At 37.9% G+C, this 72,089-nt stretch overlaps 1 protein-coding gene across 12 annotated transcripts; it reads right to left on the bottom strand.

Moving 5' to 3' along the window:
• Positions 1 to 25,863: 25,863 nt before the first annotated feature.
• On the bottom strand, positions 25,864 to 59,616 carry IL15 (interleukin 15). 12 transcript variants are annotated; one of them, XM_033513685.1, is made up of 9 exons: positions 59,355 to 59,442; positions 55,413 to 55,482; positions 47,894 to 48,029; positions 46,406 to 46,487; positions 28,853 to 28,991; positions 28,389 to 28,470; positions 28,194 to 28,235; positions 27,140 to 27,283; positions 25,864 to 26,589 (listed from the first exon to the last, which is right to left on the bottom strand). In XM_033513685.1, exons 3-9 carry the CDS (start codon positions 47,954 to 47,956, stop codon positions 26,476 to 26,478), a joined length of 666 nt encoding a protein of 221 aa, XP_033369576.1. In that variant the 5' UTR covers positions 47,957 to 48,029; positions 55,413 to 55,482; positions 59,355 to 59,442; the 3' UTR covers positions 25,864 to 26,475. The 12 variants fall into 12 exon arrangements, with proteins under 12 accessions (XP_033369576.1, XP_033369577.1, XP_033369575.1 ...); XM_033513686.1 differs by lacking the exon at positions 55,413 to 55,482 and adding an exon at positions 50,863 to 50,974 and having other exon boundaries at positions 59,355 to 59,425; XM_033513684.1 differs by lacking the exon at positions 55,413 to 55,482 and having other exon boundaries at positions 59,355 to 59,464.
• Between the last annotated feature and the right edge of the window lie 12,473 nt (positions 59,617 to 72,089).

The raw sequence follows: 72,089 nt of genomic DNA, 5'->3' as shown, positions 1-72,089 counted from the left end.
AGAGATGGGGCTCCAAATTCTCAGAGGCACAAAAGATCAGTGTAAGCAGGATAGAATGTCTGGGGCTGGATAATTTTCAATCCTACTTTCTTTATTTTGGAAAGTTGCAAAGGCTAAAAATGGCCTACAAATAATTCAGATGCTCTTGATCTAAGGTGTCTGGTTTCCATAAGGGTTTTTGTTATTAATTCAGAACAGTGAAATTACATAATTTCTGGAATATTGTCCCTCTTCTACTTGAAAGGCAGCCCAAAATCAGGACAGCCTTCATTAAAAGTAGGCAATAAGTTCGCAGAGTCAAATTATGATCTATGACAGTCTGCTCTTCAACTTCAGACTTCTCGGTAATGTGATATTCTTCCCAACTTATAGGCAAGGAATAGTCAAAGGACTCAGGGAGTTTGAGAACTACCTGAGCACATTGTGATCCTAAAGACAGAGCATAAAGAACTGCAGTTCCTGGGAGACAAATGGTGAGTTCTCTGGGCCTTTTGTCCTGCTTTCTCAATACCCAGGGAGAACAGGCAATGAGTATTGGAGCAGAAAGAGATTTGGATGATATTAGCCATTTACCTGGAGACAGTTTTCCTGCTCTGGGGATAAGAAAGTGAAAGACTGGTGTGCTGTACATATTCTTGATCCTCTCTGATACTGAGTTTCTAAAGCTAGCACCAGGCTGCAAAGGATTGCCTTTCCTTTGAGTGATTTCATGTAGTCCATGCAAACTTCTTCCTCTTTATTTATATAATTTATATAATTTATATAATTTAGCTGCCCCTCAGGTGGGAGTTACTCTTTCTCCTCTCAGATCTGATACCTAAAAAAAAACTAGGCTTGCCATTCCCACTCTGACATTGGGGGAAATCTTGTATTTTAGCAGGGATCCAGTGAAAGAATTTGATCAGGATCTCAGTCAAAGAGGCCTGTGGATGCAAATCTGTGAACACTTCTGTCCAGGGGTGACAGGGTGACAGGGGTGACTTTATGTTGCTTGTATCCACAATCACCTGTTCTGTTTATGTTACATATTAAGTTCTGCACCTTTATGATTGGCTCTGAGAGTGAAGGCAGGGAAGAAGAAGCTGCAGTTTGTGTTGAGAAAGAGCCCTCACTGCCCCACATCCTGCTCCTGAACTGTGATGTCTGCAGCAAGGACAGACAGCAGGACAGAGCTCTCCTTTGCTTTTAGTTAGTTTACAGCTAGCTGAGGCAGAGAAGTTCCCCAGATTGTTTTGTTTTGTTTTCCTTTTTCCTTGGATTTGTTCAAACCTGCTCCGGACTGAAAAAACCCAGACCCACCAGGGCCTGGGCCTCGGCACTTTCCAGCCCTGGAGGGACTGATAAGAACCTGAGTGAGCCGAGCTACACCACATGAAAAAGACTTTTCTGGATTTGCCATCTCATCGAACAGCAAGAGGTTTTATTGTTTAATATTATTCAATTTATGTTAAAAAACCAGCTTTTTCTACTTTTCTCCAAGGAAATCTTTTCCTGAACCAGTTGGGCGAGGGGCTACTTGGATTTCCTTTCTGGAGGGACCCCATTCAGAGGTTTTCTCACAAATTTTTCTGAAACCAGGGCAACTTCAGAAATCACATAGCCAGTGTTTCCAGCAGCATTCGGCAATAACTCAGAAAAGCAATTACTGTCTCATAAAAGAATGCAAGATGAATAACCTTTTCTACTAATGTATATTTGTTCCTTGACATGTTCTTAGGGATGAAAGGCTGTGTCTCACTGTGTGTTTCATTTCAATAAAAATAAGAGGAAATGCACAATTTATGTAGTTTACAACTCACTTTCTTCGACTACTGGTGTCTTGAAATGCAGCTGTAGGCAGGTAAATACCATTATCACAAGGGAGACTACCAGTTCTGGGATAATGGGAGTTAATTCAGGGAGCTTCTGCTCAAATGTTGATGTGGGGATTTTTGTGTTGGGAAGGGGTTTTTTTAAATGTCATCAGTGAAAATAATTTCTTAGAGACAGAGAGGAATTTGAAGAATACTAGGTAATAAATGTTCTTATTCTTGTTATTTAAAAAATTGTAAGCAGTCTCCATGGAATATAAATTCAGTGCAAAAAAGTTATGTTCTTATCTTATAAATACCAATTAGAAGGAGTCAATTAATGTGCAATTGTGCCAAGAGTTGTACTTATAAAGTGCAGAATGTATGAAGTACAAAGTGAGGATTTCTATTCAGAAATCTAAACAGAACAGAACAACTAAACAGAACAACTAAAATTAGACAATGCTTTGAGTTGTCTATGGAAGAAAATTAAACTTGCAAATGAAAAAAATGAACCCTTCCAGGGTTTTTTATGTCTGAGCACTTAAAACATCTCATAATTCCACAGTATATGAGATCTGTGCTCATTAAAATAGGTCGGAACAGATCCAATGCATCACATTTATGGTTTGAGCAACCAAAACATGTTTTGAATTAAATAAAGTGACCAAATACTAAATACCAATCTTGATTTCATCTTAATAATTTCCGGTGATGAAAGGTTCTCATATATGTATGCTTTCAGTTTTTCACATAAAGCACATTAAGTTCATTTGTATAATGCTGTTTCGTGCATTGAAATATTGTCAATAAGTTTTAAAAAACAACCCAGAAGACCATTTTTGTTCCCAAAATATTTTTGGTGAAAGAACAGCAGCATTAAATGTAACATGCATTCATTCACACACACATCTTTGTCTGCAGTCATTATTTTATGTGATAAAGGGTGAACAATGTCCATGACCTCTCTGCTCTTTTTGTTACAAGGATTGGCAGTAACTTCTGGTCAGAATCATATTCCAGGCAGTGGGAAAAAAAAGGAAACAGCAGCTGTCCTGGAAATAGAGGCTTTGTCTGTGTTCTTCCATCACCTTGAGATCCCAAGGGCTTGGAGGACAAGCCAAACCAACTTTTGAACATATGTCTCCTGCTGTAGCTGGTTCTTTAGCTTCTCTCCTTAGAAAAATGTACGCTGATTTACATTATTTCCTCTTCACTTTATTTCTGCTTTTGCATGCTTACTTGATTGACCAATGACCTAATTTTTTATCATAATCTCCTTTTGCTGTGATAAAATTTAATTACAAAATTCGCAAGAAGGTACTTTAGTGGTCCTTCAACTTTATTCAAAGGATTGCTTGTCTCTTTAAAATACTTTGCCTCTTTCCACAAAAGAAAGGACAAGGAATAAAAGAGATTTGACATGTACCACTGAGTAAAAAAATTTCCATTTACCTCCAATACGAACTTTCTTTCATAATTAGGAGCATCCCATGTGAATATTTTTTGCCTCTTTTGCACCACCACTCTAGGAGTAGGACTCCAAGAAAACAAAAGGTAAATTTATGTCCAGAAGAAGCTTCTGGGCTAAATTCTGAGCTGACCTGACATGGTCTGTCTGGTTAGGCATGGATGTTGTCCCTGACAGGGTTTTCATATGGTTAAGGATGCTGTTAGGATTAGGATTAGTATTGACACAAGTAGCTTCTGGTAAACACTGGTTGGAGACAGGAGAGCCTGGAAGAATCATGAGGTTCTACCTAAACCTGGTGGTGTTAATGAAACAATTTTCCAAGTCTGGGTGGGTAGAGCTGGGATTAAACTTAGGCTCTGCAACAGTCAGAGAACTAAATTTATGGTAATTAGAAATTATTTTTTTTTTTGTTAGATTGAGTTAAGGTTAATAAGAGTAGCTCTTTCATACTGTCCAGTGACTAAAACATTCTGAAAATAATAGTGGACTGCTCACAATACTTTGAGCACGTATTTAATTTTTATAATTCCCTTTTTGACATATCCTGGGTATGTCCTGAGGGTGTTGTGTGTCCTGAGGACTTCATGTTTGGGAACATTTTAAGAAATAGGAGTCATAATGCAATAAGTATTCTAGTTTTTTTATGTAGCTATGCATGTCTGCATGTTTTAGAATTTTATCTGTAACTTTGTTTCTGGAAAAAACCGGCTTAATTCCCAATACTTCAAAATATGGCAGTGGTTTATATGTTTTGCTATCCACACTATCCCATTATATATACAGAAACACTACTGTATATTATAGTGTGGGTGGGTTTATGCACATTATAACATGCATTTAGTTACACACAGATGTACACAATTAATATGTTTTATAGAATACTAAAACTATACTCTTTACAAACAGAACCCCAGACCATGGCATGACAAAGAAATTAATTTCTTTTAGAACCTTTTTGTTTTTTTCTGGATTACAGAAAATTATTTATTAAGAAAGCACAGTCTTTCAAACATGCAAGATAATATACTTTCATTAATTGATTTTTTTTAGGGACAGAGAAAATGTAACACTTGTGGTAAAAGAACCAACAAACCCCAAAGATTGTTATCTGGTTCAACACCTTTCCATAGGACTTCCAGAGAAAACAATTCATTTTTTTTACAAAATGGTTCTTTTAGAATTTGTTCTAAAAACTTTAATTAAAACATTTGAAATGGGGTAGAGATATGTTGTGGGTTTTCTGTTATATTCCAGTTTAAAATACTTTTTTTTTTTTTTAAATGTGACTGTTGAAAATCATGGTAGCTTTGCTTCAGGTGACAACATTCCATGAAGAATGAGTATGAAATATTTTGGTAGTTTGAATTTTGCTTTGACTATAGAACTTTCTGACAGCTTGTCTTGCTGAGAAATCTTAGGTTATAACTTAAGTTAAACAGTCCTCAAATTTTCTCACACATCGCTTTTTCAAAAGAGATAAAGATTTTATGTTGAATTTGACTCAGCTGTATTTGATTACATAAATGAGGGCAGAGGCTAAGCTTGACTGTGAAAGTTAGACCGAAAGAATTCAGGTGTGGGCACAGGAAAAGCAAAGCAGTGCAGCATATTCACAGCCTCATCACTCTTTTGAATTTGATACTTTGATATGATGATTTGATATCAATAAAATGGTGAAATATATTTTAAAATAAAGAGAACAATTGAGTTGAGAGATAGAATAGTACAATTTGAAAGTTTTCATACTTCACAAACTGCACAGTGCCACAGAATGAGACTGGAACTTTTTTAATTACTCTTAAATGTGATTAAGCTGTGTGTAGGTACCAGAAGCAGGTACGTCAAAGGAGAAACCTAACTCCTCAGTAAGGATTTCTATCATCTGACAGAAATCAACATATGTAGAAAATTAAATCTGATTTGATAATGATGAAATTAATAGAAAAATTTATTTTTAAAAATCTGAAGATTACTACTTTGTCCAGTTTAAGAAGTGAGAAGAGAAACAACAGAGTGGGAGAATATCATCACAGGGAGAAACCCCCTCAGCTTTTAATTAAATCATTACAGATGCTGACCAAGGTGAAGCAGTAAAATCATGAACAAAAGACTCCCTACCTACTTAAAGTTAGAAAGTAGTATGCTTTATTACAGCCAGGTGACATGCCAGAATCGTCTCCCAAAGACGTGCACACCCCATCACTGCCCCCTTATTCTCTATTTATTCCCCCAAGTATTACATATGCATAGGATTACACAATACATCTTTACATATTCATTGTTTGACTCCACCTGCTCTCGTCCCATATGGTAATGAGCTCCATGCCTCTCTGGGCATGCTCAGTTCTTCTTTTAAATGGGTCTGAGGTCTTTTTAATGAAACCTTTCTTTTCCTCAGGCTTGAACTTTTCAACTGTGTCCTGTTGGCAGCTCTTCTGGCTCTCTTGGACACAGTTCAGATCTCTTGCTTCCAGGTGTAGACACAGTTCTTTTCTCTTCCACAATAGTCCATCCTTCTAGTTTCCTCCAACAAATAAAACTTAAGACAAGCGGAATGATACGTATTTCCTTGGATCATTCATTTCATCTTGGCAATTGTTGGCTACTTTGTATTCCCTTTGCAAGCAGGACCTGTATAGGCTTGCCTTTAACTAAGCGCACTTAGTCCCACATTACTTCTACCTAAAATCCTTTTTCATTTCTTTTACTTTGAATTTTCTCATAAGCTGTTCTTATTCTAGTTAAAATCTTAATTTCCTAATTTTCTTAACTCAAAGGCACTGAGAGAAATCAATGTTTCTAGTTTGTACAGCATTTTAGAAGATACAAGCAGATCCAGAGGTGAAGAGTGAAAAGCACAGAAATTCATGTGTGCATTGACTTTATTCCTCCTGGCATCACAAAGGTCATTAGTAAAGTTCTTGCTGATCATAAAGGCACACACTCAGGTACAACTGCTCACATTGTTGTTTGGTTTTTGTTCATAAAGAAAACAGAGATTTATGAAACTGGAAAAACAAAAATTTCCTTGGGCTAATGGTGAGCTTCAAGAAGTTTAACAGCATTGGAATCTGGCTGCAGCTGCAGAATTAGCCATTTTCATTTACACAGGAGATGGATTAAATTCTCTGTACAAAAAAAACCTGACTTTTCTTTATTTGTATTTCAAAAAAACATAGCAGTGTTGTTTATAATACTATGGGTAACAGAAAAGAGATAGAAAACTTCTTTTTACAGATATATGTGCATTGCTAAGACTGAACTTCCTGTTGGCCTGATTTTGTCTTTTAAGGACAGGGATGCATGGAATGAGCTAATAACTTTTTCATGTTGGGCCCCTTCTAGTCTGCTAAACATGGAAGGCATGTAAGGTAGGTGATGATGCTAAACAAGTTGTTTTAAGCACAGCTCCCAGGTATTCATCATTAAATGTAAGCCTGAAGATACAGTAATTGTTCTGTATAATAAATAGCATTTTTACTAATAGATGTTGTCAGAAGCTTGACGCTTAAGGTTTGTTGGATTATCAAAATTCCTTCCTTTGTGTTAGTGATTTGAAATATCTCTTCATCAAATAAAATCATTTAGGTGGGATTTGCAGTAATTTTCAGTAAACCCAGAAAGAGAATCATAGTACTGGATGTCATTTACTCCTTATTCTTTGTAAATCTTACTGAGACTGTAATCTCCTCAGGGCAGACACTGCCTGTTATGTTGTGTTTGTGCAATGCCTAGCAGAACATGCCTCTACTTTTTCTTGCCTTCTGAGTGCTGTCTCAATACAAAATAAGTAACATCATTATGATTCCATTGTACTTCCTTCTTGTAATCTGGCTTGTCACAATTCAAAAAATAACACCACGAAGACTCTTAGCTATAATATAAGAACTGACAGCAGCAAGAAGCACTATTTTTTATTCTTAAAAGGAAGTGTCCTGATACAAGTAGAATTTAAGATTTTTGGGAGACCAAGTACAATTCATAATTTATGTGGCTCTATGACAGGTAGTGCACTCTTCGAATAGTGTATAGATGTCTAACATCTATATTGCTTATGTGAGTTAAATGAGCTATGAGCATTTGTAGGTAATGAACTGTAAGTTCTACTAATACTGAAGTTTAGAAGGTTATTGTGGAAACCTGGACAAAGCTATGTTTGAATTTAGCCTATTAGCTCAAAATAGATCATCACCACAAATTATGGATTTTATATTCATGAATATGCCCCCAAAATTATAGAAGTAAAAGCAGCAATAATTATAGTACATAGTATGTAATCACTATTAAATAGGAGAATATTTCTTTGTTCAAGCAGTCCTGTTGGTACCAGGCTGAGTCAATTCGCAGGAGTGGAGATCAAGGCTCAGACATTTGTAGGCATTTAGAATTTGAATCCTAAGTTTCAAGATTAGTTTGCGCACCACATTCCCATTACTTATTCTTGTGATTTTTGTGATCAGCTTCATAAACGCATAAAGTATATAGCATTTTAAATAGTCAAAGTACCTTAGAGTCATTACTGCTAATTTTGTCCCTTTTATTACCCCACATAAAGAATAATTTCTTATTTCTCACTGTCTTTTTTCCCCTTTAGAGAAGTATTATGTTCAATGATAAATACTGAGAATTCCCAGGGCCTCTCAAGTCAATGCCTGATTAACTCCTGCTTCAGTTTGATGAGATTTTTCTGTCCTGAATCTGTGCTTGGAAAGACTGTGGAATGGCAGATTATGAAACAGAGCTGTAAGTGCCAGAGACAGGAGGGCAAGACTAAAAATCTGAACAGGTGGGAAACAAGGTCTGAGAGAATTAGGAGCCAACATGTTTTACCTACACAATCCGCCTTTGTTTGGGGTGAATCAGCTGATTCCCCAGGCGGGAAGACAGACAAACAGCAGAAACTGAGGGACAGGTTGGATTCACCTGGAGCTCTCTGCAACCCTGATGAGTATAACATCTGTCCATATCTGTCCTAAGTGAACTCTCTAAGAGAACATGTTCTAAAAATAACAGCACTTGTATCCATGCTTGCCTTCAAGGCCTGGTACAGATGTTCTCAAGTTTCCATGCACTACTGCTTCCATAATCAGCCTCTTCCAAGTTAAAATGAGGACAGTTAACAGGATTGCAGGATGCAAACAGCATCTTGTATATACACACAGCTTGCCCAAGCCAGGGCATGTCATACTTTTCTTCAGAGTGGGTCTGTAGGTGCTGCAAACTGCATGTTTAGCTTGTGCCTGAGGTGGTGAAGATTGACTGCCATGATCTGAAATATCCATCCTTACCCCATCTGCTGCTGCTTATGTGAGGATGAGGAAGGGAATGGCAGCCCATATAAATAGCCCAAATCCAAAGCAGCTATTGTCCCACCAACATATCTGCCTCAGCTCTGCCAAGAAAAGATCAGAAAGCTTCATTCTCTGAGATCCACTAATCTTTGGGTTCTGCTCCTGGTGCTGTATTGTATTCAACTCACATTTTCAGGAATTTCTCTTTTCCCTTCCTTATTCGGGAAGCTTCTGGGAAGAAAAGCAGGTTAATTAGAGGCAGGGAATAGGAGATGGAAGTTAAGATGCCTTTGATGGTGGGGAGGAGGGTGGAGAACTCTTTCTAGGATGGGTTGTGAAGTATGGGATGAGGTAGAGAGAAAACATGTCAGAAGAGGGACAGGATGGAGGAGGTGGGGAACATGAAAAATCCCTGTTCCTCACAGTACCTTTCTAAGTGTCTTTCAGACATAAGACCTAAGCTTCTATTTTTTTTCATGGACAGCTTGCTCCCAGGCCTTCTCATTTAAACCTGCTTAATACTCTTTTGACTTCTACCAGCCTTTTCCTTCCCATGGCAGCTTTCCATGCCATGTATTCCAACCCTGAAAAATATGAACCTTTTTCTGCCTCGAGACAGCAACAATCAGTTTTGTTTTCAAAGCTATGTAGCTTCTAGTCTTCTGTGCTATAAGATAGTCCATTAGCGTGGAATCATCTTGTTGTTAATGTGCATCATAGGAAACTATTATAATCTTATTGAAAGTAACTAATTGACTTACCTTTAATGCTGAACAAGTTCTAAATAGGCATCTTGAAAAACTAATGCTGCACAGAGATGTCCATTCCATCAAAATTCTTTAAATCAGACTTCAGGTAAATGGAATACTGGTGAAGGGCAAGGGCTTTTCTTGTTTTCTCAACATATCTTTGCTGAACAATAAATAAATTTCTATTAGAGTGTGACTGGGAAGTAATCCTGTAATAAAATACACTCAAGTCTTATTCAAAGGGAAGTACTTGATAAAAGGGGGCACTGTCAAGTGTGATCTGAAAAGAAACTCCTTAGAGTACCTACCTAGAGGAGCATATGCCAAGGTAAAATATTCCATTATCAGATATAAAGTATCAGCTGTTGGTTTGTTGCATTATAGTAATGATCCATCTTGAATCTACAGATCAGTCTGTCTGATTTCTATGCTATGTTTCAATGCACAGTGGCCTGTTTTGTATGTGCTTTTCCATTTTGTTTAATTGTATGTAGTGTTGTTAAGTACCCAATAGAGCCAATGGGGTTTGGCTGAATGTGGGAAAAGTACACTAAGCAATTAAATACAAAACTTCTAATCTATCCTTACATTTAAAATGCTGCTGTGTTCTATGAAAATATTAATCCAGGAGTGATAATGAAAATCTCAAATTCTTTATAACAGCTTTTCTTGGCCATTAAACAGATGTGTAATGTAGTTAAGATGCATAGAATACAATATGAAAAAAGGTTAATTCTCTTTAAAACCATTTCTTAAGGCTGAGAACACAGATTTTATTTATACACACCCCCACTCTCATGTCCCCTGTCACAAGTACAACTGTGCGAAAAACAACATTCACTGTTCTGGTAAATTTTGAAAAGTTTAATAAAAAAAGACAACAGGAGACAAAGACAATAAAAGAAAGGGTTAAAATGGCTGGGTGCTTGGCACACGGCCAAGAGCACACCTCTTTTTTTGTTTTGTTTTTGTTTTGTTTTGTTTTGGGCATTCTGGAAACACCCTTTATATACCATTTCTATCACAGCAACTTGATGCATATTCATAGACTTTATGCATATTAAAACTTTTCTATTTTTTTTACATTTTCCAGGAACTGTTTTGTATGGCCACTCCTTGGATCCACCTTTTTAGATTATGCACATTTCTTAGCTTGTGGTTTTAATTCCTTTCTTATCATCTTTTAATTAGTGCTGCTTTGGTTCCTTCTTTCCACAGGCAGTGAGTGTTAATAACGGCCAGGTCCCCATCATCTGTTCACTGGAGGTTACCCTAACCATGCAGGCAGTTCAAGCATACTATATCAACTATTCCCTAAATTTTGCTAATAGCAGGAGAAAAAAACTACATACACAGCAAAGCCATTTTAACATTATACATATAACATTCATTTTAATAGTTGCGAAAAGCCAATATTATAATATGTATTTATAACAATCGGCATGTTGCTCTTAGTGGGCTAAGTTAAAAGACCACAATGAGTCAGACTGCTGTTTCCAGGATGCTATAGGGATCAGGACAAATTTTACACAAAGTATAACCAACTAATTGTTTTTAGGCCCTTCATGAGGAGATTAATTTCCTGGTGTCACAAAACCATGACACCATCCATGAGCAGCTCTAATTATTATCCATTATGCTACAGTTAAAGAAAACTGGTATACAAAAGCCAACTGGACATGGTTGTGGCCAGCCTCCTCTAGATGACTCTGCTTGGCCAGAGTTGGTTAGACAGATGATCTTTAGAATTCCCTTCAGTATCTGCCATCTGGTGATTTCTAAACCAGAGCTTATGATGCCTTTACCTAAATGGAATTCCAAGACAAGTGTTGGATATGCTTGGACATTAACAGACAAATATTTTATGGCATTTCTAAATTCTTTAGTGATGTTGTAAATCTTCCCTGTGCAATCCCATGACAGTTAACCATTTCCTTTTTATACTTTTAATAGACAGACAGTATCTTTACCTGCTTCTCTACAGACAGAAAAAAAAAATAATTCAGGACTGTACCATACTTACACTGCAGAACTATAAGGCTTGCATGTGTCTTGGTTTAGAAGACACCTCCCTCTGCTAGGGAGGGCAGGAGCATCCTGGGAATGAAAAATGTAAACTCCCTCCCCCTGAATTATTATAATTTTGGAATTAAGGGGTTGTCAGACAAAGATATGGGGATAGGAATTACAGTTCTTTACTACTGTGTATAACAAGGCAAACAAGCAGCAACAACAACAGCAAAACAGAACCAGGGACCCCATGACAGCCTTCTCGACCGAGATGGGAAGGGATGGACAAGAGGCTTTGCTTCACAAACCCCCTCGGGCGGGTAGTCTGGGTGCTCCTGCAGGACTCTAAGAAACAGCCAGGTGGAATGGCTGGAATGTGCAGAAATCCTGGGCTGGTGGACAAGGTGTATCAGAAGCTTGGTTGTGGTGGCTGGCACTGGCAGGACAAGGGGTGTGGAGCCCACAGAAGATGAAGAAGACAACTAAGAAGACGAAGAAGACAACGAAGAAGACAAAGAAGACGAAGAAGAAGAAGGAGAAGAAGAAGACAAAGACAAAGACAAAGACAAAGACAAAGACAAAGAAGACAAAGAAGAAAAAGAAGACGAAGATGAAGACAAAGACAAAGAAGAAGAAGCTCCGTCTGGGTTTTGGCAAATTCCTTTCCCCAAGCAACAACAGTTCTGAGTGGGTCCTGCTCTGAAGCCGAAGAAGAGAGCCCCTCCAGCAGCTGCCTCTGCCCTCCCTTTTTACCTGCCCCACTTTCCCCTGGGCCCAGCCAAACTCTTTGCCTTCTCAAGCACCTAATAAGTATCAGCAGCCAGGTTTCCCTGCAACTAATAGAGGAAATTCTATAGGTGAGAAGGAATAAAAGGAAGGACATCTAACCCCCAAAGCATGTTGCTAAACAATTTTGAATAAAAACTATCTAACATCTATTTTTATTCAATATAATTAAAATTTTCTAGAGAAATATAGGTATAAAATTAAATGAGTTTTCATAAGACCTTTGATCCTGTAAAAATCCAGTCTAGAAATGGAATTTTTTAAGTTACTCCTCCTACTAAGTACAGCACTGCATACACTTTTGGGTGTTCATGACCCACCATGAGATATATGAGGCATATGCTAAAAAGGAAATCATAGGAAAGGACGAAGTATGTGAGCACTGAAAATACAAGGGTTATTCTCAGTCTTTAATTTACAGCTGTCAGTTCAAGGGTAATTTTGATCCCTTTGTGGAAATTATCCATTTACCCCTCAACAATGTATGTCACTCCAAATCAATCTGGCATCCATGAGCTGTCTACTTCACAAGCTTACTAGAAAAAATATTCTCAAAAGAGAGATTTTTATTACTCATTCCTTCATCCTATTGCTCAGTGTGAAAAAAGGAGGTTCATTTCTGTGATAGACTGGCATTTAAGAAAAAAGTGAAAAACACCTACGGAAGTTAAGGCTGCTGAAGGCTAATGGGAGTTTTTCTCCTGACCAATAACTGTCCATTTCTGAGAATTGACAGTAGTTTTGACCATTGGAAAGTGAGATCAACCTGTGAACACCACCCTTTAAAACTGAAGCCTGGGAATTTCTCTTTCTCTTTGGTTTACAGTTTTGAAAGGTAGCAGAACTCCAGTTGGCTCCCATCCCCTCTCCAGGCCATGTGGCCTGGGCAGGGGCTGGGCTGGGCCTGCCGTGGCTCCCGGGCAGGAGATGGGGCCTGCGGGGCTTCTCCCGGGCCCAGGCCAGGCCGGGCTCTGCTGCAACCTCCTGGGAAGCCTCCGGAGTGGCTGAAGCTTTTCCCAGGGGGGTCCCCAGCTCTGAGCTCCGCTGAGCTGAAACCTGATACCCTGAATACCTGCAGCTTGAGCAAGATTTTAACCCTTTTACTACCCAGATGAGACTTGCAGATTTAATCCTTTTTCCAGAGAGAGAGGAAGATAGAGAATGATCAACATGTAAAGAGACAACATAAACTATCAAAGCCAGTGAGGAAAGGAATTAAGCCTCAGGTGGGAAGAGAATAAGAAGATGCACTAATAAGCTGAAATAGTCCTTTGTAAAAACTGTGGAGATGGACAATAAAGGAGACAATAAAGGGGTTTTTTTCTGAAAAAACTCCTTTAAGTCATGAGAGTATTTTGGGGGGATGAAGTATTTCAAAGTATGGATCTAAGCAAAGGTAGTTCATTGACAGAGCTGAGAGAATGATGAAGTAGTTGTGATCTTATGAGATGCTGGAACAGAAAAGGAGAAGTGAGAGTTGATGAAGATTTGTGGCCCTTAAGAGACAAAGAGGAAACTTCTGTTTCCAGAGATGATCACAGAGACAGATGAAGAGAACTTTTGCCTTTGAATAGGTCATCCTTAAAATGACACGCCTTGAATCATGGCCCATAAACACACCTTAGAGTGGTTTGAAATGGGAGGAAAGGACTGATGGCAGAGTTTTCCGGGCAGCTGGCATCAGAAAATAATAGAAAACCATGAGAAAATGGTTTTCTTGTGAAAAACTCTCCATAAACTGACAAAAGAGAACTACTTTTTCTCTACAAAGATTGATGAAAAGCTACTATATAATTGGGACTATTTTAACCACCAGGTTGTCTCTATGTTGTCAGTTGGACAAAGGAATGATTGGGTGGTAGGGGAAAAAGGGTTTCTGGAGGTTTTATTCTGGTTTCTTATTCTTGTAGTTTCGTTAATAAACTTTCTTTATGCTTTTTAAGTTTTAAGCTTGTTTTGCCCTTCTCCTAATCCATATCTCACAGCACAAAATAAGTAAATTTTTCTAGTGATTTTTTAGCTAGTACTTTAAAACCACAGCAACTTATTTGGTATAATTTAAAAAGTTCAATAAAAAGACAATTAGGAGACAGAAATAAAGCAAAATGAATAAATACAGCCAGGTGCCTCAGCATTCAGCCAAGAGCACACCGTACTAACAAAAGATTGTTCCTTAAGAACACCAACCTGTTGAATATTCATAGATCGCTATGAATGATTCAAACATTCGTCTTAAGTTTAGATGTTCCTTTGCTTAGTTTCAATTCCCACCCCTCCCCGCAGCAGATCAATCTTTCTCGTGGCTCCTTGCAGTCTCAGAATCCCCAATAACAGATGTTCAATAAATTTCTCCCTTGGAGCTCCGGTCACTGCTGTCTTCATCTGGATAAAATAATTTGGGAATGCAGGGAGGGTTTTCTGACTATCCTTTTATTCTCTGAGTTATATGAACAAAAGCAGTCTTTATTTTAACACTATACTACAACCTAAGAAATAGATACATGTATTACATCACTATTTCTGTTTCATCAATAGCAGAAATAAAAGAAACTATATTAATACATCAAAGTTTTCCAACATTATACATATAGCATTCATATTTGTGAAAAGCCAATAATATGTATCTATAACACCAGATCAGCAGCCCAGTCATGCCTTTTTTTTTGTTTCTGGTTTTGTTAGTGCTACTTTTTTTTTTTTTCTTTAGTATACAGATACTCTAATAAATGTATCATGGATTTAAAGAGAGACACTGTTATGATTTAGCCTCATGGCTATAATTTATCATCTGCTGTCTGTTCCGTAAAAGAAGTTGCACAATTGCATGTTTCAAGAAAGTTTTTCAATAGACTTGGTGTCACTTGAACACTTACCAGAAGAGGTTATATAGTTTACTGAACTAGACTGAGGTTCTATTTACTGCAATTATTACTGTGACCTATTCTTGTGAGGTGCCTCAGGGAGGCAAAGAGTTAGTTTTAGATAAGCATTGTTAAAGGAGAGGAATGGCTGTAAGCCATGTGTGTGAATTTTGACCCCCTGTGTTGGGGGATGGGTACGTGAGCTCTGGATGAAGTTGTCCCACCCCAAACCCCTTGTGAAGGGCGGCCCAGGAGTTCTGATTGGATTTGAGTCCCTGGGGGGTTTCTCCATTTTTATGTTTCTAGTGGTCCCTGACCCTGAACTCCACCCTCAAAGGTGGAGACCCTCAAGAGTTCTGTCCCTCAAAAACCCCTGCTGTGCCTCTGTTCGGGGCTCTCTGTTCTGGATCTGAGTTTGTTCCTCTGCTGAATAAATGGTTTCATGAACCGGGAGCCCATCTCGTTGATGTTCCATGCTGGTTCCCAGAACCTGTGGCTTCCCTGGACATGATCCTGCAGTTGCAGACTACAACAACCTATCCCCTTTAATTTCCTGTAAGTTGTTTCGGAAATTCTCAAACATGTGAAGGGCCAGAATGCAGGAAAGATTTTCCATCTGGTGTTTTTTTTAACTAGTTCTAGTGAAATACTAAGCACTAATGTACAGCTTAAGCCTCCAATGCTCTTGAGAGCTCAGACTAATCTTTCAGAGTAGGTTTCTTTCTGATAGTCAGCGTACATTCACAGTCAAAACTCATTTGTGTTTTCTGCTGTGGTAGTGTGATAGCTCTGCAGGGAGGAAAGAACTGCACACATTTGTTCATTAACCCTGGCTTTGATAAGAAACCCTCTCTGGAACTACACAGACACAGAAATGGGAGCACAGGAGAATCCATATCAGTTTGTTAACCTAGTTGTAAAGCTTACAAATTACTCCTGGCCATGTAGTTTGGAAAGCTGTTATTGAACCTGTGCTTTGTCTGCATGGAACTGCAGCATTGCTTAATTGGCATTTTCCCTTTGGATACTTGGTTGAAAAGTGCAGTTTGTCACAGTTAATCTTTAATTCACATTAACTCCAGAATGTGCTTGGTGCACTGAATATGCTGAGTAGTACACACTGAGGATGGAATAATAAATTGAGAGGTCATTTGTGCGCAGTGAAGTGTGATTAGGGATCTCCGTATTCTTCAGGCGTCTGAGCTCAGACACCAAAGAACAACAGCTCTGTACATACAGTGCACAAAATAGGTGTTGTGGGTTGGCCTCTGAGCCAAACTCATCCCCATTTTTTCACTTACACCCCTCCTCATCAGGAGGACTTCCAAAAGTGTATGCCTGCAATACAGGTGGGTGGTTGAAGAACTGGTTAGATATTTTCAGTAGCAGGAGATAAGAGATGCTCAGGGGTTCTTTGTTGTTTGATTACAGTTCACAGCTGGCAAGAACATGTAGTATGTGCATTGTCTGCTTTCTGCCATTTAACATTGGATCTTATGTGTGTTTACATGAATCCCTAAGAAAGAATGTTACACCTCTAGCAATTCTATGTTTAAAGAAGGACTAGTAAGGTAAGTAGAGAAATTACATATTTATGTCAGCAAGCATAGGAAGAAGATGACTAATTTTGACCTCTATAAATATCTTTGAGGTTAAATAGCAAGGGGAAAGGAACTAATTTAAATAGAAAAAGTATTAGCTATCCCTTCTTTTGAGCCTGGGATCAAGAGTGTGGCCCTAAGTGAGTTAACCACTTTGGGAAGTTTACCGTATTGGGAACATTCTTTTAGCTGAAAGTTGTATCTCCGTTTGAAATGTGACCATTACAGCATAAGAGTTGCTACCAGTGACTCATCTCAGTTATTCTTCTCATTTTCTTTTCTTTTTACTTTCATAAAACTCTTTCAAATTCCTGAAAATAAGGCATCTAAACAATATAGCATTCACAGCTGTCCACAGCAGAAGAAGGCTGGTGATGCACAGACTTCTATAAATTTTGCTTCTCATGCCAAGGAGTTGTCACTGTTTCACAGCTTCCTTGTTCCAAGGATACTGCCATTCTCACAAACCAGATGAAAGGCTGTGTTCTGGAGGAATGATCAAACCCTGAAGGTGTAACCATATGCTTTAAGGGATTTCTTTGAAAGCCTAATGCCTAAAAGAAATGCTGGAAGGGAGACTATAAAGAAGGTGATAAGACAAAAAAAAAATAGTAATATGCAAAACGAAAATAAAATTATAGTCATCTGACTCATGTTCAAATAAATTATTTTCCTTATCAGTTTTTAAAAATGTTCTTGTTATTCTTTATTTAAGTCTCTATCTTCAACAAGAATGTTTCTTCCTGGAAATATATTGAATTTCTAAATGTTGAAATGATTACAGAGAAGTTATAAAAATTCAGACATATGTTTTACAGTAATATTCCCCTGTTAGAATATATTCTGAGACAGTTTTGAGTATTTTTATGTGGAGTAAAAGAAGAATTAAATCTCCTTTGATTCTAAAAGCACTTGTATTATTTTGGACAACTCAGATTTATGATTTTAATCAGTAAAAAGTACTTTCAGATCTTTCGTCAAGGAAAAATACAAGAAATTTCAAGTACAAGGTGGGTTTTACCATTATATTTGCAAAACAAGAATGAGTTTGTACAATTATTTTTAGAAGTATTGCCAAAGGTACATATCAGATAGTATTTGAGCAATCTCGAAAAAAAAAATACAATAAACACTTGTATTGAAAGGAGATTGAGTTTTACATTTACACAGGGAATGGAAAATTCTTAATGGCTTTAAATATAGCCAAGTTTTTACTGTTGAGCCAATTTCTCTGGACTTACTCTAAGTTGCTTTTTTTGTTTGTTTGAAGATAGTGTGAGTTGTAAATTCCAATAATGGTTTTTGGAGTACAGAATAAAAAACACTGTAAATTTCTCTCAAGTCCCTAGAAAGTTTGAGAATGTCATCTATATGTTCTTTACATGTGGTAGTATGCCACAAGGTATTTTCCTAGGAACTGTAAAAAATGAAAACTACTTCACTACATGATTTTTGACAAATAGTTTTTATTCTCTTTTTACAATAACATCAGTAGACTTATAATAAACTTGCAGCTTAAGAAATTGCTTCAGACATTGTTTCTGAAGATTCAATATGTTTCTGGTAAAAAATATTTTCAACTAAAAAAATAATTTGCAGCTCTGCTTACAAACCAGAAAACAGCCAATGATGATCTTAAGCATGATTAGATTTCTGAGCTCACTTGAAATACTTTTGTTGTAGCAACAACTGTGAGTGAATATTGTTTGAAGTAAACAACTTTTCCTTGCAGAAATGTTGTCCAGCTGCACTGTTTGAGTTACAAGTTAAAGCACATGTCCCCATGTCCAACTATTGTGCAGTGTAACTCCCTTAAAGAGAGGAGGGCTGTAGAAGGAAACACATACAATGCTTTTTACCATGAAACAAGTAGGAAGGGTAAAGGCAGATCTTGTTTTCTATAGTTAATGAACAAAAATATTCCCAACGTGGGTTGGCATTGTAAACAGTGAATACGTTACTTAATTCTTACTCTCTTCTTCTCAGAACCTCGAGATTTGCTAGTCTCAGAATTCATGGGCATGATATGCAGCTAAGAAAACAGCTGTGAGTCATTCTTCCTCAGTTTCCCAGAGTAAGTGTTAGAGATTGCCATTGCTGAGGTGGTTTGCAGTTGAAATGCTACTTGCAGCTGCTCAGGGAAAAAGGATGTTCTGGTTTCAACATGCAGTACTCCTTGAGTTTGTCAAGGTGTGCAGGTTTGGAAGATGCAGGTAACAGCTTAGTGAGAGGAGTCTCAGATATCTGAGTGTTACATTCTAAACATTTTCAATTTTTACATTTAATGGTTGGAATAACTTTAAGAACTAGAGGGAAAAAGAATACTTTCTATGCCTTCATCCTTTCCTTGCGACTTTTTATTGCATATTTGTCAGAAATGCTATTTTTGTCCTGTCCTTTATGTCAATGCAGCTTAAAATTACTCCTTGCTTTCTGAGACTAAATGCAGACTCCTAAATTCATGTGGACAAACCCAAACAGGCTGTGCTGTGCCTGTGGGCCTCCCCACCCTTTCTTTTTATTTATATAGGCATAGAGGCCTTTGATAAAGTCCAGAGAACACAACTTTGAAATTTTTATTTTAAGGCAGCTTTCCTAGAAAAAAACTATCTGTATAACCACCATGCTCCATGATAGTCTCCCAGATATCACCACCCTACATGGATGGTAATGGGGTATTCAGGAGCTCTACTGCACAGAGACAGAAATGATGGCTTCTCAAGAACTGTTTCCAAAGAGCCACTGGCTGATGGTGACGGTGCCTTTTCCTTTGTATTTGAGGAGGACAAGGCTTCATTTCCATAGCTTGACTTGCTGTCAGTCACCAGATAACTGAGACCCTACACAAGCATATCTGGGGAAGCTTATGTCCCATCTCTGACACGATTGATGCCTACTTCATGGAAGCTTGTCTGCTTAAGATTCCGTCACCAATGCTGAAATAAGTCACAGACTATTTAGAATTACCAGTGCTTCCAGAAGATCCCAGAAGGTCTTGATGGGAAAAAAGGGGACGTAAAACTGACCAAAAAAAACCAAACAAACCTTTAGGTCTTTAAGACAATGCTTAACATCTGCATCTTATCTGTTATAGCTGGAGATCTTAAAACTTACAAATAACTTCAGAAATTTAATTAATTCTGTCTAAGTTGACCCAGATAGATCTTCATAATTTATTAGTGGTATAAAATACTGGAGGATGAGGTCCTAAAAAGGATTCATGTGATGTGATAAAACTACAGTACAGCCAAGGGATTTTGGCTAAGTTAACTTATCCAAATGACTTATACCTATTGCTAGGAAGTTTGTCTGGGGTAAAATAAAGCCTGGTCACTGGCCTGCAGTAGGAAGTGTGAGAGAGAAATGTTGTCTCAAGACTTCAGTTAAAACTTTAAAATGTCAAATGGTGCATGAAATCAGGAAGCTTGTTACAGAAAAAAGCTGCAGGAATTATTCATAATGATCTCATTTTCTTTGAATTAGTTATAGCAAGCTTGCCAAAGGAACAACCAAAGGAAATATAATCTCTCATTTGTTATCTTCAACTAATAAAAGAAAGATTCTTGAAAAACAGGACATAAAAAGCCACAATTAAGGTTAATAAGGAGAAGAAATTCACAGCTGTCATAATGGATTACGATTAACACCTGCTATTCAGTATCACTGCCTCAGAGGATTGGGGAATTCCATGTACTACTGACTGAACAAATTCATCTGAATGCCTTGAGACTGACCAAAACTATGGTTTGGTTTCTCAGTACTCTATTGAAAAACAGTAGATTCTATCAGTCATAAGAAATACTAAATTTCTTTATTTTCTTGATAGAGAAAATTTTCACTCATTGGGAAATTAATGGCTCAAAAGACCCCCAAACTGGGATTACTAATATGTCCTGTATTACTGCAAGACTATAGATTTCCAGTATACTGCAGGATATATGTGACTCTTAGAAGAGCTGGGAAAGGCAGCTTTTAAAAAGAATGATATCTCAGTTTTATCTGTGGCACAGGTACACTGTTTCAATTAATGTTATCATTGTTTCTATTGTATTCCAATGACATAAGTATAGTTTAAATTTCTCTTAAATTCTCTTTTGCCAATTTATCAAGGTCTGTCATGCATGGTAGAGCAGCCATTAAGGTTCTATAAGGCTTACTGACCTTCAATATTTCATCTTGAAAAGCTAAATACAGTTGCTTCCTCCTGAAAAGCTTTAAATAAACAAAGCTACAAGCTGATGACTTAACCTCACAAAAAAATACTGTCTTGGGATCTAATGAAGGTTCTTTAAGCAGCACTGTCAATGTATTTTAAAATTTCATTTCAAGAAAGCATCTTGACATAGAAGAAGTCACTTGCAATTCTTTGTTTTCCTTTATTAAACTTGTTAACAGTTCATTAGTAACAGTTCTGTATATACTGAAGTGGAAAGCCCTGAGGAGTACTGAGTCCCACTAGGAAAAGAAAAAAAAGGGGTAAAAGTTTGTATGGTTGAGGAGTCAGAAGGAAGAAAACCAGTATAAGGTACTAATTTGTATGTTAAAGTTAAAATAAGCTCTTTCAGCCTTTGGAATTTCTCAAGAAAATTCCCAGAAAACCCCCTAATTTCATTTTGTGTTCTAACTTTGTTCCTTTTTCTCCTATATGTTTTTAACATTTAGAAGTAGTGAGCTGCTTATGTCGTGGCACAGATAAGTAAGTCATCTCAGCAGATTTTTTATTCTTTATTGTACTGCCTCATCTTTCCCCCATTAAAAGAAAGCCAGTTGATTCCTGGTTGGCTTGACTTGGTCAAGAAAATACCACATTTAATAAGCACGTAGAAGAGAGTGAGGTTATGAAACATATTTATTTCCTTTTTTCTTTATTTAAGTCATTAATTATTGACTTAATTAAGCCTTTTGATAAGAAGAGGTGAATTCTCCAACATCGTTTTAGGGAAAATAGTTGGAAGGAGACATTTTCAAGGTGCTGATTTGAACTTTTTGTTGAAAAAATGCTTAGCTTGCTCATTTATGGCTTTCTTTTCCTCCCTAAGTGCATGAGAGTAAAATTCTGTAGAGCTCGTATGAGCAAAGTTTGTTTCTTTCCTGCCTCTAGAGAAGATATAACCCTTTAGACATTACAGGATGTCCCTTTTAAGTATGGCTCAGTGTCATGTTGATCTAATGCTGATCAGTGTCATCTTGTTTCTAATGCTGTACAGAAATTCCAGCATGTGATTCTGTTCCTATTGCTAGTAAGTTTTGCCTTCCTATGTATAAGCCTCAAGTGAAGGCCATTTTGGATAAAAATGAATATTATTTCTGTTCTCAAGAATACCAATACTGACTTGAGGATGCAATGAAATTTGTGTCTGTGGCACTGATTGAATCCACTTGTTCTGAGTAGCAAATTCACTCACATTTAACCCTCCTGTCAAGATATCCTGTCATGACCTTGGCTCAGACATTGAGGATAGGAATGTCCAAAGAAAGCTGCCTTTAGTTCCTATAAAGATGAAGACATGAATGATTTAACTGCAGTTCTGGGAAGTGCTTTTCAAAATTTATTGATGAACTTTACAATTATTGGAATAATTTTGCTTTCACTGTTATCACTTACAGTGACTTGCACTTATTTTCCTTCCTCTTTGTTCTCATTCCTGTAGTGGAAGTTTCATATTCCTTGTGTTTCTGATACTACAAGGAAGGGGCTGGCAGCTCAGTCACCTTTCAGTATAACTGTGATAAGGGCAAATCTTGTGATATAGGAGTTGTTGATAATTACAGCTAGGCTAATCTTAGATTGCTTTATTATCATATTGTTCCCATACATTTGTTCCATATGTCTCGGTTCTAGAAGACAGGTGTCTCCTAGGGAGAGCAGGAGCCTCCCTTGGAATGAACGAATGTAGACCCCCTCCCTCCGAATTATTATAATTTTGAAATCAAGGGGTTTTCAGGCAGAGATCTGGGGATAGGAATAACAGTTCTTTACTAGTATAACCAGGCAAATAAAAAAACAATAACTACAGCAATAACAAGAACACAGAACCAGGGACCCCGGGACAGCTTTCTCGGCTGAGGTGGGATGGAGGAGAGGCTTTGTTTTCACAAACCCCTCGGGCAGTCAGTCCCGGTGCTCCTGCAGGGCTCCGAGGAACAGTCGGCTGGAAACAGCAGGGATGAGCTGAGATCCTGGGCCGGTGGCTGAGGTGTATCAGCAGCTCTGCGGTGGTGGCTGGCACTGCCACACGTCCCGGCAGGACAGGGGGTGCGAGGCCGCCAACAAAGAGGGGAGAAGGAGAAGAAGCAGCAGCTCGAAATTCCCTTCTCTCCACCGCAGCAGCTCCGCGACCCAGCACATGAACGTCCTTCCCCGAAGCCGAAGAAAGCCCAGCTAAAAAACTGTCCCCACCCTCTTTTTCTGCCCCTTTTCCTCCCCCCCTGGGCCTGGCCACTCTTTGTCCATTGTGAGCACCCCTAAGTACCGGTAGTTAGCTTGTCCCAGCACATAATGGGTAAAAATTCCCCGGGCAGGCCAGAAGGACAAAACAAAAAAAAAAGGACACCTAACCTTCAACACCATATTATTCCTATGAGAAATGCAACTAAATATTAAGAGCTTCATTTTGTTGTGGTCCCGCCCACATTAAACTAGAAAAGGATTTAAGTCCAAGAAAGAGATTCACTAGGATGATAGGGGTCTTAGTTTGAGGTTTGTGGACAGTAGAACCACAGTAACTGTGATGAAGCTGCCTGGATAAATGAGTTGACTAACAACTGTATTTGTGTACTTGGAATGGGTAGTGACGTGATTATCTAGGGCCATGTGTCCTAGGACACACTGTTCAGGTTTCTATGGTAGCTACTTGCCTTGGGTGCTATTAAATCTTGAGCCTGAATCCTTGGTTGAAGGTTGAAACACTGCTTTATCCATGGAGAATACCATGGATAACTTATAATGGATTATATATATATATATATATATATATATATATATATATAAAATACACTGTTTTCCCTCCATCGTTAGTGTTACCTCTGTACATTGGGCTGCCTGACTCAAATATTTGTTTTCTCTGAGCTTTTGCCACATGGAGTTGAAATGGATCTTAAAGTACATTTCTATACTATTATTTTTCTCACACAGAACATCATATGAACAAGATGGATCATCTGAAATTGCTGTTGATCACCCAGTTATCTCACTGTAGGCAAAGAATTCCCTCTTCTATATTTTCCTCAAAATAGTGAAGGTCCTAACAAGAAAGGTATCTGCAGTTCAGAATTTAAAATGTCTGTGAAATCATCTGAACAGTACCTGATCAACAGTTGCTCAAACATTTTGGAGTCACTAGAGGCAACATTCTATGGATGAGCAACTTATATTTATCTTCAGGGTGCAATAAAACAGTAAAAGAAGGCAGAGGATGTCAGACATCATCTGCACCAGCGCTACTTGTAGTTGTACTTGCTACTATCCTGTTAGGATATAGACAAGAAATGTGGATATTAAGTACTAGGAATGGAAAGGAAAAGCAGATTTTAAATTTTTGCAAAGTCAAGAACACAGTACTACGTAGTGCAAGTCTTCAATGGAGGAGCATTTTTCTTCTCTTCTGGTGTCAAAAGGTAAAGTTATTGTTATTTCTGTACATAGAAACACTCTGGTATGAGTTACCTTAGTTCCCCTAACTGAGAAGGATTCATTGGAGAAAGTATAGTATTAATCTTTTCCTTAATATATCCCAACGACAGTTGGAAAATATTATCCAGTAAATGCCACACAAATAACTCAGCGTTGTGTCGAAGAAATACCTTCTTCAACCTGGGGATGTTTACTTCAAAAGTGGCCACTCTGAATAGTTCTGCCTGCAGGACTAAAAAGTTAGATCAGATTTGACCATGTTTTAGTCTTATTGAAACTTTCCCTTTGGAGTACATATGAATTTCCTAACTAAAAACTAACAAACAAACAAAAACAACAAACCAAACCAAAAAAAAAGAAAAGAAAAGAAAAGAAAAGAAAAGAAAAGAAAAGAAAAGAAAAGAAAAGAAAAGAAAAGAAAAGAAAAGAAAAGAAAAGAAAAGAAAAGAAAANGAAAAGAAAAGAAAAGAAAAGAAAAGAAAAGAAAAGAAAAGAAAAGAAAAGAAAAGAAAAGAAAAGAAAAGAAAAGAAAAGAAAAGAAAGAAAAATAAAAACCCAACCAAATAACAAGGTGATCTTAATTTAGTCCATCCTTTATATCAATGAGATAATTTATTATAACCATTGGACACAGAATGTAATAAAGCTTTCAGATGGCTGCTTAGCTCTCAGGGAAAAGAAAGGCCTAAGAGATATGCTGGAGATCCAGATTAGCAAATGGCCTTTTTTCATCCAAGAAAATGCACCTGGACCAGGTGGAGATGAAATAAAAGGGATATGGCCAGTGTCCCACAGAAAGTGGCTAAGAGGGTGACAGGCTGAGTGGTCACAGACTTAGCAATATTCTTTGGAAAGACAAATTCACAGTCTTTAACATATTTATCATTGGTAAATGAGTTAATGAAAACCAAAATAAAATTAATCAGGAAATTGATTTTCAAAATGGTCAAGATAAAGAACTCTGAGCAAAGAAGCTCTTTTGTTCATGAGTATATTGGTTCCTTGTCAAGGCTAGAAATAAGGAAAGTCTCTTTATCTCTTTGACTACAGACCAAAGCTGTAACTTGATGTTACCTTTCCTGTGCACATGATGTCAGGTTAGGAAAAATCATATTCAGTGCATACCACTGAATTAAGGAAAAATATAAAATGTAGGACCATTTTATTTCATCCAAACTATGTAAGAAACATTTCTGGTTTTGAGGTTTTGTGGTGGCAAATAATTTACTTCTTTTGTGGTACCTACCAGTGATTAATGCTGATATCAACGTGCTTATGAATTTACCAATCTGTTTGTCTTCAAGTCTCCCGGAAGATTACATCTCACATGCTCACATTTATGTTCTGCCTCTTGCAGTTTGCTGGAGATTTATCTCCTCAGAGTGCTAAAGATTGACTGTTGGGAGCATCCCAACAGTAAAAGAGAAGGAGGCAGTGTGTTTGTTGCCATAATGAGATTGAAACTTCTTTCCCGGTAAGTGGACAGCTGAATGACTCAGCCATTTATCAGCTGAGGATAGAGAAATGGAGGTGCCTGGAGAAAAGAACTACTTATTATGGATGGCAGCTGGTATGACATGGATATGAATAATGAGGAAACCAATTAGTTTAGGAAGAGCCCAAAGGAGACTGTGAAACATTGCAGAAATACCAGAGGACAGGTGACTGCATTGAGTCTTATATTATTATTATTTCCAATAATTGGTCAAAAGTGATTCATGTCTTCAAAGTTCTTTCCCAAGAAGATACTAAAGTTATAAACCCTACTTCACAGACGAGATTTCTACCACATAGAATTATTTATTTTTTTTAAGTGTGTAAGAGAATTAGTCACCTCTTTTATTCAGAGAATTAAATAAACACTGCTTTGGTTGACATCTCAATTGAAACTTTTGGTAACTGATAAAGGAGTTTTAGTCATTACATTAATGAATAAAGTCATATTAGAGGTAACAAATGAAGGAATAGAACATGTTGTTGTTGGATATTAGAACTAAACACCAGTTTTACCTTCTGAAAGAAGACTAGAGATAGAATTATATAAAAGGGGGAAAAGGCAAGGAAGAGTTTTTACATAAATATTCTAATTTTTGCCTTTGAGTTCTTGGGTAGAAGAAGCAATTGAGTTTAACTGAAAATCACAATAGAAACAGATGTATTAAGAGATAGCCAAGAGGATTGTAAATTATTTTCTTTTCCTCGTTTATTTTTGCTGATAATCTAATTTCTCTGAGGGTGTTCATGTAAGAGTCTTGTTTCCCAAAAGCTTGTGACTTTTGGTCAGTGTTTGCAATCCCTCTGTATAACCTTCACAAAATTCTGTACAAATTCTGTAAAATTTTTTTCTTCATATTCTTCACACTCTTTGCATTTTTCTGATTTTGTGGAAGTCAACTGAAAAACAAAATGCAATAGTAAAGCAGGATACCAATCCATTGGTTCTGATAAAGAATTAAATTTTTTGCCCTATTTTTGTGAATAATTCCAATGCAGGAAAAGACTACAGAAAATTCTAGTGGAGGCTTACATGGTAGTTATGGTCTGTGCATTTCCTGGCTTACTTTTTGAATAGGATCATCTTTGAGAGGTACATCAGTTCAGTGAAAGATGCAAATGACTGTCCCTCTGAAAATAAGGATACTTTTCCCTGTGTGTCTCACATATCTGACTGCAGGTACTGAAGCTGCAAACTGTCATACACACACATTCAAACACTCTGATATATGTAAGCATGCACAAAAGTATTGGCTTTGATGGGAATCCTGAAAGTGTTTTTCTAAAAACTACTGATCTCTGATTTTTTATTAATATGTGCGCAGGTTTTTGGAATCTCATTAGTTTTCATCTCTAACATCCCACTCTTTATGTAACAAAATAGGTATTTCTGCTACCAAAGAAACATTTTTGATTTGTGCTTTTTCTGCGGACTATTGGTGCTGCTTACCTTATTTTTTTGAAAGGTTTCATTTCCATTTTTCCATATGTTCCACACATCCTGTGTTTTACTACAGTTTTTTATACGACATTCTTGAATTATCACTTCTGTCTCTAAGAAAAAGCACCTCATTACAAGTTCTTGGCATTCTTCCTGAAAAAAAAAGAAGCAGTTGCAATAGTTTTATGATTAAAAAGGAATAAGTAAATGTAGGACATAATTTATGATATAATTTAAAACACAAGTATGATCATAACATAAGTGAGATGTAATCGAAGATAAAATCAGCCACAAAGAGGCTGACTTTTACTTTCTAGGCATCTTTTCTTACTATTCATTCTATTTTCATACTCACATTCATTTCATATTTTCATTCTTATTTTCATTACTATTTTCATGCTATTTGAATATCGACAGAGATGGGCTATGAGACCCAAAAAGAAAAAGGCCAAGCAGTTTACTAAGATGAGGTGAGACATAGTGTCTTAGTGAAGAACATAGGAAAATAACTAGGATAGGAACCTGGCACATAACTAAACATAGTGGAATTAAATTAACATTATTTTTAGTAGTTTAAACACTTAAACTCGGAAATCTGCATTCAGAATGGATAAGGGAGTAGAGGAAGTAGTTAATGTTCCCTTAAATTACAAATTAATCCCAGCATTATTTTAGCATTGTTTGCTTTGATAAAATAATTTTGAATCACACAAACACAGAATGGTTTGAGTTGGAAGGGGCTGTAAAGATCCTGTACTTCCAACCTCTCTGCTATGCACAGGGACATCTTTCTGTAGGCCGGGTTGCTCAAAGCCCATCCAGTGTGGCCTTGACCATCCCTTTCAATTGATTAATTTTAGTAGCAGATGACTAAATAAAAATAATTAATACTTGCTTGCATAATTTATCATAAGTGCTTTGATTAGAAGAACTGTTTATTCCAAGGCAAATTATTTTCTTTTAGACATGTTTATGAAATTAGAACAAGTCTGCTTTGGGAGATAATTCCTAGTAAGGAAATGAAGCCAAACATTAGTTGTGGTTATATGTGAAGTTTACTTACATCCTCATCTGCGTTTGCAGTGTATAAACTAACATCAATATCCTACAAAAAATCAAGAGTTGGAATTATAAACATTAGCTAATAAACACCATCCCTTTCCCTCCCACTCACACTTTTTAGCTGAGTGCAGTGCTAAATGTTTTATTAAGTCTTCTTCTATGATTATATGAAATGCTGACTGTTTTATGAACTTACTTTGGATGTCTTGATCCTTTCCAAATCTTTAAGAACTTCTGCCCACTTGCAATGACCTGCTTCCGTCTTTGGTACATAAGCACTAGAACAGAAGAAACAGAGTGATCATTAGGCTAAACAGGAGGTATCTACAACCTTTATGCTGAAAAAAAGACTGAGCATTATAAGATACTACAGATACGTTGTTTACATGTAAATAGATATGTTAAATGTTTGGGTCAAGCAAGCATATTTGACAAATCATAAAATCACATGAAATCTGTATCTCATGTCACACACTGTATAAACAATGTGGGTTGTTTAAAACCCAGATTTATAGAACATAATGCAAGAGAAAGGTTTGATTACCTAATGTAAAATACCTAAAATTCCTTTAAAGTGTAAAAATAAAATTCCAAATCCACTCTGAAGGGACTGGAGACAAGCAACAACTGTGATAGTAAAAATAAATAATTTGTAGTTACTGTCTGATTGGCATTGACTTTGTAGTTACCACAGGAAGAAGATGATTAGTCCCATCCCACTCTTTAAAAGGCAAAAACAATGGCTGTTCAGAAGCCGATACAGCGGATACTGCAGACAAACATTTTCCAGGTGTGTTTTCTGAAAGACACAACCAAGGTGATACCTTGTCACAATTTGATTCCACAGATTTTTGCTTTAGTACTGACTTAATTAACCAATTTGCCAAGATTTCCAATAAAGACAAAACCCTGTTGTGTGTAGCTGGAAAGACCAACTGCTTTGCAGCTTGGAAAAATACATAATCACTTTACCAAACAGTTGGTAGAAAATCAGACGCTGAAGGCACACTGTGAAAACCTGAACTCATCCTGAGATCCCTATTTATTTATCAGTTCATACTGCAGGCTGCAATTTAATGCAGACATAATATTAAAGAACTTTTGCCTTCCACCTCTCCCCAGCTACTATTCGTTACCCAAATTCAAATAACTACTTACAACATTAACTCCAATATTGTGGTTGCATTTATGTGAGGCTCTACATTGAGTCCATCGAATGCTATAGTTATGTCTACAAATGTTAAATAAAATATTTAGATAGAGTATATACTTACATTGCTTTACACAGTGTATGTGTGTCTATTAGTGGGCAGTGATGCATTAAAAACTGTGCTCAATGGAGTTTAGCCACTGGAAATAAGGAAAAGCTGTGAGAAGCTGTGCTTTGTCCATCAGGAAACATTTCCCTTGCACAGCTTGTTCCAAACTCACAAGCCCTTTGATTTAGCTGATAAAGTTCCCTCACAGGCTTAGGTTAATTATCTGCTGCAGAGTAATGGTTTTGACCCAAGGTTTTATTGCTTATCATACATGCAATACTCTATAACTGACTCAAATGATATTTCTTTAGTAGTAGTTTCTTTACCTGCTACTTGCAAGTAAATATTTAAAAATGGACATAACAAGAGAACATAAAAAAACAAGAGCCAGCATTGTGCAGTGGTAAAAATATTCAAATGGGAGATCAGTCCATCACTATCAGGATTGCACCTCACTTGCTGAAAGCCATCTTCATAAAGCAGAGCCAGGAGAGTAGTGATCACATGTGTGACAGAACTTCTGGAGAGTATTTGTAACAAATATTTGCTATTCTCTTAAACAGAAAATGCTTTAAATACATTGCAATTATTGTTTCCAAGCCCCAAAGATATAGGTGAAATAGCATAATTACCTAATCCTACATAAATTTTCACATTCGATAATGGGACATTAAATGGGACAGTGTCAGTCCCTTTTATTGTACCTTTGGTTGTCCTAAACCTGTTAAATAAGAGATATGTAAATAAATGATTCTTTGACAATCTGGACTGCAGTAAGGACAGAGCAAGTAACATCTCCTACATATTCTGAACAATTTCCACATGGAAGATGCTGTTATGGTCAGCCAAAGTAGGTCTACTAGCAAGGCTAAACCTGTGACTCCAACCACATCAAATGGAAATTGAAAATATAATACTAAACCCAAAATATTAAGTACTTATAAATGTATATTTTTCAAATATAGAGGAAAACAAGGAAAAATAATTATTAACTGCTTGGATATGGTCAAAAGAGCTAAATCATTTTACTGTAGTATGACAGAAAGGCTTTTACCTTTTCACAGTTAACATTTATTTGAAGTTGCCATGTTATTTCTTTTGGGTTTGGATTTTGTTCATTTGTTTTTGTTAAATCTGCATACTAACTGATTGCATTTGATATGCTAATCCTTAGAAAATATCCTATTTTGGTTGGGTTTGGGGTATATTATTATTATTATTATTATTATTATTATTATTATTATTGTTGTTGTTGTTGTTGTTGTTGTTGTTGTTGTTGTTGTTGTTGTTGTTGTTATTACTTAAGTGAAGTTCAGAAGTAGCCTTATGGGGAAACTCCAAGGATATTTAAATACATTTTAAACCTGATTGGTAGATACAGCTGAAGAAAACATGTTTTAACCCCAAATTTTAAGAAAATAATTTAAAGTATACTAGAAATATTTTACAATAGCTAAACATTTTTATCATTCATTCTACAAGACAGATTTTATTCAATGAGATGAGGTGGCCACAAATTAAAATATTAAAGACTTATCATGGGTCCATAAACACAAATCAGCTTTGTAATTTATAATTAGTGTAATTGGACCTTAAAAAGCTGATTTGACAGGGAGTCCCAGTCTGAATGTGTTGTCAAATTTATCCTGCAGAACAAAGTATTCATGGTGAGGAAATACTATATTATAATATTAAGTGAATAATGGTCCAGGGTTATCATTAGTTTGTCATTTGTTTCCTATTTTAAATTATTGTTCCCTGTAATGACACTGGAACAATGTATTCTTAATGATTAAATGTTGTCTGCATCTTTGGTTTCCTTAAATATTGTAGGTAACCTTTATTGTAATAAAATTATAAATGCTAATGTAAAATAAATGCTTAGTTTTTAGAAGCAATAGAAATCTTGTACTGATGGTAAATATGTGAAAAATAAACTACATGCATACTCTAAAGGGTACTCCATTTGTTCATAAAGAGGTTCTAATGTCAACTACATCCTCCAACACACTCCTTTCATAAATGCAGGGCCATTTTCTACTTGAATTTATTAATTATTTCATCTAAACCATTATTCAACAACAGAAGCATTGCTAGCTGGCTTAGAAGCTTTTAAAAATTGTTCTCCTGCCTTGAACACATAATGTTGTAATGTAAAACTTTTCTTCGGACAATTCTGGTTCTGATTTCTTTGTGTAATCATTAACTAATTATTCTCTGTTCCTTACATCCCTGGTATTTAAACTTGTGAACATTGGACAAAGGAGCAGCTCATATTTCCAGATATAAATATTTTTTTTCTGGAGTTTGTGTCCTGATTACTTGCTACTCTAAAGTCTTTTGAAGTGAGTATATGCTCTTCCAAAAAGTAGTTATGATATACGCAATAAAGTTTGGGAAGCATTATTGTATAACAGAAAAGTTAAGCATTTTAAGAGCAGTTAGCTCTGAGCGATATCTAAGGTAAAGTAGTATTGTTTTCTCTTTAAAGCAAAATCTATAAGCAAAGCAAAAAAATCTAATAATCTATAAGCAGATGTAAAAAACTTTCTTTGGAAAAGCAGAAATAGCCAATGACTTTGCTGGTTTGGCTGTCATAGAAACAATAATCTAAGTTACTCAAAAGAAAATATTAATGGCTTTTTACAGTATTAAAGTTACATGTGATAGAAAATACAGACAGTTAAAATTACATGTTTCTGCCGAAATACCATATGTGTAAACTTCTTTATTAATATTTTCTTATAAATATCTGTTTGAATCCTTGAGGTGAGATATTCATCAATAAGAAAGTTTATTTCCTGGCTATGCCATTTGGTGCTATTGGCAAAAGTCTTCTCTTTTTTCTCCTTGTTTTGAACTGTATTTTTATTCTTTATTTATATCTTTATTCCTCATCTGCTTCCTCATTCTTGAAAATGAGTGACCAGAAACATACAATGTACTCGGATCTTATTAGGGATCTGGAAACTGGTGATAATAGTTTCTATGGGAAAAAGGGAACTACTGCCATTGTTTTCTTCATGACTGTGTTACACTGTTGGCTCAGACCTCATATATTCCGCAGCCAGAACTTTATGTCCACTTCTTTCAAAATCCTGGAATGTCCTGAGAGTCTTTCACCATTTGCAGAAAACCGTCACACTATAAAAAACTTCAGAGCCTTGAAGTCTAACCTTCTAAATTTTTGGTTACTCTCAAATTTTCTGTAATTTCTTGACTTTTGCACGCAGCTTTTTCCCTTGATCAGCCCTTTCCTTTCCTTGTTCCCATAAGCAAACCAGCCTTCTCAAACACCTCTCTCTTGGAACAAACTATTTCCCCATTTCTTATCATCATTCTGTAGTACAATAGACTTCTTGCACATAATTTATTATTATTAATTTAGTCAGTCTCTTCTTCTCCCCTGTTCTATAAAGACATGTCCTCAGCATTTTCTCTCTGGCTTCCTGTGCAGCAAAGTACTTTAAATCTTCTATTGTCTGTTACTGCTGAAAATTTCTTTCTAAAATCTGACCATCACCTCCAGCTCTCTCCAGTCCTTTGACATTTTATTGAGCAATGTCTCATGCATAAAGTAGGGGTCTTTTTAGATCCATATTCAAGTACTGTCTATATCATGTAGAGATGAGTTTTACACCCACTCATTTGTGTTGCCACAGAAACTTAAACAAGTATTTCTTTTGCCACAATAATTAGAGCCTCCTTTAGAGAACTCTGCCTCCTCCCCCAACAAAATCTCACCCCACAGCTCTTGTTCTGCTATCCTCTGCTTGTTGGCTCCACTAATTAATTGTTCTGTCCTCTTGCTCTAGTGCAATTACCTTCAAGGAGACCAAGCACCAAGTAGCTGCACAGCTACAACAGCAGTGCTTCTATTTAAAGTTTTTGTATTGTGCATAATATGGGATCTCCTTCTCCCTGCCCAGAAGCATATAGAATGTCACTAGGGGAACTGAACCAGCCAGGATCGATAGTGGCTGAGGTCAGGTGACTTGTACAGAAGTCCTGAGACCTGGGAGGCAGAATACTGAAATGATGGCAATTAGGATGCTACTGGAGTCATTCCATAATAAACCGTGTTTCTGGTTGTGGCTCTCAGTTGGTTTAGGACCTATCACATATAAGGTCATGTCCCTGGTTTGCATTTGTGGTTGGACCCCTGCCCTCAGGTACCCCTATATATTGTTAAGTTCACCACGCCCCTTGGTCTTTGGAGCTTGCCACCATGTGGTTTCTGCAGTTGTTTTACCATCATTTAAGTATTTCAGGCAACTCCATCATTCCCATCCCTCTATTTTGCCATGTTCACCCAGTCAGACTGGACTCAGAGTTGCAACAAGCTGACTGTGACAATTGATGCCTGAACAGAGACTCCCACATTGGGAGATCTCTAGGGATGGGTTTGGCTAGGTCTTGGCCAAACCAGTAGGACTTTTCTCTCTGCTGTGGATTATTTCATCAGACCTGCACTTTTTGGTGACAGACAGACATCAGAGGATGACCAGCTGTCTTGGAGGATGCCTACTAGGAATGAGAGTAAGTGGAGAGAGGAAGAGCTTTTCCCATCTCTCCTACCCCAACAAGGGGGCATATCCCACCCCATCCAAGTTTTGCTGCTTTGCAGGATGGGCTTAAGGCCTTCCACATTAGAGAGGGATGTATATGGACAGTACAAGTTACTTTAAGCAGACCATGGGAAGAAGGTAGGAAAGTGCAAGCTGAAAATCCTGGTAAAATGGGTTTTGTGCAATTTAGGCTTCCACAGATCTAGCTATCGCTGCTCTGCGTGGCACCGTGGGAAACTGCTCATACTGTGATATCTTTTCAGTGGAATTTTGGGACTCAGTGGGAATCAGGCTTTAAGATTTAATGACTAGGAGACACCCTCCAGCACCTTGCTTGCTACCTGCCTTTCATGCAATTATTGAGACCCTTAAAGACAAAGGGAAAAAGCAGCAAAAATCCAACTCCAACTCCACCTCCCAACACCAGACTGCTTTTAACCCTTCAAGCCCTGGAGACAGATCACGAGAGCAAAGCCCATCATGTTGCCCGTACAATTTGTAACTCCCATCGTCTTGTGTTCCTTCCCTTCTCGCCCTTTGGACTACCTTGGAGTGGGATACAGGGCCAAAATTTCCAGCGCACTCAGAGGAAACAACGGTTTGCCCTGTTACTCTGCACCCTGTGTCCACCTCCAGCTCCTCTATATGGGGCCCAAGATGACCACACCATCCTGGACCCTTCCCCCTCCACTCCCCTAGAATCTTCAACAACCCATCCTCCTCCCTATTCACCCCAAGTATTACCTGCTAAGGACCTTCCTGCTGCTCTAAGCCATGCTGTCTCAAATTTCCCCCTTAGTTCCACCCCTGTCCCCAGATCATGCTACCCCCTCTCCAGGCAGCTCCGCCATAGCCTCGAGCACGCCCCTCTGTGGGGGCCGGAACCAAGCCCACCTCAACCCAAACACCGCTCTCCAACATGGCAGCACCCATGTGGCTGGTGCCAGTGCTGGTGCCAACAAGCAAACGCTGCCACCAACCATCCTGCAACAAAGGCATTATGCTTGTGACCTCCCCTCGGAAGAGGACTAAAGCCCTTCTGCATCCAGCGATTCCATCAATCCATGGAAGAAGATCCAGACTAGTACAGTAAAGGAAGGGAATTGGGAATTAGCTTCTAAAATTGCTGCTTTCCTAGTGCTTCCCAGTGCTATACGGAAGAGGTGGAGTTGATCCTAGATGGGAATCCCTAGCCTATGGGGAGGTAAAGGAACTGTGCAAGGCTGCTAAGGACTACAGGAGGGGTTCTCCTTTCTTCAACAATCTGATAAGGGCTACATTCACAGCACAGTTGTTAACCCCTCACGACTTAAAGCATATTATGACTGTGCTGCTATCACAACCGAGTTGACCCTGTGGGAGGGAGGGTGGAAGAGACTGTTAAAGCAATTGCTGCTTAATTATGCCAGGGACCAGTCATGAGCAATGCTAACTCTGGAACACCTGGATGGGAAGGGTGCACATACTCAGCCCGATGATCAAGCTGCAAACCTCCCAAGGCCAGTGCTTGGTGACATTAAAACTGCTGCAAGGAAAGCACTCATCCAAGTGCCTGATGGTGACACATCTGCACAGGATTTTGTGGAGATAAAATAAGGCCCTAGTGAGCCATACATGAAGTTTATTGATTGCCTTAAGCAGGCAATCTTTGAGATTATTTGAAAGACAAATCATAGAAGAGAAAGCTAAAGATGAATTGCTGATAAAACTGGGCATGTTAAATGCAAATCCTGAGTTCAAGAATTATGTGCCCTTCCCCCTGATTCCGAGCCAGTGTTACTACAAATGATTGAGACTCATAACCACCTCAGGATCCCCGAACACTCGGCTGTCCTACAGGCTCAGGCAGTGGAACAGGGAGTGGCAGAGGCTTTGGCAGCATTGTAGATTATACCTCAAGGGCCTCTACAGCAGCAAGGTCCTAGTGCTGCCACACAAACTCTCTCCCAAGGACTACAACAGGAAGGTCCTGGTCCGTGTTTTGAATATGGCAAAAACAGACATTTCAGAAGAGACTGTGTCCAACACAAGCAAAGCTCAAGGTTCCTGCCAGTTCCAGGTGTTGCAGGGGTTGCTCTCATACTGTTGCCCAAAACAGGGGGGTTATGGCAAGCCAGCCTTGGGAAACTTGTAGTGCAGCACAGGATAGCCCCACACTATGACACAAATACCTCAGCTGCATATGCCCGTGAACACCGGAGGGCAGGTAACTCAGAGCTTCAACACCTTGTCACAGGGCTACCAGCAGCCCTGCCCCCAGATGCCAGGTTGGAGCTAACAAGTGCCAAACCAGTAACGCTGACTGATTATTTTACACATACCGTATCTATAGGCCAGCTTGGACCCAAAGATCGGCCCTGTGAACTGTTAATTTTGGGGAATTGTGGAACAAGGACTGAGGGATTTTTTGTGTTACCCTCTGTGTTATTGGTAACATCCCAACAGGAAATCACTGTATTAACTATGTGTCCTGTCCCACCTTGCTTTATACCTCAGGGATTGATAATTGCTCAGGTGATTCTACTCCCCAAACAGTACTTTAACAACACATTGGAGTCCTTGGCAATGTGGACTAAGGTAATAAGCCACAGCCGGCCTCAACTAGCCTGCACACTAGAATTTAACATTAAAAGGACTGTTCTCTCAGGACTCATTGACACAGGTGCAGACATGACATGGATGGTCATCTCACAGTCCAAGTGGCCTCTTGAATGGACTCTTACAGCTGATCCAAGAACTCTGTTAGGAATTGGAGGTAACAGCATCAGCCTGACGACTGCAGCTGATCAAGTTCATGCGATCTGCAGGCCATATCTCCACCACCACATCATTTGTGGTAAGAGCCCCCATAGTTTTGTGGGGAAGAGATATTTTGTCCCGGTGGGAAATGCACCTAGGGACATATTTTTAATTTGGGCCATTGAACAGTGGAATACCCTAAAACTGATCTGGAAAATAGATGAACCCGTATGGTAGATCAGTTTTTCCCTGAGGAAAAATTTGTCACACTTGAGTCTCTAGTGTAGGAACAGCTCCAAAAGGGACACATTGTACCAACCACAAGCCCATGGAATAAACCTGCCTTTGTCATCCAAAAACAAAACAGCAGTAAGTGGTCCTACAAGACCTATGTAAAGTAAATAAGGTCATGGAGGACATGGGCACACTACAGCCTGGTCTACCATCCTCTTTTACGGTTCCTAAGGAATGGAAATGGACTGTTATTGATTTAAAGGACTGTTTCTTTGACATTCCCCTTCATCCCGATGACACTCCTCAATTTGTTTTCTCAGTACCTACCATTAACAGAGAGGCTCACCTCCAGAGGTACCACTGGACGAGGTTGCCACAAGGCATGAAAAATTCCCTGACCCTATGCCAATGGTTTGTGCCTAAAGTTTTGGCTCCCGTTCCCCAAGATCATCCACAAGCAATTGTTTATGTTTACTACATGGATGATATACTTATTGCAGCTGAGAATGATCCATCTTTGATTTCAGCTTTAAAAGCCACCATTACAGCTATCCAGCAAGCAGGACTTACCATTACAGAGAAAAAGATGCAACAGACACCACGCTGGAAATACCTGGGAGTTAAAATCCTCTCTCAAACTATACATCATCAGCCATTGCAACTAAATGAGAAACCAGAGATACTCCACGATTTATAAAACCTATTAGTAACTATTAAATTAATTAGTGTTAAACCCCTGTTGGGGATCACTAATCAAGATTTGGTTCTCTTTTTTGTTTTATTAAAGGGGATTTGCAGGTAAACTCACCTAGGCAGCTGACAGACGAAGCAAGGGATGCCTTGGGAAAAGTATCCCAAACCATTCAAACTCGCCAAGCACACAGAATGAATCCAAAATTACTATTCCTTCTAGCAATTTTGGGGAAGGGACCTCAACTCCATGCTTTAATTTTTCAATGGGACCCTGAGACATCTGATCTTTTGTTAATTCTAGAATGGGTTTTCCTGCCCCATCAGCCAGGTAAAACCATAACACAAAGCCAGAGATGATGGCTCAGCTTATTATCAGAGCCAGATCACATTTATTTTCCACCTCAGGAAAAGACTTCTCTGCTGTATTCCTGCCCACAACTACTGTATATTTGAACTGGCTACTGCAGCAATCAGAATGTTTGCAAATTGCACTTGAAAATTTTACTGGGAAAATTTCAATTCATTACCCTAAACATAAGTTATTGCATTTTGCCCTTAATTTAATCCCAAAACCATTAAGAAGTGATGTGCCATTGAATGCACTTACTGTCCTCACAGCTGGATCAGGAGGTTCCGTAAATCAGTTATAACCTGGCAAAACCCTGTAACATGTGAGTGGGAATCTGACATCCAAATAATAGAAGGATCACCACAAATAGTTAAACTAGCTGCAGTTGTTAGAGCTTTTTCCAAGATTACACATCCTTTTAATTTGGTGACAGATACTACTTATGTTGCAAGCATTGTCAAGAGAGCAGAATATTCATTTTTAAAAACAATTGCTAATGACCATTTATACTCCTTGCTTACAAATTTAATTTTTGTTCTTTCTTAGAGGCAGCACCTTTCTTTTGTCTTGCACATCCATTCCCATACCTCATTGCCTGGACTTCTGACAGAAGGTAATGAGCAAGCTGATACACTAGCCATGACAACACTGCCCAATATTTTTGAGCAGGCAAAACTCAGCCACTCATTCTTTCACCACCACCATTCTTTCGTTCCTGCATTGCATCACATGTTTGAAATCCCTAAAGATCAAGCCAAGGCACTTGTTACCACATACTCTGATTGCCAGAGTTACCTTCCATCAGGGCAGGAGTAAATCCCAGAGGGCCTCACAGTTTACAAATCTGGCAAAGTGATGTAATCCATTATGTGTCTTTTGGTAAATTTCAGTATTTACACATATCAATTGACACTTTTTCAGGGGCAATCTTTGTCTCTGCACATGTGGATGTGGCAGCTAGAGATCTCATCAAACACTTTCTCCAAGCATTTGCAACACTAGGCATGCCACAGGAAATAAAAATGGATAATAGGCCAGCTTACATCTCACACAAATTACAACAATTCTTTAATATGTGGGGAATAAAACATACTACAGGCATTCTCCACTCCTCTACAGGACAATCAAATGTAGAAAGAGCTCATGGGTCTCTCAAAAAAATTCTAGAACAACAGAAGGGCAGAATAGAGACCCTGTCTACTGTAGAAAGGCTCAGTAAAGCTAGATATGTTTTCAGTTTTCCAAACTCATTTATGGAACCTAACCCCCCCAATCACCAGCCATTTTTCAAGTACCACACAAGCGCAGTTAAAAGAGAGAGCACCAGTTCTAACCAAAGATCTAGAAACCAGCAAAATGTAGTGCCTTTCCCACTAATTATCTGTGGGAGGGCATATGCTTGTGTCTCTACAGATAAAGGACCTTGTTAGGTTCTGGCAGGAAATATAAAACCATATTTGCAGCCTCTACAGGAGCACGAAGATGTTGTACAAGAGAAAGCACAAGAGAAACCTAAGGAAAAGATATCCTAAGAACTACCACCTACCTGCTCCTTTATACTTCCCTAACTTTCTTAGCTTTCCCACAGATTATTCCATGAAACATGACCCCCGAGGGACTTCTGCTTGCTACTGCCATCCTAATACACTCCATGCTCCTCACAAAGACTTGGATAGTCCTGCAGCCAAAACAAAATGTATGGTTAACTCTGGCAAAAACCATAAAACAAGATACTCTGTGCCTGTCTGTTGCTAGGCCTGATGACCTGCTTAGTAGGGTACCTGCAGATGTATGTCCAATAACTAATAATGCCATCCGTAGTATGAAATATAACAATCCTAATAGATAATAGGATAATATATAGATAATATAATAATATAATATAATGATAATATAATGATATGGAAACACCACCCTGTTGGTACCTGGGTTTACTGGACCCAGAAGCTCCCACATGTATCAAACCCCAGGAGCCAGAAATTCTCAGGTATGTGAAAGTGGATTTTTGCATAAGGTTTTTTTATCTGCCAAGGTGAGAAAAGACTAAAAGACCCACAATCACAAAAGAAAGAGTAATTATCAGGACACATGTTTCCCCAAACCACCCAGCTTACAAAAATCACAGCCAGTGGTGTAATTACAACCTTCTCCATCACTTCTCAGTCCAGTAATCACCCACTCCAGTTTACCAAAAGGTATGCTTCTTATATGCAGAGACAGAGCATGGCCTGGATACCTTCACGCATTAAAGGAGGGCCGTGTAGCTTGAGGAGGCTTACTTTGCTGGCATTTGACAGAAAAATGATTCATAGCCAAAGAAATAGAGCAAAAACATCTATGCATTATTTTGAATCTGACTGAAATGATGAGTTCACATTTTGGAGCAGAAACAAAAGAATGGCTGCCTCCATTTTATTACCTTGGGTGGCTGTGGCAAAAGCTTTAGACAAATATACCAGCTTAGGTGCCTACTGAGTTAGCAAACCAACACCACCTCCCTGGCATGGAGTGGCTTGCTCTCAGATGTAGATGCCATCAGGCATGCCACACTGCAGAACAAAGTGGTAATAGACTTTCTACACTTAGTACATGGGCACAGCTGTGAGGACTTTGGGACATGTGTTGTATGAACCTTTCTGATCATAGCGAGTCCATTCATCACAGTATACAAATTCTCAAGGAAGGAGTCAAGAAATTGAAGTTAGAAGATGACAGTGACTGGTTCAATGGACTGTTTAAAAACTGGGACTTACCTAGTCGGACTAGGTCTTTAATCAAAACGGGTTTACAGATTTTTGTAGCTGTTATTGTTGTGTTTATGTTGTTTCCCTGTTTTTTTAATTGTTTGTTAAGAGTTTTCCAAAAACCTTTACCGAAGGTGTTTGCAATTCAAAGAGAAGGGGCAGATGTGGGAACTGAATTACCTGGGATAGATCATACCTTGGACAAAGTTCCTAGCATAGAGGGGATAAATCTGAGGCCCTAGAATGCAGAGTGCTGGGAAGTTGCTGATAGACACATCCCAGAATAGGCAAGACCTTAGGCTTATAAGGTCAAAACCTTGTCCTGTGGCTTTGGCTATTCAACCCCAGGTAACCCTAGGTGTTGTGAAGCCCACCACGCCTCTGGGTCTTTGGATTGCAGCCTGTGGACCATGAGGTCTCTGTGGACATTAAAATCTCTCTTGGGCGCTCCATCATATCCGTCTCAGGATTATTGCCACACTGCCCAGCGGGACCAAACCCCAGACTGCAGAGAACGAACTGCGACTAACAATCTAGCTGAGAGAAAAAAAAATTCTTCTTTCTTAGTTTTAAACTATGAATTGCAAAAAATATGGGCTTGTGTTTACTAATTCTAAGTACCTGGGAAAATGTAGAATACTTTAAAGATTACTTTTTACACCAAGGCAGGAATGTGTAAAATTCTTCAGAGCATGCAGCAAAGTTGCACCCCAACCCAAGTTTATGGTCAGCTGAAGGGATGATAAATACCGGTTTATTCTATTCATTTCAGTAAGAGTGAAGCAATAATACTACTCCAATGCTTAGCATATTTTTCTCAATTGTGCTTCCTTGTCCTTCAGAAAATCTGAGGGACAGTGAGCAAAAGGAATAACTATTACTTTGAGAATGCTCCTTTTTTTCTTCTATGTCAGAAATAGTTTAGCTAGTCACATTTAACTCACACAAAACGAGATTCAAATATTCTTTGATCATGCTATTTCCAGTCCCCTTTCTTTGGCATCCAGACTGACAATTAAATTACAAAAAAAATTGTAAATTACAAATCAAACCATAAAGCAAAAAGTTGTTGTCTAAAATTTTATAGGATAAAACCTTTGTAACAGCTAAGAAACTGAGTGTATGACTGAAAAAAATTGCTTAAAATATGGTATTTTGGTTTCTTTCTTGTTAGAAATGCCAAATAGGATGTTTAAATAAAGGTTTTTTCATTTGCAAAAATTTTAATTGGTTATATGAATTAGAGAAAATGATCCTTTAGAAAACAATTAAAATTTTTAACAGAAATAAAAATTAATTTTCATTACTTAAGTGAAGGATATTTTATTTTCTGATATTTAAGTCAGGACAAAACAGCTGTCATAGGTTGCTTTGAGATAAATCACTTTGTACCAGTTTTTGGATACTCCACACTTTCAATATGGTTTGAGCATTGAACTGTTAGGAAACGTACTGACAAAACCCCTCAGGTCTTAGAGGACAGAGGATCACTGGTAGCCCTTCATCTTATTGAACCACATTGTTGTTGTAAAGTCTCTTTTACGAAATATAATACAGAGTTTGAGGTCACTCTCAACACTGTATCTTGCTCAGAGTTTTAGAGAAATTATTTTCTTGTTAAAAAAATGTCACGTGCACAATACATAAATTTGCATTACTTTCAAATCATTCATCTTTAGCTGGATGAAAACTACTAGAAAATTGCTTTGTCCTCACTGTGGCATGTGTATCCTGAAATTGCACACAGTTTAAAATGAGACCTGAAATATTCATGTTTCATTTAAATTATGCAAGATAATCTACAGCAACCATAAAATCTTATGAACCTGAGAGATATTTTCAGTTACAGAGGGCAGGAGATGAGTGGGGGTTTTGTCCTTCAAAAAAAGAGAAGGAAAAAAAAAAGAGGAAAGGAATTGTTTAAAAAGTAGAACATGAGAAAAGTTAAATTTAAATGCTATAAAGGAAGCTACACTTCACATTCAGATCAGCTAGATCAGATGTTCAAATGGTAACAGCAGGTACCTATAGTAGAGTTTTCAACTGGGTTTATGCCCACACTCCTAAATGCCAATGTAGATTTTCAGGTAAGAAAACATCCTGCTCCTTAGAAGTTACATTAGTTTCTCCTCTGTGCTTACATGGTGGAATTGTTCTTGAGAGATTGGCTACTAAACCAAACACTTTGCACTTGGAATTTCAGTGCTACCTACATAATGCATCTAAAGAAGATTCTTCAACATTCAGAGGGAGCTGTTTGTCTCATAACACGTCTGCAACTGCATATCACAGCTTAATCTCTTGTAATAACAGCATTTTGTCTTTTCTCAAGATGGAAAAGGATACAAAAGAGGAAGGACCTTCCAGGACATCTAAATATTGCCTTTTGTCATCATGTTCATAAGAGCCTCTGAAGGGGGAGGTGCTGGGCAGAATGGGTAAGTAAAGGACACCACTGAATTTGGATTATGCCTGACCTTGCTTGGATCAGTTGTTTTCTGCAGATTAAACAAACATTTAGTCTTAATTTATTTGGCACTTGGAGAATTTTCTGTCTTAAAGACTGGTAGCAAAAATGGTCAATCTTAGGATAAAATGTCCTGATGTATCAGCATAAACTCTACGTAGCAACAGCTAAAACCTGAGTGTTATCAATATTGTTCTCATGTCAGTTCCAAAACACAGCATTGTAGGTACTTGGAGGAAAATGAACTCTGCCCCAGTCACAAGGGCATGAAGACAGAAACTTAAGTTGAAAATGCCACAGCATACCTTTCAAGCTAAATGGGCAACTTTACCTGCAAATCATCAGCAAATAGAATGAGAAATTTTGTAGCTGATTCATATGATTACAGACCTTAATATTGGTATAGTATATAATCTCCCCATTGCATTAGTATTATAATGCAAAATGAAATTAATATCATTTACTACAAAAAACTTTAAAATTAGGCCTCTTTATTAGCCCAGAGTTGTATCTTTGAAGGAGAGTCCACCAAAATATGCTTGAAGAGTCTAAGATAAGGCAAATTATGGCACAACCTTCTAGTCTGAATAAAGCAAGGGAACAGGAAAATGGGGTTAGCCTCTAACTGTGGGGAGCATGATAATGAGGTGACAAACTTCTCTTGTGTATGAAACAAAATGAACACAACTGCAAGCAAAAAACTGTTGCATTAAATAATACTGTGTTTGTCTGTAATTGTTATAAAACAAAAAGTAAAATCATGCAGTTATCTGTGTTGTTTCTGTGAGAAATGGGAAGTCACAGGAGCAGTCTACTTGTACATAGCTAGGGATTTCTGGGAAACACGAAAAACTGGTTAAATGAGAAAAATTGCAAAGCAACTAAGGACAGAGAAGAAAAGAGCACAAATCATGCAAATCAAGGCTCTCTGCTGAAGAGTTTGCTTGAATATGAGACAAGGAAATGAGAAGAAAAGCATACTTAGGATTCAAGAGGGGAAAAATACCACACGAGAATTCAGCCAAGACATAAAGGTTAACAACTCTACTTTGCAAAGGCTATTGTGAGACATAGATCATCTGGTCCATTGTGTCATGTTAAAGGAGAAACAGCTACACTTATAGCATCTTTTTCTTTATAAGTTTAGTTGGAAGCTGTCCAAGAGCACAGAAAAGAGAGTTTCATGACAAATATATTTTTAATATAAACTGTACTTTTTTATAACAAACAGAATTCATCAAAGTAACTGTTATTTCCATACTGTTTAACTGAAATTAGTACATACAAATGGAACTGTGAGGTTCTTTTTCTCCCTCAACTTCTGTCTAACCTCCCCAGGATCTCTGTTAGAAATTACTGGGGGATTGTGATTGTAGTCAGTCCAACAAAATCCCACATTCCCTATGAAAGGACTTAATGAATCAACTGCCTTGTGATGAAGTGAAACTTCTAGATTGTATTTAGAGGAGGAGATTTTCTGAATTTAAAAAAATGTGCTAATACACTGCCACTTAAAGACATTTTCATTTGAAAGTAAGTTGCCATGGTGACATTTTTCTCAGTTTCATCCAGAAAAAAAAAAAAAAAAAAAACTAAAAACAACCCCCAACCAAAAAAATAAAAAAAATTTTAAAAAAATATTTGAATAAACTTTTCCCAGAATAACTTCATTCAGGAAAGTATTCTTTTTTTTCTTGGGTAACTACCACTGAATGCTGTGAAAGAACAGTGAGTCACAAATCTCTACTGGACACTGATATGATGTCACTCCACTTCCCTGCCTGTGATTCAGTCACCAGACAAAATACATAGGCAGGAGGATCTCAAGAGGCTGTAGAATAACTCGTGGAAGAGACTATTTTTTTTATCCCCACCTGGGAGCTAGGGAAGAGGAAATATTACATCCATTTCTCCTTGACGACAATCATAAAAATAGTATTTTTCATAAATTTCAGAATGGTTGTGTCATGGTTTTCCCCTTGTTCTCACTACCATCTGGAAACCTTGGAGACAGAACACATCTTCATTCAGCTTTGAACAAAAGGTCTGATCCCAGCTTTGGCCAGGGATGTCAGAGGACTGAAGACATTGGAACACAGGGAGGAGAAAAATCCTGCTTGCACTAGTGGCTCTTAGAATCAGTGAAGATACCAGATGAAACATACATGTCCTCACTCTTTTAAAATTTTGTTTTCATTTTTATATTAATTTAGTTGTTTACACTAAAGAATCATGTCAGGGGAAAACTTTCATTCAGCAATCTCCTTAACATTGACCTTCTAGAACTACAGAAGAGCATCCCAGCTCACAAACTTGCACTGAACAGGAGCTTCTTCGGTGCCTTGGCTGAGGGGTTATTTGTGAGCCTATAGATTAATATCTACTTTGACTGCTTCCCTGTCAAATTCCCAAGGCCCAGCTACTTTCTGACTTTTTGTTTGTGGCCTCTTTTCTTCAGGCATATGAAAACAACTCATAACAAAGTGACGAACAGACAGAGATTCTCTTACTCATTCATTTTGGTAATGGGAGGCTGATATGATTTCTGGGAAACTGACTGTGAACCTTGATTCCTAAATTTCTGGTAATGTAGTTACCTGTCTGTTCTGCAGAGTGATACCTCTTTGAGTTCTCAAACTTCTGACATTATCAGAATGTGCTTAAGTTAGCTTTTGTGCAGTAATTTTTAATACTATTTTGTATAAATAATTTCTGTTAAAAACAAGAGAAAAGATAGCTCATCTAGAAAAGCATCATATAGTTCAAGTGCTTAATGACTATTAAAGATTTAAAAGAAAAAAATCTGTACAAAACAATCACAGAGTGCACAACAATATATTTTATATTATTTTAATACATTATTCTTAGAGGTTGGAATCCATCAGCTTTTTGTAACAGTAGATTATTCTACTATGATTTATATTTTCAATTTATCTGTACTTTCATTCTTTTAAGGGGCACAACATGGATGTTACTTATATGTTATACCTGGCTGTATGTTACACCTGTTTTTAGATACTAAGCCTTATTGAGAAGAATGTTGTCTTTTTGTTCGTACCTTCATAGCTACATCGTTCACTGTATAAATATAAGAAACAGCATAAAATTATTAATTCAGAAGATGATAAATTAATAGCAAAAATAGAAAACTTACATATACCTTTAAAAGGGGTAGTGGTACAGTTGTATTTAAAACTGTTCACTGGCCTTGGATGCAATTGCTTCCAGAACATCTGAGACTTCTTTTAAGTTATCATCATGGATAAAGGCATTTAAATAGATAAGTCATAACAGAGGCAACATTAGTATGACTGGAGGGCAAAACAAACTTGCATTCTGATAGTCACACAATCCTGTGTCTGTATCTTGCTACAACAGTAATGGCTTTTTATATTCTTTAAAGAACTGCTGAGGAAATCCTGTAGTCAAAACACTAGCTGAATGTATTTGAAATGCTCAGTGTAAATAAAGACTTATTTGCTTGTCACACATTTGATTTTTTCACAGCCTTAGAAGAGTAAATAACCTTAGGTTATTTACATGTAGTATTGGCAATCATTGTGGAAGAGCTGTCATGCTCAAGACAGTGACTCATTACCTGCTTCCAACTTTCCATAGCCTTCATTGGTGACACTTGAGTTTTAAATTTTTCTCCAAAATCAGGAGGTCTATATTTTCTTGCTTTTAATAAAAGCTAAGACTAATGCAATCACTCTGGAACTTGGTATGAAATTATGCAAAGATATTGGGTAATCAATAATTAGCTCAAATTTGAGGTGATTATTTGGTTCTGTGACTTCTGCAGAAAAACAACTGGAAAGCCAGCAGTAAAGATGAGAAAGACTGAGCACAGGACTAACTAACATAAGAATCATCAACCAATAAAATAATTAATTTGAATAAGAGAACTATGGGACTTGTAGCCAATGAATATTAGTGCCTTTGTTTGATAAAATTTTATAAATAGTGAAGAGTTCTGATAGTCATTGTGTTGGCTTTGTGGAAGTGCCATCCAGCCTCCATTTCTGGGCAGAACTGTAAAAAAGTCAAATATCTCAGCTCTGCTTGTGGATTTGCCTCTTGCACAACCTGTTTTGGGACAACAAATGCTAATGATTTTGGGGTTATAAAAAGATCACCTAGCCACACTGCCTACTGGAAATGCAACTGCTACTGAATCATCGAGATGTGTGGGGAGCTCTGAAGAGTGCTACAGAGGCCAGACACTTTAAAGGACTTCCTCCTTTAAAGGATTTTTTTCCTTTTCCTTTAAAGGATTTCAAGAGTGTACTAAACACTATTGAAGAGCAGGGGTTTTGGCATCACATGTTGTGAAATTCAGACAGACACAGGAATTAGGTCCAAGCAGAAAAGTTGGCTAGAACTTGCTGTGCCACAAATCAACTGAAAAATATGAATGTGAAAAAAACTCAGACCTATTTACCATGTAATTCTTGTACAACTGAATAACAAGGAGTGGAAAAACCAATATAAAAATTATAGAGTGTAGGGATTTCATTTTAAATACTGGAGATATTTTCAAGCCTTAAATTTGCTCTATTACCTACTTTTCATGTTGGGTTGCAAATTAATGTTGAAAACTTTGCTGAAGTTTCAAAAATTGTCATGTTGTTTAAGTGATCCTTACCTGACTCTGCAGCCTGCTCAATGCTCCAGCAGAGTTTTGTGTTGGCCATGCTGTCCCCAGCATCCTGCCTGCTGGACCACTACTCAGAAGAGAAGCACAGCATCTGGATCAGGAAACTACATTTTGGCACCTACATCTGGGGGAAAAAAAAAGTAACTATAAAGCCACAATAGATTTCTGAGTGGCTTTCAGCCCATCCATTAAGATCATTCAAAGCAGGAAGCCTCTGAAATTTTGTGAGCAACTTCTCCGAGTCCCCTGTATGTACTCTAAATGAATGGAAAACACAAGACAGACTTTTTGAAAAGATTAATTTTACTTAGATAACTGAACCTCATCTTTGAATGCTGTAGGATAAAGGGGGTTACCTTGGAAAATGTGTGTTGTCAGCAACGGATATGTTTTTGTGATTTTTCATGACAATCATGGTGACTGTCCGACAAGTTCATTGCCCTTTTTGTAACCTTTCTATAAATGACACAATAAAATATATTGGAAGGTTTCACTTCTCCTTTATAATTTTTTTCCCTAGATTCATGTTCAAATCTTGCAAGTGTTGTGGTTGGAGAAACAAGCAAATTTTGTTTAATCAATTGGTTTTGTACTCATAGCAAGACCTCAAAGAAATACAGCAAAAGATGAAAGCATGTTCACAGAACCGTTTCTTTGGACATTAATATTAGTAGTTTTTATAAAAGCAGTCCCAACATAATCTGCAAGAAAATTAATTTGTGATGAAAGCTGCCTACAGAAGTTGTGGAAGCTCCATCCTCAGAGGTATTGAAAAAAACCAAACTTGGAGCAGTCTCTTGTGATGTCAAAGTTAGCCCAGCTTTAGGTGGGAGGCTTGAAGAAGGGTCCTGTATGTGCCTCTTCCAAAAGTGAACTATACAATGAAATTAGGCCCCTTGAAATAAAAGAAATGCGATGGAGGATGGAAATATGAAAACAAACACAGATTGCATAAGCATTGTCTTCTTAGAAAATTAAACACGAAGAATTTGAGAGATATGGGCTGACAACATAGTCTTGTTCCTGTTATGTGCAAAGGCACTATGGCCAGTTGTGTAGCCTTTCAGCATCTGGGTCTCAAACAATAAGACAGTTTAGTTACCTTCATCTTGATCAAAATGAACTTGTTGGAGCTGGAATTTCCTACACTGAATTATTTACTCAGGCTAGTGATTTTCTTTTAAGCCCCCTTAAGAGTTTTGCTCATTTCCAAAAACAAATTAGCAGAAAATATGCATTCTTTCTTATAAAGAAAATGTTTATAAGTATTTAATTAAAGCTGAGCTTTTTGATAGTGTTTTCAAGTTTGGCAGCCTAGAAAACCTGCATAAACTTGGCCAAGTCCTGACTGGTTTATTTTATTTACATTATTGCAGAAGAGATTTTTTTGGCATTGTGTAGGTGGTCTCCACCAGTCTGTTCGCCGACATATTCCATCTCAGAGGTACCAAAGCAAGCAGAACTTTTCGTGTGTGTACATATATATAAAACAGGCGTTCTATGGGAACAGCATTGTGAAGGCTTAGGAACAGAAATCAGTGATGCTGCTGGTGCACAGCAGTGGAATTTGACTTGTATGACTGGATGGAGAACACAGCAAAGAATTAAGAAATGGTGGAGGTGAAAGGAAGGAGAATGAGGGTAGCAGAAGGATTTATGATAATTAAAGCATATTCTACTCAAGAACTTCAAACTCAATCCCATGCTCACTGCCTTCCCATGAATTCATAATTATAAAAAGGTATTAAATCTTTAATCAGAGTATGATGCAATGATTTCCTTTTTCTCATAAGGAATTTGTGAACCAAATCATCATTTTCACTGAGTGGACCAAGCTCCTGGGGAAAAACCAAGGCAAATCAAACCCCTGTATATAAAGCTTTGTCTGAAAAAAAAGATGTGTAGAAAAGGAGATACAAGATCACAGAAAGAAAACCTGGGTCCAATGACAAAGGCAGATGGATGCAGCTCTGATTCTTCTTGCCTTCATCTCACCATCTTCCTGTGATTTGGGCAAGCTCCTTAACACAGATTTTTCACAAGCAGCAATAATTCTCTGAGATCTCTTAAAAGAAATTCTCCCTTTTAGTGGCTGTGCATATGTGCCCCAAGGGAATGCCTCATGCTTCCCAAGCAAATATTTCTAGTTACTATAGTCAGCTAGCTCAGATGCTAGCTCAGGTTTCTCCAGGGCAGATGTTACAGCTTAAAGGAAAAAGTGTCCTTGCAGAGCTTAGTTCAAAATGCCTGCGAGATCTCACAGCTGCACCAGAACACATTGGTGGCTAAAGTGAACACAGACAGTCCTAGAGAATGCTGAACAATCACAACAAAAATAAAAATTCGTACACAGGCATCACATACTGGGCCCAAAATATTTAAGTTCTACTGATATTTCTGCATTTGTAGAGAGAAATTCTTCTTTTCTTATCCTTTCCTATCTTTTTAGAGAAAAAATAACTTATCCATGATCAAGAAGAAAATGGATAAGATACTGGCAAATGGTATATAAATATAGATACACACATACAGATACATATACATATATACACATATATATAAACACACATATATGTACACACACATATATTATCTATTATATAATATGTACACACGTATATATTATATATAATATTATATCTTATATAATATATACACATATTATATATTATATATAATACACACACATATATACATATATATATACATATTATATATATATATATATATATATATATACACTAGCCACTGTAAAATCACATTTGTTGTGCCCATGTAAATAATTACTATGACATAGTGTAAGGCTGTAGACCTTTTTTTAGTCAATAAAAATTATTGAAAATTAAATAAAATGATTGAAAGAAAGCTGTAAGCAGTGAGGTAGCATCTGTGAACCCCAGTCTGATGACTTTGGCCATCACCAGCATCCAGTGTTAGTTGCTGGAGGACAGGTTTACCTTTGGAATCCCTAGGCTGAGAACAGGTACCAGTGCAATCCCAAGTGGGCTCCCAATGCCACCCTCCTCTCACACGCTGTGCTGCCCAGCCTCTCCACTGCACGTGCCAGCCCTGAGTACAACCAATCATAGTATCAGCACTAATCAAACCTCAGGAATGTGAAATAATAATTGACCTATCTACCCTTCCAAGAAGCAGTATAAAGAAAAGCTCTATGAGCTACACAATTGCCGAAGTACACTGCCAGAGAAACAAACTGTATTTATTGTTTTTCTGCCAAAGGTTACAGTACTTGAGCCTTTGAGAGCCACTGTGTCTCACACTCCTGTGTTCTTAAAAGCACACTACACACCCTTGATTCTAACAGGTATGCCTCTTCTATCTCTATTATTTTCATGGCATTCAGCCTGAGGTTAATTTGACATTCAGTTAGGGGCAACTTGACTGTATGGCTTATACTAACAGATACAATTTGTTATTTCAGAGCAAGTGTGCTCATGTCAATATCTTTTCCTCTTACAAGTAGGTTGGTGGCAGTAACCAGCTGCAGCTTTCAGAAATCGGATATATAGATTTCCATAGAGTCTCTGCAAAACCTCTCCTTGGTTCTGGAAGGGCAGGTAAGGGTCCCACTTCCCCTTACAAGCAGATAGGCAGCAGTTTTGTCATGAGAATATATGTAGGCCCCACTGGTAGAAGTGATTCATTAAGTGATTATTAAAGAAGTGATAATTAAGAATTCTAAATTAGCCATTGCAGCATCAAAAGATGCCTCAGAGCTCATGCCCAACTTTCTATCATATTGTTTATCAACCAAAAAGAACCAATGTTAATAGTATGTTAACAACATATTAACAGTTAAAACGAGTTTTAAGGTATGTGAAGTAAGCCTTGTCACTGTCGTTATTATTTTACAAAAAATGGGTCTTCTACTGTGTATACTGTTCACAAGATATTTATTTCAACAACTGCATTGTCCAATTTGCATCTTCATAAACACAGTCTGTGGCAGACGGTGACACGACATGGCCAATGAGATCAGGTCCTTTCTCCAGGAGAGACAATAAGGTTTCCCACACTGTCCTTATTTATGACTTAAACTCTAGGGAAGAAAATTACCAACACTTGACATTTATAGCCTTCTGTCAGAGACTGCAGCCAGGGAAAGGTGCAGTGGGAATCATATCTGACTAGAAGTTTAGAATATGATGGTCCATCTACTCAAAAATAAATTGCAACCAGTAAATTTTCTTCTTTTTTATTTTTACTTACAAAAATACATCCTAATATATTTGATACATTTCAGTCATGAATGGGCCAGATTAACAACTTCGGTATAAGAGTTTTTTAACTACTGCAGAGTACAACCTTTTTAGTCTACATGTATTATTATTTTAAAAGCAATTCCTCAATAGGGAAAAAAAACCCCATCCACCATTATTTGGTAAAGAATATTTAAGCATTGACATTAGAGTTAATTGGTAATCTATTAAACTGTTCAGTTGTAATGTATAGCAGCTGTATCAACAATGTCTGAATGATCACCCTACACTGCCACTAAGGACATACCTCATCTGTTATAGCAAGAAATACTGTATGATAATTTGTAATGACACAAGTATCTCATTACCTGCTTAAAATAACCTATCAGCAGGGTCAACAATTAATTATATAGTATATCTCCTGAAGTCTTCAAAATATTTCTGCTATTCCTCACTAATTTCTAAGGGAAATAATGAACAAATAAATAAATAGGAATCAGTTTCATTATTTTACAGTAGTACATTGTGATAGATTGGCATTTAAGAAAACAAAGAGAAACACCTAAGGAAGTTAAAACAGCTGGAGGCTGATGGGAGTTGGTTTCCCGGACAACAGCTGGCTATTTCTGAGAACTGACAGCAGTTTTAACCACTGAAAAGTGAGATCAACCTGTGAACACCACCTTAAGACCTAAGCCTGGGAATTTCTTTGTCTCTTTGTTTCCTGGCTGTGAAAGGTAACAGAGCTCCAGCTGCCCTCCCGTTCCCTGCCCAGGCCATGCGGCCGGGCGGGGGCTGGACTGGGCCCAGCGGCTCCGGGCCGGGCGATGGGGCCTGCGGGGCTTCCCCCGGGCTCTGGCTGGGCCAGGCCGGTCCCTGGCTCAGCTGCAGTTTTTGCCGTGACTGAATTCACCAGAGACTGCTGAGTAAAGAAAAAAAAAAGCTTTTTTCTGCTGGGGGCTGAGACAGTGACCACACTCTCCAGAGCAGCCATGAAGAATCTTCTATCGCAGACAGCTCCAGCCGCTGCTCCGGCAGAGATCACAGAACCATCAACAAAGCCTGGGCAAGATTTTTAGCTTTTCATTAACCCAGATGAAACTTGCAGATTAATCCTTTTTTCCAGAGAGAAAAAGAGAGTAATCAACATGTAAAGAGACTTTATAAACTATCAGAGACTGTAAAGAAAAGAATTAAGCTTCAAAAAAGGTAGAGAATAAGGAGATGCTTTATAAGCTGAAATATTTTTCTGTTAAAGCTATGGAGATGGACAATAGTGTCCTGAAAAAACTCCTTTAATTCATGACAAAGTATATTGGAAGGAATAGAGTGTTCAAAGTTTGGATTTTGAGCAAAAGGTGGAGTAATTGTGATACAGTGAGGTGCTGGAACACAAAGAGAGAAGTAATAGTTGAAGATTTGGAGCCACTTGAGGCAAAGAGAAAACTTCTGTTTCCAGGAAGGCTCACAGAGACAGATGAAAAGAACTTTTGCCTTTGAATAACTCATCCTTAAAATGACATCCCTAGACTCATGGCCCATAACACACCTCAGAGTGATGTGAAATGGGAGGAGTGAACTGATGACAAGATTTCCAGGCAGCTGGCATCAGAAAAATAGAAAGCTATAACAGAAATAGTTTTCTTGTGAGAAACTTCATAGATTAGCAGAAGAAGACTTCTGTTTCTCTACAAAGGCTGATGAAAAAACTCTAGCAGGAATTAGGACTGTTTTAAACACCAAAGTTCCAAATTTTTTTTGTCTCTATGTTGTCATGTGAACAAGGAAATGGTTAGGTAGTGGAGGATAAAGGAGTTTTCTGGAAGTTTATTCTGGTGTTCTTATTCTTGTAGTTTTGTCAATAAACTTTCTTTATTCCTTTTAAGTTTTAGGCCTGTTTTACTCTTGTTCTAATCCATATCTCACAGCAAAAAATAAGTAAGTTTTCTAGTACTTTTTTTTTAATTACTGCTTTAAAACCACGACATACATTAATTTATGAATGGAAGACAGAAAGCTTTTATTAACTGCCAAGGTACCTAAATGTGTTCTCATCATGATATAAAAATCTAGCCCTAGCCACCCATAAATCCTGATGGATGGTGGAGAACAGGCCCCAGGTCAGTTATAGGACATGGAGGAAATCCTAGACCACAATTCTCAGAGAATTATGCAGAATATTATCTCAAAGGTGACACTCAGCTCTAGTCAACTGGGACCTCTGTTTACACTGATACAGTACAGACCACTTGGATAAAATGTCTTTCTCTTCTGGTCCTGCCTTCACGTTCATTTTGAACACAAGATCACAGGACCTATCTTGGGAATAGCACTGGACCAGCAAGAGCAGAGGAACCTTTCGTGTGCAGGAACATTCTCTGTTCGCCACAGAGGCAGTGAGAAGGTAAATTGATATGGGATCAATGATATGAAACCAGAAGTCCATTCCTCTATAAAAGAATAATCTGCCGGTGTAGGTATCAAGGGCCTCCAACATGGTTCTGTCCCATCATCTGAAACATCGGCTCAAAAAGGAGCTCTGAGCACACATTCCCATGAGGAACTATTAACAGGGCTTTCCAGTAGAGTTTGCTCTTTGCAGAGACAAACTCTATCACACCTTGTTTGTTAATATGTCAGCATTCATTCTTGGAACGAAGTTCTGTCCTATCAAAACCTGAAAAATGGGAATCAGGCACCTCAGCTGAATGAGAAAATGTCATTGTCTATATGAGAACTTAATGGGAACTGCTTATAGAAACTGAGATTTTGCTTCATACACATTTTTCTGAGAACTCAGTACCTGATAATAAGTAACTGAGAGTAGGGATTCCTAAGCAATTACTTCTAAAATACTTTTGAAAATTAGAAAAATTTTAGCATGCAGAGAAAGTAAATGGACACATTTGGGATGTTCTTGTTTTGCCTGGCACTATAATTTGGTGTAGAGAATTGGCAGTGAATTACAGCCCAGTAGTTAAAGTAACCTTTAATGTCACTGTCTTTCATTAAGACTGTTTAAGTGCACAGAAAAGCCTCAAAAAACAAGGAAGGCATGAGTATTCACTCTCCTGGGTTTTAGCTCCTAGTGACGGCACAGTGTTGAAGTAGAGAGTATAGCAACATGACTGAGTAATGTATAAAAGCAAGAGGAATAAAATCTGCACTTTTGTGCAGACTAACAAGTTTTTTCCAAATCCTGAGTATGCAGCACTGTGCTGGCCTGCAGAGCAGATACCCATTCTGGGTCACAAAACACACTGTTTGGATAGAATGGGATGTCTTACAGTCAGCTGTTCCAGACTGCCTTTCTCGCTGCTGTGCTGGTTGCTGTGCTGGTTGCACAAGTTGAACTCTCTGAGAACAGAAAAGGGAAAGAAACATTGCTCTAACAGAACCCTGAATCTGACACTGGCATTTGTTTGTGTCAAATGTATCAATGGACAGTGGTCCATGGCATGAAAGACATGCAAGCTGAGGATGAACTTTTCACTCATAAGAAACAATCTAGCATTGTATTATCCATACTTCCCAACTCCAGATCAGCCTGTACCTCTGTCCCCTGTGACCCCTCTCTATTTTCAGTGAACTCTTAGTCAGCCTTAAATAGATCTGACCATAATTGTATTTTTCCCAGAGAATTCAAACATTCATAATGACAGCAAGACATCATGCAGTCAGAATGACATCATAAAATTGTTTAGGTTGGAAAAGCCCTTAAGATCTTTGAGTCCAGCCATCAACCTGAGCACCACACCTGTGTGTCCTTTAAACGTCTTCAGTGTTGGTAGCTCTACCACTTCCCTGGACAGCTTGTTACAATGCTTGAGCACTCTTTAATGAAGAAACCTTTTGTATTATGCAGTCTGAACCTTCCCTGGCACAACTTCAGGCTATTACATCTTGTCTTATCACTTGTTACTTAGGGAAAAAAATCAGTCTCGACCTGGCTAAAACCTCATTTCAGGGACCTGTAGAGAGTGACAGGTCACACCCAAGCCTCCTTTTCTCCAGACTAAACATCCCCAGCTCCCTCAGCTGTTCCTTATGGGACTTGTGCTTCAGACTCTTCCCTAGCTCCATTACCCTTCTCTGGACACGCTTACGTACCTCAGTGTCTTTTTTGCAATGAGGGGCCCAGACTTGGACACAGCACTTGAGGTGTGGCCTCACCAGTGCTGAATACAGGGGCACAGTCCTGCTCCTGCTGGCCACACTATTCCTGTTACAAGCCAGGATGCCACTGGGCTTCTTGGCCACTGAGGCACAGCTGGCTCATGCTCAGCTGCTGTCAACCAGCACCCCCAGGTCCTTTTACACCAGGTAGCTTTCCAGCCACTCTGCCCCAAGTCTGTAGTGTTGCATGGGGTTGAACTTTGGCACCTGGCCTTGTTGAAACTCAAACAGTTGTCCTCGGTCCCTCAATCTAACCTGTCCAGATCTCTGCAAAGCCTTCCTCCCTTCAGGAGGTCAGCACTCCAACCCAATTTGTAATCTGCAATCTGGCTGAGGGTGTACTTGACACCTTCATCCAGATTGTTGATAAAGATACTGAACAGGTCTAGCCCCATGGCTGAGCCCTGGAGAACACCACTGGTGACTGGCTGCCAGCTGTATTTAATTCCATTTACCACCACTCTGAGCTTGGGTAACCAGCCAGTTTTTCACCCAGCAAGGAGTATACCAGTCCAATTCATGGGCATCCAGTTTCTCCAGAAGATTATTGTGAGGAGAATTAGATAAGACAAGCAGGACTTGCCTTATGCCCTTGCTGACTGGGCCTGATCTTCTGGTTTTCCTGTACGTGCTACTAGATAGCACTCAAGATGATCTGCCCTGTGACCTTCCCCAACAGCAGTCAGGCTGACAGGCCTGGTCCTGTTGCTGATGTATTCACAGAAATATATTTTGTGTCTTTTAAGGCAGTAGCCAAATAAAGCTGCAGTTGGGCTTTGGCCCTCCTAATTGTCTTCCTGTTTGCTCCTGCTGTGTGTGTTGGTGTAGAGGCACTTCAGCTGAGCTGTTGATTCCACCACCTCCTTGGGGAGAGAAGCCCTAATTCCTACATAACCATTCTCAGGTGTTTCCATGGTTTCTGAAACATCACTGACCCTTGTGTCTTTGTTGCCATATGGATCTCCATCCCCTATCTCCAGTGGCAGACAGAAGGAGCTTGCTAGCACATAGTCACTCAAAAACTGCTGGGCTACCTTCAAGTTTGCCTCTAGTGAACCTGGTTTTACCCCTTTCCCCTATTTTAGTTTCAAGTTGTTTTGATAAGCCCTGCTAAGTTTTGTACAAGATCCTTTTCCTCCTTTGGGACAGGTGTACCCCATCCATTGACAGCGTATCTGGTGTTGAGTAGCCCAAATCATGATCAAAATCCCTAAATTCTGTGGGTGACACCTGGATTGGAGACAGGTATTGGTGTGCTGGATTGTACCATTCCTTCCCTGCAACTGGATGGATAGAGGAGAGCAACAGTTGTGCTCCTGATCCCTTAACAGTCATCCCAAGGCCCTGGAGTCTTTTAATTGCACCTGAACTTCTTGTTGCAACTTCATCACTGCCTACCTAAAAAACCAGAAAATAGATAATAACCAGAGGGTTGTGCCACAGGACACTTTGACTTCACATCTTTAACCCAGGCCCCAGGAAGGATGCAGACTTCCTGAAGAAGACTTTCTGGTCTGCATATGGGGCTTTCTGTTCCCTTCAGAAAGGATCTACTATGACAATAACCTGTCTTTTTTTCTTTATGGAAGCAATTTTGACACAGGGCAAATGCTGAATTAACTTTAGTGACCTCCAAAGCCAGATGGACCATCCTTCTCGTTATTGTTCCATTCCAATTGAAGAGTCTCTCACTCATATACTAAGTCACCTGGGGTGCTGGGAAAGTCACAGGTAAGATGTGCAGGAGCCTGTCAACATTCCTTCATCCCTTAAGTCACTGTGCTCTGCCAGGCAGAGAGGACCAGGACCCTGTGCCTTGCAGGGCTTGTCTCAGGGTGCAATTCCAGCAGTTTGTCTCTCTCACACCCCTGGATATCCTTGTGTCCCAGAGCTCTGGGACAGGATGTAGTTCATGCAGTCTTTGTCTCTCACATCCCCGGATTTCCCAATTCCCGGAGCGCTGGTACCAGGGGTTGCCCACTGCTGCCCTCTGGTGTAGGTGCAGAGCAGAGCACAGCTACTAAGTCGTACTCTAAGCTTAGAACAGCCCAGTAGACTCCCAAATTTATTGAGCTATAAATATTGTTTGTTTAGACTACGTTGATCTATTATTATCTCCTTCCAAGATATATATGTAACCAAGTGATACCTTTCCATTTACATGGTACATGCCAAATAAATTTGTAACTGCAAAGAGTAAAAAATCGTGAGAGACAAAGGAAGCACTGCACTATGTACTACTTGGAAAGTATAGTCAAACATGCTGTGACAATTATAATCAGGAATTTGTTCCTCAGTATAAGACTCTCTTAAAAGTAAGCTGCCTAAAAATATCTTCTTTACACAGAAGGAACGGCAAGATAGTGTTTGTACACAGGAAGGAGAATTTCCTATTAGACTTATACAGATATAATTCTGCAGGTTTTGACAATAAAAAGTTTCTGTCTCCCGCATCTTTTCCCTCTTTTCCAACCTAAATGAATGTGGGATTCTATGACTAGGTAGAAAGTGTTATTTTTAAAAAGACTCAGCAGTGCATATGCTCTCTCTTGTTTACTACTGATGAAAACCTCCCTACTACACTGCTATCATCTACAGAAACTCTGTCACTGTTTTCAGTACGATTCCACTGACTGTAGATTTTTTGAACTCTGCCTGTATTTAACTCTCTTTTGACTGTATACACTAAGAATTAAATGACTTTTCTCCCAGTTTTTTGCCTCTGACCTTGGTATGTTAACCAGGCTCCAAGGAGTAGCTTTTTTTTCTCCTCATTTTTGCTGAGTGAATTTGTTAGCAAACAATGACAAATTTTTCTTGGGCTAGCACCAGCTTTGTCTATTTGCTGATTTCTCTAACACAGAGACAGAGAAACAGGTGCCAATTGCAAGGTTAAATACAATACTTAAACTATGTTTTTTATAAGAAATCTTATTAGACATTTTTTAAGAGCATTTAATAATTTGAAGCTAAGATCTATGTTCCTTAATTTTTTTAATAAAATGAAGAAAAAAAGAAAACCAATAGGATGTCAAAAGTTGTGAAATACTCACAAGTCTCGGAGTGCTGATCAGCAAGTCGACATGACACAGAAGCTGTTGACAGGATAAGGTCTGCACAAGCGATAGCAGCAAATGCTCCACCCCTTCCTCCATTCTGTTTTACTTTCAGTAGTTACATAAATAAATTTGTACCTAATAAAGTGGAAATTATTCTCATGACAAAGATCAGACCACAAGGATTTCCTGCTGCCATTTCTGAGCAACTTTCAAACTTGGGGGAAAAAAACCAAAACGAAACAACACAAAAACACCTCTGGGAAAATACATATGACTACACTTTAAAAGGCAGGCAAGTGACTGCCAAACATGAAAGGCAGCTGACTGATTGATATCTGAAGCACTGACCTTCCTGGACATTCTGGTTTAGCATGCCCTAAAGGGAGGAGGGCTCAAGGTTTGTGCCCTTGTTGCTGCACCTTGTAGAATAGGTGTAGCCTCTCAGCCAGGGCTCAGCAGAGTTGCCTACCTTGGAAGTAGCTTTGTGCTGTGACTCCTCCTCTTTGCAACCTGAATAGTGCTTTTTTACTGGGGCAGCTGCCTTAGGAGGGAAAATGTAGTGGCCTTTCAGGACAGCACCAAGAAGCTGTGGAAGAAGGTTGTGAGGACAGAAAAGAGCTTCTCCAAAACTCTTCTCCATCTGGCTTGCTGTGGAGCAGCAGGGCAGAGAGGCGGCATAGGCCAGCAGAAGAAGATCCTTATAAAGGAGCTGAAAAGAATGATCTGCAAATTGCATTGAAATCCAAAGCTGTGGATTTTTAACTGTTAAGAAAAGTGAAGGTTTGGGGTCTATAATAATCACCGTAAATGTCACCTGTATTCCTAAAGTCCTGCCTAGATATCTCATCATAAAAACTTATGTTTCTTGAGATAAACTCTAATGTCTTGAATATGAGGCTTAGCAGCTCCCTAGGAGTACTGTCAGATTTCCAAGAACCATCATTTACCTATGTAAGGTTCATGCACTTGAAAGGCAACAATGAAAACAGTACTTGATCTCTGTGCAATCTTCTTTATATCCTTGGCTGTGCTGTTCTGGCTGCTGGCTGTTATTTTGATGATTTAAGTCCCAAGCAGGTTTGAACAGATGCAAGGAAAAAGGAAAAAAACAGTCCCGGGAACTTCTGTGCCTCAGCTAGCCAAAACCTAACTAAAAGCAGAAGAGAGCTCTGTCCTGCTGTCTGTCCTTGCTGCAGATATCACAGTTCAGGAGCAGGATGTGGGGCAAGTGAGGGCTCTTTCTCAACACAAACTGCAGCTTCTTCTTCCCTGCCTTCACTCTCAGAGCCAGTCTGAAAGGTGCAGAACTTAATATGTAACATAAACAGAACAGGCGATTGTGGATACAAGCAACATAAAGTAGCCCCAGGACAGCATGTCACACTGAGACATGGTAAAAATATTTTGCAGATAAATAACAGGTTTTTAGAAATTACTCTGACTCCTTACTGGAGGACAAATGAGTTTCTGGAGCTGGGCATTTCCTTCTTGTTTCTCAGAGAAAAAAGTATTTTTCAGGAACAAAAAAGTGGTTTATTACAGAAAGATTCCAAAAACCTATTGATGAACATAAATAAGAGTTCTGTGTCTTCAACAGCTGTTGTACAAGTGAGAGAAACAGGGTCTGGGACTGAATGTTTCCAGAGCATAGTTATAGGTGGCTGTATGATAAATTCATTGTGTGGGACAGCTCACTGCCATTTCTTAGCATCCTGCTGTCCTGTGGTTCAATATTTGGGTCCAGCATCCATTCTGCAGAGATGCACTGGAATGAAATGCCACCACATTTATTATCTACTGCATGGGATCAGATTTGCAGTCATTGCCACTGCAAAGAACAAAAAAAAAAATGCAGAACTCACAATTTTATGCTTGTCACAGACTCTTGGCTCTCTCACGTGATACTTTATTTGTGCCTCCAGAAAATCAGTAACTAGCACTCCTGGTACTTTGCCTCAATGCAGGTTGTGAATGTCACTTCTTAAGCAGGTGTACAGACATGAGAGGTAAAATCTGCTTCACCTGGCAGCTGTTAGAAACCTGGGCAGGATTTGAAAGTGGAAATAAAAATACAGACTTTCTATGGCTCATGACAGATTATGAAAAGAAGTACCAGCATTGCAGGAAAACATCACCTTGGATAAATATTTAAACCAAAGAAACATACCCATTTATTAACTGTCTTATGATAACAGCACCTATTTTCAAAAAAGAGTGGTCATAAATATCTGTTTCTTCAGCTCACTCCAGCTCAAAGAGTGAGAGTAAATGATATCAGGTGTACATGTGTGTACATGTATGTGCTTGGACTTGGATCCCAAGGTGTCTCATATTTGCTGCATATTTGCTGTTTAAATCTGAAAAGGGAGTGTTTCCTATTTATTTTTCTCTTTGACGTGATACTTTTGCTATGCTAAATTTGACAGAATTTTCTGTACTGGGAGAAATTTATAAGCAAACAGTCAAAAACAAGCACACAAAGATTGAGATATTAACTAATTATGTGAGAATAGGGACAGAATAACTTGCTTACTTTTTTTTAAAAAATCTCCATCCCAGCAATTTCCTTTGAACACAGCAAAATGGAATCATTGCAAATAGAGTGGATTTTTTTAACTATCTCTCTGTGTTTTTCTGGCATTTCTGAAGTTTAAAATATATTTCTAGCTTAATATAAAACCAGAAACTATTCATACATATGCAATACTATACAAATTGCATTACTATATTATATATAATGTTACACACATACATACATATATATATATATTTATATATATATATATATATATACATAGTATTACAATACTATACAAATTACATTAGTTGTATATAAAAGTAATGCAAGTGTCAGTATATTACAGTAGGGTGGCAATACCACCAGCGCTCATGCAAAATTTGACTCTCATTTTCTTAATTACACAAAAATCTGCTTCTTAATTAGACAGGAGACATTTTAAAATAATGTACTTGCTACTAGCATATCAAGGTGTTTATTTATAGCATAAATTATTCTCAGATTCTCTTACAAGCAAAAGATGTCTCTAATTCATGCAGTTTTCATTTATAGTGGACACAGGCTGTTTGGCAAGATAGTGGCAATTATTCTCACTAAGGAGCAACTAAATTGCAACTTAGTGTTTTAAGTGCAGTGACAAAGAATGTGAATACAAACTGTAAAGTGAAAACAGATGTGTGACTGCCATTTTGGAAATGAAGCAGGAAAACTGAAACATCCATCCTCATTTGAAGCAAAATTATCCAAAAGTTTTGTGCAGCTGCATGACACTCAACAAGTCTGCCCATATTCTCATGGAATTCCTTTGGAATTTGAGTTAGTTCAGTTGCTGAATACCAGGAGAGGAAGCATTGCTACAGGAGCAGGAGTGAAGAAATGGGAGGGAATAAAATATAAAAATAAAAACAAAAATAATAAAATATTATAATAAAAATGGGAGGGAATAAACTACTAGAGTAGTTTATGTGATTCTGTGGGTATACAAAAATCAGTAGTTGTAGCAAACGCAAACCCCTGTAGGATGGTGCCAGCTGACTCAGCCCAAATATACAGGTACGTGCAGAAGACAATAATTGCAATTTTAAATGTATCTCTTCCAAAGTATATTTTTTTGTTATAATGTTCCTGCTGTCTTTGAATTTTTTTTTTTTTTTTTTTTTTTTTTGCTGCAGAGCTGAACTACTACACCGTGAATCATCAACCCGGTGAATTTCTGCACAGGAAAATGAAGGAACTGTTGTTTTCTTCATCTAGGTGACAGGGTGGATATAAAGAGCTGATAAAGATGTACAACTTTGGCTCCCTCCACCACTGCCAGTGCGGCAGCCAGAGGAGGTAGTTGCAAGGGAGACAGCCTTTTGCCTCTGAAAAGTCACATCCCAATCATCCCAGCAGCCTTCACCATTACTCCATGGTGTTTTAGCAAAGGTGGGCCTTGGTTCGAGTGATAGGGGCCAGCAGCAAAGTGTGCCTAACTACTGAGAAAGGCAGGACAGAGGGGAGCTTGTATGATGAGGGACTCACATCAATCTGTCTTTCAAATAAAGCAGGAAGGTGCATTTCTGGAAATTATCACATTCATACACATAACTGAATTTGGTATGTGTTCTGCACCAGTGCTGTAACCACACATACCAATATTCAGGACTGAAATAACTATGGAGGAGTTACTCCTGTAATAGAACATGTAATGTACTAAATATGTTACTAGATGGGAATGTGTACCCTATGAAAATCTAGGTAACGTCTGGTTCATGGCTCATATAGGGCTATAATCTGTCTGTCTTTTTTGCATACTAAATTGCAATGCTTCCTAAATTATGGACTCTTCTTATTATAAACTGGCATTTCAAAACTGCTACTTAACTTCTAGGCACATCTGGAGAGACATTATTATTACACCTTTCAGAAGCACGCACAATATTTCTGCAGAATTATCAAATATTGCCACTAGGAATGAGCTATTCCTTTTTAAAGAGACATGTTTCAAACAAAACCAGATCAGTTCCTAAATCAGCAAAAGTAAAACAAAGGGAAAGGCATTTAATGCATAAAATATGTAGAAGTATGTTTATGAATCTGTGAAAAAAATTAACACAGAGAAATGTGCAGCTCTTAGTTGGAGTTGTATTAGGAGTGTATAATCTTATGTGCCAGGTGAACAAGTATTAGTCTAGAAGAAATATTTGCAGTATTTATTAGTCTAGAAGAAATATTGCAGCCTGTAAGTTTTCCTAAGAAAATTGCCCTTCAAATTGCATGATAGGAAAATTATACATGTAAAATAATTATATGAATAAAAAAAGCTGTATAAAAAACATCCCAAAAGGAATCACTTCACGATAGAGGTTCTCTCAAGTTATACTTGTGTTATTTCTCTCTGTGTTAATCAGACTTGAGGGGAGCAGCCAGACCACAAAGCGCTTGCAGTTCACACTCTCTGATGAAGGGAACAACATGCCAAATCCACAAAACCGTTGATGACTCTACTCATTACATTCCACGATAGATCCCACAGGAACAGAACTCAAGTGCTTCTTTGGAATTAGGTGCTGTGCTACTTGACCTCAGGTGACTGGACACCTTCTACACTGGGTAGCTGGAGCCCAGAGCAGTGCCTTGGGGAAGCAGGCACATTCCCCTGTTAGGCTGCTCATGCTGAACAAAGCAATGCCTAAATTAGCTGAGTAGCAGGGCTGGCAAGAGCCTTTTGAGGGTTTAAATGCCCCTGGCTGCACTGGTACTGCCTCCAACCAAGATCTGTAGCTCAGAATCCTCCCCTGAAAGCAGCACCTTTATAAGTTGTCTCATTTTGGGAGACAGGTGTCTGCTAGGGAGGGCAGAAGCCTCTCTTGGAAGGAAAATGTAGACTCCCCTCCCTCCGAATTATTATAATTCTGAACTCAAGGGGCTCTCAGGCAGAGATCTGGGGATAGGAATTACAGTTCTTTACTGGTATAACCAGGCAAACAAACAACAATAACTACAGCATTAGCAAGAAAACAGAACCAGGGACCCCGGGACAGCTTTCTCGGCAGAGATGGGAAGGGATAGAGGAAAGGCTTTGGAAGAAGAGGAAGAGGAAGAGGAAGAGGAAGAGGAAGAGGAAGAGGAAACAAAAGTATAAAGCACAACATCCAAAATATGTCAGTAATTTTTTTTCTAGACGAGCATTTTCTAAGTGTTTCTTAACAAAAATTCCAGAACAGTAATTTGAAGAGTCAAAATTTTACATTATAATAATGACACTGAGTCTCTTGGGAGAGGGAGGGGTGATTCCTTTCCTCTCAGCTAACAATCTGTTGAAGCATTTTCCCGAAATCTCTCAGTCTCAGTCCATGTAGACACCCTCTCTGAGGTTAGCAGCCTGCTTTGTGGCTCACTTCACCATTTGTAGTTGAATTTTAAGGAACACAGAAAAATTTGAGCCTAACCCATATAAGGATGTAAATAAGCCCTACTAGAAATAGTAACATGAGAGATGAATAAACTAGAGACATGAAAGAGGAATGCAACTGTGTAATGATGTACATTCCATCAAGATAATTTCCCTTTTTTTCTTCTTTAATACTTTTAAAACGATGTTCATTGTTCTGATAAATTTTGAAAGTTTTAATAAAACAAAGACAATAGGAGACAAAGACAATAAAGCAAAGGGTTAAAATGGCCAAGTGCTTGGCACTCTGCCAACAGTACACTTGGTGTTTTGGTAACACCCTTTATACACCATTTCTATTGCAACAACTTGATGCATATTCATAGACTTCATGCATAGTCAAACTTTTCTATTAAATAGTTTACATTTTCTGGGATCTATTTTGCATGGCCACTCCTTGGATCTGCCTTTTTAGAGCATGCACGTTTCTTGGCTTGTGGTTTTAATTCCTTTCTTATCATCTTTTAATTTGAGCTTTGGTTCATTCTTTCCACAGGCAGTGAGTGTTGATAATAAGCAGGATCCCCATCATCAGTTCATTGAATGTTATCCTAACTAAGCAAACAGTTCAAACATACTGTATTGACTATTACAGCAAAGCCGTATTATTGAAAAGTTTAGACTCAAATGGTTGAGTCAATGATGGTTGCTTTGCCTTTTTTTTTATCTTGTGTACTTGTACAGTGCTTATATAAATATAATCAATGAGTGACATCCAGAAATATTTGATATATAATTAAAAAACATATGTAGTGAATTTTAACCAATAAAGGCAAAGATGTTTTATCAATGGAAAAATGTTGAGAGTTTAGCACTATGAAAGAGCTAAAGAGGCTATAGAGAAAAGATAAGAATTCAAGTACTGATAGGCGGCCCTTAGGAAGAAAAGCAAATCAAGGAATTAAATCAAATTTAAACTCAGAAAAATGCATTGTCTCAAAAAGATTTCAGTTTGTGAGAATGCAACTACACATAGTCGTGCTAGTCTATAAATCCTGTGTAATGAAGACAGTAAACAATGAACTTGCAAGACATGGATGAGTGGTCAGTGTAGGCATTCTCCAGAAGAACAGTGGATGTGATGTCCCCTGAGAAAAAAATAATAATAAAATCTGTCCAGAATTTCAGGTATGAAAGAATTCTTATCATTTCCCAGATACCTACATTACAGGCAACATCTTGTTATTTGCTTTTTCTAACCACAGGATTCCTCCTGAAAATACTCCTACTGTTTACCAGAGAGCATCTGGTTTTGTGCAGCTCCCTTTGTAGCTCATTTCCTGTCTTTAAAAATCAATGTTGTGTGGCTTAGAGAAGGGATAGAATTTAATTCCTGTTGATATAACACTTTCTTGCAAACCCTTCCATGTATTTTTACTGGTGGAGACTCTAATTACCAAGATTGAGATTACATGGAGCTGTTCCATAAAATTGCATGCTTTACTTGTTTCATTTCTGGGTGACTGTATGAAATCAATTCTAACCTACTCTCATACACCTAACATTAGAAGCTTGAACCTAAGAATCTGATAAAGACAGTCTTATGACATTTCAGAGGAGCAAGAGATCCATTTCATCTTTGGCAAAGTGGAAGGACTAAGTCTTTGCACTGAATGTATGAAAAAGTGAATTGAAAATGATGGTGGTGTGAATTCATATTATCCTAAATACTAGGGCTTGGAGGCCTTTTTCACTGCCAGTCACCCCAGTTAGCAAAACCTATATTAAGCAACTTTAAATCAAATCCTCCGTGCTCTGGCTGAAGTAGGAAGTTTAGCTTAAAATGAGGGGCTTGGGCTAATTTGTACATTTCTGAGGAGCATGGTGAATATATGAAACTCGTGAACTTCTCAAGGCTGCTTCAGGAATACTCACTGAATCTGGTAAACTGGTTCCCTATGAGTGGGATGTTTCCCAGCTGCTTGTAGAATATTCCATGTGACTCTTCACCCTGGCTGAATGGTCTAAAACAGACTCCCACCATGACATCTGTCTTGCTTGCCTTTCCCCTGGTCCTCACCTGTAAACACTCAACACCATCGTCACCATCATTAAGCTCTAGACAGCCAAATCCTAGCAACTTTCTACAGGGAGAAACCCTAATTCCTATTCTCAGGCACTTCCATGATTTCTAACTCATCAATAATCCCTGTGTCTTTGCTGCCATGTGCATCTCCGTCCTCTGCCCTCGCAGAGACCGTAGACTGAAGGACCTCAGTAGCATATTGTCCCTCAAACACTAGTGAGCTGATCCCAGGCTTATCTTATTTTTTTATTTACTTCTCTTACATTACTAAGCGATAACTACTGCAGCTTCAGTAGACAATTTCTTAATTAGGTTTTAAAAAAATTTCCACAAGTTTATTCTTGTAGCATCTAAGCTCTTTTATGTTAGAGCTTTATAATATCTTTTAATATGCTTTTCAAACTGTGACCTAGGTGTTTACAGTGGAAGGTATCTGACAAGACATTTGATAAGAGGGGAAAAAAAAAAATTTTACTTTGCTGCAACCTTTCACTATTACCATGTTTCCCAGAAAATTCTTGATATTTAAGGATAAAGGCAGATTTGAGCCACATGTCAAGTAAGGACAAATCAGCTGGTATAAATTGGTGTCACCCATTATTTGCTGTTCCATTATAATTACTTACAATTATGGACAATTTATAAATTTTCACTTTTAAGAAAACTACTTTTCTACCTGAAACAAAATATTATATGACTTATTTCTCTGTTTTTATAACGGCTCATGTTGTTACATCAAATAAACAAAAGAATTCTTGTTAGCATACATGGATTAGATGTTTATAGGGAAGGGTAAATTTTCTAAGGTAATTTTTCACTTGGAAAAAGTTTACTTCTGCATTGCTGTTGTGTAGAAAGATGAAGGTACTTTTAAAGTGTGAATGTCAGGATTAAAGATCATAATCCTGTGGGTGAAAATATTAACACAGGCTTCTTAAGGAGGATTTATGGAAGATCTTCACATCTAGGAATCACAAGGACAGGAGAAAGAGCTGCCTTTAAAGAACAGACAGTTCCATAAGGAAGATTAATGGGGGGACTTAGCAGATATGCACATGATATCTCAAAGCTTTAAAAATATTTGTGTTCCAACAGCCTCAACCTACTTAATTGGTTTTATAGAGCCTTTGACTCTGTTCTGTGGGACAGTATGAAATAATAGACAATTCTAGTAAAATATATGGGCATTATTGCAAACAGGAAGAGAGGTCAAAAGGACATGTTGAAAGGAAGTAGAAAAATATTATTTCCAAGTTGAAAAAAAGGATTTTTTTGAGAGGAGCTTGGTGATTTAATGTTCAGGAGAATTCACTAAATTTTGTAAATTTTTAGACAAGTTCCAGTTCGGTAAAATATCTTAACTATTCTTAGCCCAGTGAAGCTATAAAATGGATTTTTAGATAGGATGTTGGTTAGGATTTTTAGCTATTTAGATAGCTGTTAATTTTTCTTGTCTTTTTTTTTCTCCCACCCACCTTAGAAGATAAGTAGATGGAGCAATTTGTTTCTTAACCTTTTGAATGAAAAATTAATTTATAATGGCCATGGAAGATCGGCAACATAAATCAATTATTCTGAGGTTTGTGAGCAAATCTTGGCTTTGCTAAGATTACTTTCTTTTATGCACTTGAAGTTAGCACTGCAAATTAAGCGTTAGCTTTGTTTTACATGTAAATGAAAAGTACTATATAAAAGCTAGGAATTACTATTTATTTACTGTATGATATTCATAGTAAGCAGTATGTGAAATTATGTGGTAATGTTTCCTCTTTGCATGAGCTGACCTTTATAAGCTTCCTCTTCTCAACTAAATAAATCTTACAATTCAGTTTTCCTTTGCACACCTGTAAATGAAACTTAATGGTGGTGGATGGGGAATATTAATGAATACTAAACCCAAAAAGTACATAGTTGCAGAATTTGTTGCTTTCTCAGCTAACATCCATACACTAAGGATTTTTTTCTGCAGCAAATGGAGATTTCTTCTACAGAATTTAAGCTTTTTTTTTATTATTATTATTTTTCTCTCCATTCTTTAAAGTCCAAAGTTTTGTGTGGAGAACTTTTCATTATTAGATGTAACTTATGGACTATTGTTCAGCAGCTAAAGTGTTCTGAAAAATAAGGAAAATAACTGCGAACCCTACTTTTTTCTACTGATTTTTCAAGACAGTTAACAGTGTGAAGGAAGTATAAATATTCATTTTTGTACTGGTGTCCAGCAGACAGAACTTACTACTGTGTCTGTCTGTCCGCTGAACCATACTGAGGAAAAGTTTCTAGCTGAAGAGCACTGATATAGTCTCTTCTCCATCTCCCCTTGACCCTTCCCACCATGCTTTTAAGCCAGGGGCTTTACACAGTCAAGAGGTGTGGAAACAAACTTTCTTTGGAAGAGCTCAATCTCTTGACATAATGCTATTTATTCCCAAGACAAACAATACCACCAATAGTGGGGCAGATTCTGATGTGAAAACCAGCACCACTCTGTGCCTGTGGATATGTGATAATATGCTTATAACCCCATGTAGCCAGAAATTTGCTAAGAAGTGCTTTGCCTGGCAGAAAGCCAGCTGGACTTCAGCAACTACTGCATCTAAAAACAGTGTGTGAATGTACTTTCTGGACCATACAGAAGGCATCCTCTCACAGACAATGAAAATAATCAGCAGCATAACATAAACAGGATTGATTACTTCAAATAAAACCATATATTGTTTCTATCAATAGCATTATTATGCTGGCGCTTTACTCAGGGGTAAAGATAGGAAGTATTTTTTTATAGTCTGATGCAACAAGTAATGTTTTCTTCCTGCTGGTTTTGAGGAGCCTCAAGACTCAATAACAACACATAGTTCTTTTAGTCATGAGTTCTGCTTTTGCTGCCAGTTTCGGGAGTATTCTCTAAGGGTGTATTTCACACTAGCATGAATGTAGATTTTTATAGTATTTCCATCAACAACCAAAAAGTGTGTTACGTAAGTGTGAACATGCCGTAACAACTTTTGTGTTAACCCATATAAGAGGTTCTCTACACAGAACAATTTAGAAGAATTCAGGGAGAGCAAAAAGAGTGATACGCATAAAAGAACAGTTTTAACGTCTGTGTTGTGTTGCGTTCATTTGGGAATAAAGCAACTTTAGTTGATGTAATTTCAATACCAACCTAAAAGTTAAGGTATGTCTTTCCCTTCCAAGGGATTACAAGTAAGAAATGTCTATGCCAGCCAAAGCTTTTCATCTTTTGATACTATGTCATTTTGGTAACTGCTGAAATAATCCACTTCTTATCTTGCAAGATGCAGTCTCTTTCAGGGTTCCATATGATCAGTTTTACTGATGTTTTAAGAGTTTCATTCTGTCCCCATAACTGAATATGGCTTGGAGTTTACTGGCTCTGCCAAGTACTGTGAAGCAACGATTACTTAAAGAGTTGTTTTTAAAGGATGTGAATTATTTCAATCTTGGCAAAAGAGTAGTTGATGAAAAATTTTCTGTTTCCCTATGGTTACTGCGAAGAAAAGAATCTTGTCTCCTAAGGAATTCTAATTTTTAAGTCAAGGGATTAATCTTCAGTTTAGTTAGATCATCTCTTCCTACAAAATGTCATTGTTCTTGTTCTTATGCTGTCTCCTCCAGATGTTTTTAGTTTTCCACAAAATTGTTTTGAGATTAATTTTTTCAATGCACTTCATATTGTTTGCATGCCCCAATTAAGGGTGAAATATGTGTTTATCAAGATATTCTTAGTTGTAGAGGTAAAGGAAATTGTGTAAAATTTCATGTTACACATTCAATAGTTTGTTGTTTATGATACTGTTTTATATTCTAGTTTAGAAGCCTGAATCTTCATATTTGAGCACTCAAAATTCTTTTTCATTATAAAACTTGGACCTTTCTGACCAGTAAAAATGCTTATAAACAGAAGTTTGCAAGGTCCTCTGAGAAAATTAATCTGGTACAATTGCAGTAAAGTGCTTATTATCATTTTCTTCCTTCCTTTTTGTACCCGTACCTTTACTCTTGTAGAATATTTTCTCATCTAGTTGCTGCTAGTTAAGTAAAAATCTTTCTTTAAAATTCTGCTTTTAAGTCTTTATTCAGCACTTCTCTTTTTCCCTCTCAAATTTCTTAAAGACTTCTGTAATTTTGATATATGTGCCTCTATAACCCAAATCCTGGAATTTTGGTTGTTCTGTGGCATACTCTCTATTTTGTTCTGGCCTCTATGTTTTTCCTTTTGCAGCCTCTGGGAAAATAACATTCACTTATTTGAACATACTAGGTCATTTAAAGTTATATTTGTCTGTCAGATAGCTCTTTTTACTCTGTCCTTCATGTTAATGAGTTTCACAGAAGACAAACCCGTCTTGCTATGAACACATTATAAAATGCATATATGAATAACAATGTTACAGAAACTAACCAGAGGCAAAGATCTGTCACAAGTCTGCTTAATTCCTCTCTTACTCACCAATGCTCTTTGAATTATTAAAAAGCCTATAAAATCAAAACACTGCCTTCTAGAGCCTGTGTTCCTGGCTAAAAGTAACAATAGCAGTTGTTAAGAATTAGGACAAGCAAGTTCATGCTTAAGCCCAAACTCGCAAATGTGGTTTTAATGTGCAAAAAATTGTGACACATTCTTCAGCAACAGAATGAAACCTATACCATGCCTAGTGAGAAGAGCTTGCTATATCTAATATTTGTTCAACTATAATATCTCCTTGTGATATTATTTCAAGCCAG

The sequence above is a fragment of the Parus major genome, chromosome 4, assembly GCF_001522545.3.
Source record: "Parus major isolate Abel chromosome 4, Parus_major1.1, whole genome shotgun sequence".
NCBI lineage: Eukaryota > Metazoa > Chordata > Aves > Passeriformes > Paridae > Parus > Parus major.
Note: the sequence above shows the minus strand (reverse complement) of the source record. Positions and strands in the feature narration are given on the sequence as shown.

Bases quoted from the DNA above. Each gene is read 5' to 3' on its own strand.
- IL15 (XM_033513684.1), bottom strand. From the start codon at position 47,956: ATGCTGGGGACAGCATGGCCAACACAAAACTCTGCTGGAGCATTGAGC. The intron at 28,992-46,405 runs GTATATGTAAGT...TGTGTCTTTCAG, and splicing joins TACCACTACCCCTTTTAAAG to AAAACACACCTGGAAAATGT. The intron at 28,471-28,852 runs GTAACTACAAAT...CTTCTGTTCTAG, and splicing joins AAGTCAATGCCAATCAGACA to TGCTTATGTACCAAAGACGG.